At 33.3% G+C, this 72089-nt stretch overlaps 4 protein-coding genes, 1 long non-coding RNA gene and 1 other non-coding gene across 9 annotated transcripts in view; 3 read left to right on the top strand and 3 right to left on the bottom strand.

Annotated features, from left to right (window-relative positions):
• The window catches only part of HSI2 (B3 domain-containing transcription repressor VAL1), a 7113-nt gene extending 3380 nt beyond the window's left edge, over window positions 1-3733 (bottom strand). Inside the window, exons 1-6 of one of the 2 annotated variants that reach the window (XM_088500818.1) lie at window positions 3579-3733; window positions 3072-3192; window positions 2514-2552; window positions 1544-1625; window positions 1258-1359; window positions 2-642 (exon numbers count right to left, since the gene is read on the bottom strand). In XM_088500818.1, coding sequence (XP_088356944.1) covers window positions 2-642; window positions 1258-1359; window positions 1544-1625; window positions 2514-2552; window positions 3072-3175 — 968 coding nt within the window. In that variant the 5' untranslated portion in view covers window positions 3176-3192; window positions 3579-3733. Of the gene's footprint in view, window position 1; window positions 643-1257; window positions 1360-1543; window positions 1626-2513; window positions 2553-3071; window positions 3193-3459 lie in introns of both variants that reach the window. The other variant, XM_016343479.3, reaches the window with a different exon arrangement.
• Window positions 3734-14982: 11249 nt separating this feature from the next.
• On the bottom strand, window positions 14983-16041 carry LOC148575551 (uncharacterized). Of its 2 annotated transcripts, none has more exons than XR_015902170.1 (3): window positions 15724-16041; window positions 15578-15632; window positions 14983-15489 (listed from the first exon to the last, which is right to left on the bottom strand). It is a non-coding gene; the product is annotated as an uncharacterized LOC148575551 (long non-coding RNA). The 2 variants fall into 2 exon arrangements; XR_015902171.1 differs by having other exon boundaries at window positions 15583-15632.
• Window positions 16042-38183: 22142 nt separating this feature from the next.
• On the bottom strand, window positions 38184-46304 carry LOC107644072 (uncharacterized). Of its 2 annotated transcripts, none has more exons than XM_016347861.3 (19): window positions 46219-46304; window positions 45966-46039; window positions 45311-45333; window positions 45005-45189; window positions 44278-44394; window positions 44093-44138; window positions 43770-43849; window positions 43494-43619; window positions 43016-43067; window positions 42149-42242; window positions 41352-41544; window positions 40899-41064; window positions 40779-40816; window positions 40229-40298; window positions 40071-40148; window positions 39953-39978; window positions 38965-39835; window positions 38789-38838; window positions 38184-38647 (listed from the first exon to the last, which is right to left on the bottom strand). In XM_016347861.3, exons 2-19 carry the CDS (start codon window positions 46005-46007, stop codon window positions 38427-38429), a joined length of 2478 nt encoding a protein of 825 aa, XP_016203347.2. In that variant the 5' UTR covers window positions 46008-46039; window positions 46219-46304; the 3' UTR covers window positions 38184-38426. The 2 variants fall into 2 exon arrangements, with proteins under 2 accessions (XP_016203347.2, XP_088356945.1); XM_088500819.1 differs by having other exon boundaries at window positions 43494-43595.
• Window positions 46305-49494: 3190 nt separating this feature from the next.
• Window positions 49495-51755, top strand: LOC148575550 (protein FAR1-RELATED SEQUENCE 5-like). The gene is made up of 2 exons (XM_088502349.1): window positions 49495-50864; window positions 50948-51755. The coding sequence occupies exons 1-2, from the start codon at window positions 49495-49497 to the stop codon at window positions 51753-51755; spliced, it is 2178 nt and encodes a 725-aa protein (XP_088358475.1).
• A 4776-nt stretch (window positions 51756-56531) lies between these two features.
• Window positions 56532-58574, top strand: LOC107615970 (putative glutathione S-transferase parA). Its single transcript, XM_088500821.1, has 2 exons — window positions 56532-56880; window positions 57906-58574. Exons 1-2 carry the CDS (start codon window positions 56557-56559, stop codon window positions 58248-58250), a joined length of 669 nt encoding a protein of 222 aa, XP_088356947.1. The 5' UTR covers window positions 56532-56556; the 3' UTR covers window positions 58251-58574.
• Window positions 58575-60340: 1766 nt separating this feature from the next.
• Window positions 60341-60450, top strand: LOC148575549 (small nucleolar RNA snoR100). The gene has a single exon (XR_015904386.1). It is a non-coding gene; the product is annotated as a small nucleolar RNA snoR100 (small nucleolar RNA).
• The last annotated feature ends 11639 nt before the right edge of the window (window positions 60451-72089 follow it).

Below are 72089 nucleotides of genomic sequence, written 5' to 3'. Positions count from 1 at the left end.
CTCTCCAGACAACCGCTCCAGTTCTTGATCAGTAATCCTGGGCCAGTATCGAGGAAGCAACTGGTTTTTGCCCCTCCCCTCGGCAGGTGGTCGAGCAATGCGTGCCTGAGAAGTTGAGCCTTTGTCTGTTTCCACATTCATAGTAAGTCCGGTCTTCGATGGTTTGGGCAATATGGGCCGAGATCTTTGTTGAAAGTTGGAGGCTTTGCTCTCAAGTCTTCCTTCTGCAATCTCAGTTGCTGAAGGCAGTACCAAGTTGCTCCCAGACGGATTTCCCAGACACATGTTTAAAGATGGTTGAGTCATTGGTTCATGTCTATTTTTAATCTCCCATGTCGGTCTACTATTTTCTAAAGCAGAAAACGTTAATGACTGAACCGATGGCTTTATCACATTTGAAAATCCACTTTCCACTTCCCTGAATGTCACTTCTTTGCCATTTTGCCCATTACATGAGATTATGTTGTCTCTCTGAGCATGATTCCAACGGCTTGATTCGCTAGCTTCAACAATTCTGCAGAACTCCATAAGTTTTCCTTCATCCACGCTACTGACAAACTGTCTGTTGTCAATATGAGCAGAATGCCGATCACTTGCATTATTTTTAGTAGTCGAAACAGACCCATTTTCAGTATTCCTCGTCTGCAAGAAAATATCCAATAAGCAGATAACATAATATATCAAACATTTGACAACAAATGTCAAATAACTGCACTAACAGAATACCAGGCATAGAATCTCTAATAAGAACCAAAACACAAGCAACAATTTCCTGAGTATAATCACTGAAAAAAAACTCTAGTAGAAGCCAGAGGTTCTTCAAATGATCTTGGTACTTAAATATCCCAAATGATCTTATACATATGCATGCCTTCTTTCCAGATTCTCAAGCAATTACACCACTTATGCTGTTAGGTGAAGACCCCTAGATGACTTCTATTTTTAACACATGATGGCAAATATTTGGTACAGGCATATGGGCCTCCAACAACAGCGATTACACTTTTTAAACATTGCTGAAGTAATGCCACGGCTTAAGCCTTTAATAAATTCTTTGGAGATAGTAATTTACAGTTAAAATATCAAGGAAAAACTTCATTGCATTAAACAATTATGACTGGAATTCAGATATCCATGACTAAAGTGAGATTCTAGAAAGCAAGACTAAGCAACTAACATATGACAAAATCAAACCTGTTGCAATGTACTAATAGTAATATGATGGCAAAATTACAAACATATCCAGATTAAACTTACCAAACGTAGTTGGGAAGCATTTACACAGCTAACACATCCTACACCGCCAAAGTCAAGGTACTCGAACAAAGATTTAGATACTATGCATCCACAATGGATAGGCTGCAAAATCAAGTCAAATATACTTAATCGCTAAACACAGAAAGGTCTCAATGGGGTTCAGACTTCTTAATAATAATAATAATAATAATAATAATAATAATAATAATAATAATAATAATAATAATAATAATGATGATGATGATAATAACAATAATAATAGTTAAGACAAAAATCATCATTGTACCTTGTTGCAAAAGTTACACTCCTTCCATCCAGTATCGCGACGGTGGAAGTTATTACAGAATAGTGAATACTCATTTGCAGATCTAAAGCACATAAGGACACAAAGAATGTCTAAGTGAGAAATACGAAGATTTAATAAATGAATTATTAATAACCAAAATATAAAGCAAGATCACCGAAATTACTATGTTCTACAATATCTGTCATTTCTGCACATTTGGTGCATTCATAACTAAAATTTGGATATAGTTAACTTATGAATTTACCAAATTTTCAAATTGACAGATATTGTGTAACTGATAGAGTATAAGCATGACAATATTACATGACCATTTGACCAGAAGAAAACATCACAACAAAAACTAACCAAGCTCCATATTTGTAAGTGAAGAAATTTCTAAGAAAAATATCCTTGATAGTGCAAGATGCTTGCACTTTAGATGACACTGTGTGGACTTTCTCTTAGAATGAAAATGTATGGAGTTTTTCAATGTGGGAATTTTTTTTTTCAGATAAAATACAAACATTTATTTATTTATTTTTGGAATAATGTGACTCACTCCCATGATTTTCTCATTATCAATTAACAATTTTACTTTACTACTCTAATGCATCAGAGTTTAGGAGCTGGATTCATCATTTCGGAAGGACAAGACACTTCACAAGAGAAGCCAGAAAACCATCTACCAGCAAATATCAACATGTAAATAACATTTATACAGAGTCAACAGGATGAAGAAAACCAGTGTTAATACATAACAATAACTCAAAGATTCTTTATCAAAACGAAGGATCTAATGCTTCTAACATTAAACACACATACATTAATAATCACTTACATATAGAATTATACTAGAATGATAAGTTGAAAATGAATCAACCAAGCATTTATTACAATTGACATGAGGGTGAAAAGAGAGCAATAACATTTGCAATATTGGCATCTAAAATTAGGATATTGTTACACTTACAATGTATCAATTATCTCACGCTTCCATTCCTCCATAAATCTAGCATCACATGAAGAAGTCAAAAATTAGTCAATGAAATATCAATTCAACCTTGCATATTATTTTCACTCCCAAATCCTTACAATTCAGAAACATTTCTCAAAACAGCTTACATTGATCCTTATCCTTAAATAACCTCAATTTCACAGTTTCTCATTCATACCCTTGCTTCCACAATTCATGATCAAGCACAATTAGTACTTATCATAAACATTGACCACAATGTGACCAAATTCATAAATTACACACAAAAAACACAAACCAGAGAATCACGGAAACGGGGTAAAAATATTAAAAAAAAAAAAGAAATATTGAACCATAACTAATCCAATTGGGACCTCAATGAGATTCCATCAAAGTCAAAACCCAAAAATATCTGTAAGATTCACAACAAAATTAGTGTACACGTAGGTGACCAATATATCCATAATCCCCAAAATATCCATCAAATCAAAACCCAAAAATAGCGAAAAAAGAAATCTATATCAATAATCAAAAGCAAAAAGGAATCAAATTTACCCGCACTTGATGCATAGTTGGGCGAATCCACCAGATCGTAGAGGCCATCCCTTCTTCCATTCGTGCACGCAGCAAGAACCATTGACGCAAATGTCGGAACCCATTCAATCCCAAAATTCAACTACCAAAACACACAGAAGATCAAAATCAAAATCAGCTCAATAATCAAAATCCCCAAAAACCCTAAAAGATTCCCCCTTTTGACCCCATTAGCTCAGAAAACCCCGATAAGCTTCCATGCAAAAAGTTTCGAGATTTACAGATAAAACCCAAAAAGGGATAAAAAAAATTATAAAAAAACCCCCCCAAAAACTGAAACTTTTTTACACCCCAAAACAAAACCCAGTAACGGGTCATTCACATGAACCTTAAAAATAAAAAACCCAACTTGATATCTATCTGTTCAAATCTCTGAAAAGCAAACACATCGAAGTACATGAAGAGCGAGCTGAAGAAGAAGAAGAAGATTAGAGAGAGTGATTCAGAAAAGGAATAATCGCAATTAACCTCTGGTGATTTTGTAGAGAGAGAAGGCAACGAAGGGATTGAAGAAGAAGGGATAGTCTGTGTGTAGAGAGAGAAAGTGAAGAGAGAGAAAGAGAAGAGAGAGAGTGCATGCAAAGCAAGGGATGCATAAAATGCATGCACGACACTTGAAGACACACACACACCACCGCTATAATAATAAAAACCATAACATAACTCGTTTTTTAATTTTTAATTTTTTTTACTCTTTTTTTTATTTTTATTATTTTGAGGGATTTGATGTGATGATATAATCACCCGCGGGTGATTCTGAGGGTTGTCTGTGTGTGACTGTGATTTTGGACTCTCTTTGTCTCATCATCACCCTCTGTTTGTTGGGTTGCATTGGGATTAGGTGTGTGAAAACATGTCTCCATGCTTGCACACGTGGCTGAGGTGGCATCTTAAATATTAAAATAATTAAATAAAATAAATTTTGGTTTTTTTGGAAATTGTTGATTGTCCATTATTATTATTATTATTATTATTATTATTATTATTATTATTGATATGGTTTTGTTATCTTGTATCCTAATGATATTGATTAAACATATCATAAAACGAAATATTTTAATATTTTTGATATATTTAATGTATCGAAAATATAAAAAATATTTTTTACAATAAATAATATTAAAATATTTTTTTTATGGTATACTTAACTAATATTTTTAGGACACAGAAAAATTCTTGTTATTATTATTATTGAATTAAAATAAGATAGGCGGAAAATACTAATAGAGTTTTGTTAAGATATTTGTTAAGATGCTTTAGTAAAAAAGATTTATTAAAATGCCAAAAAACTGAATTTTCTTTCTAATGTTTTTATAATATATTTATTAGAAAAAACTATTACAGATAATCTTAAGAAGTATTTTGTCATAATGTAACAAATATTCTTAATAACAACAACAATAATAATAATTTTATTATTAGTAAAAAAAATATATATTTTTAATGAACAATTTAGAGTGAATATCCAACCCAATTCTTGAAAATTACTTTAAAAGGACTATGAGGTCTTTGACAAAAAAAATATCTAATTCGATTTCTGATCTTTTTTTTGGGACTAATTAGTCCTGTGCCAAAAAAAAATATTGATCTTTTTTAGTAAGGGACTAATCAGTCTCATAAAAATAAAATTTAGGAGTCGAATTGAGTTTTTTTTTTTTTTGTCAAGAACCTCGTTGTCTTTCAAAAAAATTGTCAAGTCGTTTAGAATTTTTTCTCAAAAATTTATAATTTTAACATGTGTTCTTACAATACATAATAGATAAATCTTAATAATAATATAAGAAAAAAAAGGGTATTATTAATGATGGGATATGAAGGAGGTTGGTTTTGAAATCCACATGAAAGTTATGGTAATGCTGAAATCCTCAGTCTGTCTCATCTGTTTATTGGTTTATGGGAAGTTTAATTTTGTTGTTGTTATACCTAATCCAATTAATCTTTGTAATGTGTGAGAACATTTTTGGTTCCTGAATTTTAAAATTAATTTTATTTAGTTAATATTAATTAATTTTTTATTATAAAAATATATTTTAAATTCTTATTTTTTGGCTAATTTAAAATTTTGGATTATAATTTAGAATTTAAAACTTAATATTAAAAAATTAACTGATGGTAATAAAAAAGAACTCCCTAGTTAAATTTTTTGGCTTATAGTAAAGTTGAAAGAAAAGGAACATATAAATTATTAATTAAATGCTACAAATACTATATATATGAACAACTAATTGGTGTACACTAAAGGTCCCATTTGGATAATTTCTATCTCAAGACACAAAAATTAAAGCTTATCTCTATATCTATCTGGAAAACTCATTTTAAATAATGGTAGTTTAGATAGATTAAAAATTAAAGTCGCCAAAAAAAACTCGGTTAGAATCAACCGTCCAATTGATTGAAAAAAGTCTCTAGCAACAAAATTCAATAATGGTTGATAGTGGTTAAATATTTTTGTTTTTCCGAGTGTATGTTATTTCTATATTCTTAGCTAATATGAAACAATTTCACTACACGTACAATTTTTTATGATAGACATTATTTTAATATTAGTATTCTTTTAACAATTACACAGTTTTTTTATTTGTTAATTAAAAAATAATATAAATAATATTTAATTAATTAATTAATTATATTTTTATCAGTATTAATAAGGGTGTTTAGTATATATATATATATAAAGTGTTATTGGACTTGAAATTAGTTAATGCATGGTACGTAATTACGTATAAATTAAATACTTTGATATCAAAATCAAAGCTCTAAATTCTATATTTTCATATCTAGGATAGGGCAAAGAGCTTAAATATTTTTGTTCTCAAAATATATCTTTAAACTATTATTTTTATTAAAAAATATTATATTTTTTGTTAATTAAATAAATTTTAACTATGTATTTATTATATTTTATATCAATAGTTTATTAGATTTATAATTTAAATTTAAATTTTAAAATTTAAATTATTTTATTTTTATTTCTTTTTTTATCTTTAATATAACAAATTAATATAAAACAGTCTTGGTATTTATATATCTTTTATATTAGTATTTTTTAAACAATCAACAAGTGTTTTCTTTATTCTATTCATTAAAAAAATAATTTATATATATAATTAATTAATAACAACTGTATTTTAATATAAGTGTCGAGAACGTTTGTTATATGAATAGTATTATTATTGAAGATGGAATTAGTTAAAAATAAACGCGGTATGTATATATAAATATCATCTCAAAATCAAAGTTCTAAATCCTCAGTTTTCATTTCTAGATTCTATCTAGAATAGCTTACAAATTCAAAAGTTCACTTACAACAATACAACACTAAAAAAATCCATGCGGTTCTCATTATTTCCGTTGACTAACCTAAACCCATAAATGTCAACAATAATGATAATAATAATCATGTATTAAAGAAGAAAAGTTAATTAGCAATCATAATCATATTCTTTAATTCATTTCCCCTGATCATCCTTTGCTTGTAACCACACTCTTCTTTGCATAATAAAACACGAGAGGGAGTATTGAAGAGTAGCAAAATATAATAATTTTTTTAAAATTTTTCACGTATTTTCCAATTCGACCAGTCAAAAATTAATTCGTCGCGAATCTAAACTCCATTTAAAAATCTGACAATGGTCAATAAATTACTTTATACACAAGGCGAAATTCAAAACTCCAACATTTATTTAAGCGGATCAGTGAGTTAAGCACTCGACCGACTCAAGTTAGTTATAACAAAATACAATTGATAATAGATTAGTAGAAATTTAACGTTGACTTTTGCTTATGATATAGTTAAATTAAATCATATCATACGCACGTATGAAATTATGCATTCTCATGGCTGCATGAAAATGAGGTGGTTTTGAATTTCAACTATGCTTTCGTGGGGTAGGGTTCTGTTTATCTAAGCATATATAATTACATATAGTTACGTTTATTTAATTAGCACTTATTAGATGACATATATGTATCCATACAGATAAGTTTACATAAGCAAAGCTCTATTACAAAACTGTTTGACTATTGCATGAAACATGCAGTAGTTAACGAAAGAAAATGCATTGAGAAATCTAGAATCTAATTAAGGTGTTGTAATTCATGGCTATTTTTCTATCAACAAACTAAATAGCTAAATTAAATAAAAATGGAAGAAAAAAGGTAGCTGACATGCAATTTTTTAAGACAACCATAATTAATTAGTTTGTTTTCTTTTTTTTTTTTTTCCCTTATGCTGGCTATGTAGTATATAATTGAAAAAAAAAAAAGAATATTCATTTGACGAAATTATTATCAAGGTTAATTAAATGATAATATGGTAAGACTAATTTTTATATTCTAAAGTTAAAAACAACATGATCAATAAGTTTAGGTGACCGGAGAAAGATTCGCTTCTACTTAAATCACCATTATTCTATGAAAAAGTTTAGGGACCAGTAATTTTATTAAATTCTGACTAGCATGTAACCAGCAAAGAAAAATAAGCCATTGGATAAAATTTTACATCAATCTCACACCATTAAAACCATCATTGATGGTTATTTGATGGCTACAAATCACAAAAGTTGCTGCCCCTAACATTCCTCTTAATCTATTTGGGTCGTTTTTTTATAAATAATTTATTAAGACGATTTAGATGACACAAAATTATTTTCTAGTTTTTTTTTTTTTTCGAATTTGTCACAGCTTTCATCACCCGCATGCATACAAGAATGCCCATTTTTCTTGTAATAAAATTCCTTTTATTCTGATGACAATAAAACTCTTAGAAAAAAAAATATGTATTATTTTTTCATTCTTTTATATAGATCTCAAACTCATCAAATGCATTATTTCTTTTTGGCGTGAACTTGTGAACAAGAATATATTTTACTATTTTAGTTGAGATTATACTTTTCAAGCATGCGCTGGGTGCTCAAGTAATAACAACCACCATTGTTAGCCCCCCAATTAATCTAATTATTAAAGACCATAATCTGTCAAGTAGATTTTTTTTTTTTGGTTAAATCCTCTTATATATGGGACATAAAATAATTAAATAAATTCCTTAATGGAGAAAATAATGTGTTATTCCTATGAAAATCAGATCGAAAATTATTTTAATTTTAATGTTATTAGTGCTAGTTATAATATAATCTATTAATAAAATTAAACACTGTTTTTACTTTCTTATTTATTTCGAAGAAGGCTTAACTATTTATTTACGCTTGTATATTATGAAAATTGGTCATCAAAAAATTAAATGATTACAGGTTATTATCAATAAGACATATAAATCTTTATCAAAATGTCAGGTTTTAGTTTGTGTTTTTATTTTATCTTTTTATTTTAAATAATTTTATTTTTATAATTTGATTTGAGAGAATCTAGTAATTAAGTAGATATGTTTTTAATTTATTCAAAAATCCCTAATCTTTTGTTCTAAGTTCTAACTGGTAATGGTAATGGTGGTAATTGTTATGCCTACGCCAGTAGTTGATGCCTTTTTAACTGGTCCAATCATATTTCCAAGTTACATCTGAATAAAAATACAAATTAAAATAAATATTGTGGACCACCTAATACCAAATTATTTTTCTGATAGGATATTGTATATATCTACGTATTAATTAGGTGTGACTTATGAAAAAGATACCATACTAACTCATATTTTGTATCTAACTACTAAATAAAGTAGGAAATAAAATATTAAATCTACTTATATCAGATGTATATGCTCCAACATTTCTTTTTAAAACATATTTATAATAAAGAAAATTATATGGTACAGATCTAAATCTGTACAGATTTAAAGATTTGCTTACTTAAACCACACTTTTTAAAGTCACACTTTTCACTTAAAACCGTAGCTCTTCACAAAGAAAAGCGTCACCTAATGGAAAAAAGTAAATTAGAAGATTTAAGAGAAGAAATAATTAAGTTATCAAAATTAATAGATCAAAAATTAATGATTTTAACTAATGTTAACTGTAATGACACCGAATTCTTAAAATCAATACAAAATGATTTTTCTCAAAATCTTTATTTTACTATAAGCTTTATTGAAGGACTTCAAAAACCTGAAAAAACTTATTTTTCACATGGAATTTCTAAGAAATGTTATCATGGAAATGATTCCCCACATCTTTATCATACTTTTAACCCACAATTAAATTCTATAGTAGATATGCTTGAAGAAATACTAGTATCCATAAAATTTCAAAGAAATAAGGAAAAAGAAAATCCAAAAGAAGAAAAATTTCAAAATATAATCAACATAACAGATTTAAAAGTAAAACCACCACTAAAATTATGAATATTGAAGAAAAATTAGAAGAAGTTACAATGCTTTTTAAACAATTAAAAATGGCTCAAGAAAATAATATTATGGAACAGGGATTTCAGATAGAAGAAGAAATAGTAAATTCTGAAAATATAGAAAATGAAGAACACATCCTAGATTATTCAAGTGACGAAGAACCAGCAATTCCAATACAAGTAAAAAATGAAGCTGGAACATCTAGGGATAATCAATCTCAATTTAAATGGGAAACAGGTTTTGATAATTATGCTTTTAAAAAGGGGTTTATAAATAAAGATTCAAAATATACAAAAATACCATCAAAATACGTTCCTAAAATCCAGGAAATGGAAGGAGAAAGAATGCTCGATTTAGACTGTAAAACGAATGAAAAAGAAATTTTCGAAAACTGGTTGAATTCCTTCTTATTAGAAGCCTTTACTAATCCAAAACTTAATGAATTATCTGGAAGAGACATTTGGAATTACATAGGGTTTCATACTAAAGGAGCTATAAGAGATTATATGACATCAATAGAAAACTAAATAATAGAAGAATTAGGAACAAAAATAACAGCTTATGATAAGATATTATATATAATGATGATTCTGTATAAAGAATTTTTTGGAAAAAATATTATAGATCATAAACAAGAAGTCTATAATAAAGAATATCAAGAAGCAAAAAACCATTTAGCTAACATTCACATATATGATCTATGTAATGTGGAGTCTTATATATGTGAATATAGAATACATTATTACAAATTAAAAGAAGAAGATAAAAATCATTATCTTAATATGTATATAACAAAACTTCCATATCCTGCTAACGAATTTATTATGGGAAGATTTATAAGAGAAATAAATAGAGGAACAATTGAAAATAATTTTGGTGGAGCAACCTCTGCAATAAGAGAGGAAATAAAAGAACGATGTATGCAAGAAGCAACTCAAAAAAGATTTGCAAATATAATTAGAATTTGCTGTCAGGATAATGAAGAGATACCTCAAAAATATGGTCTTAATAAAAATTTTCAAAGAAAAAGAAAATATCAATTTAGAAAAAGAAAATACTATCCAAACTGGAGAAAAAAGAGGTATTTTAGAAAAAGAAATAACAATAAAAATAAGAGACAAAAAAGTGATTATTGCCCAAATAAAAAAGAAAATTGTAAGTGTTGGTATTGCCAAGAAGAAGGACACTATGCAAATGAATGTCCGAAAAAGAAGGATAAAAAGGATCTTACTAAACAAATAGAAATCGCTAAGTCTTGTTTCATGGAACCTTTAGAAGAATCTGATGATAATTTAGACTATATTTTTGAATATGTCTCGGAAACAGACTCAGAGACTGAGTAATAATGCTACATTTATTACTATAAAAATAACAGAAAAATTTATAAATGCTTTCATAGATTCTGGAGCAACACAATGCTTTGCTAGTTCAAATACAAAACTTGATTGGAAAAAATTAAAGAAACCATTAAGAGTTAGAATAGCTGACAAATCAATACATAAAATTGACCAAAAAGCAGAGATGGTTGAAATTTTTATTCAAAATTATAGGTTCATTGTTCCATCTATATACATGTTAGATTCTGGAATGGATTTTATCATAGGAAATAACTTTTTAAGGCTATATCATCCATTCATTCAAGAACTAACATATATAGTTTTAAAAGCTCCACACGATTCTTCAATAAATCAAAAATCAAAACGTATAAAAATACCGACTACTACTATAGATAAGATCTTAAAATTTAAAATATTTTCTATATTGGAGACATGTTATTTAAATTTATACTTTCAAATAAATATCCCAAAAAATAATCTTGAAATAAAGATAGAAGAACTTTTGAATGAAATTTGTGCTGAAAATCCTTTAGATATTAAAAATACAAATAACGAATTAGTAAGCATTAAATTAAAAGATCCGACAAAAGAGATAAATGTTCCAAATAAAATCCCTTATTCCGCAAGAGATAGAGAAGAGTTTTCATTAGAATGTAGAGATCTTTTGGAAAAAGGAATTATAAGATTAAGTAAAAGTCCTCATGCGGCTCCAGCCTTTTATGTCGAAAACAATAATGAAATTAAAAGGGGAAAACGAAGAATGGTTATTAACTATAAGAAGATGAATGAAGCAACTATTGGTGATGCTCATAAACTTCCAAGAAAAGATTCAATTTTAGAAAAAATTAAAGGAGCAACTTAGTTTTCATCTCTTGATGCAAAATCAGGATATTGGCAACTTCGTTTAGACGAAGAAACAAAGAAATTAACTGCTTTTACTTGTCCAACAAAAGAATCAACAAGTGTGTTGCTCTATGAATGGAATGTATTGCCATTCGGATTAAAACAAGCTCCAGGTATTTATCAAAGATTTATGGAAGAAAATCTAAAAGAGTTAAATGAATTTGTTTTAGTATACATTGATGATATACTAATTTTTACAAAACAGGATAGAGAAGATCATCTTCAAAAATTATTAATAGTTTTAGAAAGATGTAAAGAAAAAGGATTAGTTCTTAGCAAAAAGAAAGCAAGAATAGCAAAACAAGAAATAGAGTTTCTTGGATTAATTCTATCCACTCAAGGAAAACTAAAACTTCAGCCAAATGTCCTAGAAAAGGTAAATTTATTTCCTAATAAAATAGAAGATAGAAAACAATTACAAAGATTTTTAGGGTGTATAAATTATATTTCTGATCAAGGATTCTTAAAGAATATAACAGAATACACTAAAAGCTTATTTCCAAAAATAAGTACTAAAAAAGAATGGAAATGGGATGAAAAAGATAGTATGCAAATTCAAAAGATTAAAGAATTATGTGAAAAACTTCCAGAACTTTATATTCCAGAAGAAAATGACTACTTAATAGTAGAAACAGATGCTTCAGACATAACCTGGTCAGGATGTCTAAAAGCTAAGAAAGCTATAAAAAGTTTGGAGCAAGGAAAAGAATCACTAGATTCTAAAAATTCCCCAAAGGAATTACTTTGCAGGTATATTTCAGGGACTTTTACTCCAACAGAACAGAGATATACCACTCATGAAAAGGAAACTCTAGCAGCAATTAAATCTCTTAAGAAATGGAAAATTGATTTACTACCTAGAGAATTTACATTAAGGACAGATTCAAGCTACCTAACAGGTTTCATACGATATAATTTAAAAGTTGATTATAATCATGGACGATTGGTAAGATGGCAATTATTTTTGTTACAATATCCAATAAAAATTGAATATATTAAGGGTGACAAAAATGTTATTGCAGATACATTAACAAGAGAATGGAGTTCGTCTACAACGCATTAGATCAAGAAATTCAGAAATACGAACAAGAACTCGAAAAATGCAAGCATTGTCAGCAAATAAGGACACAGATCCAATTCCTCAAGAAGGCCGTCGAAGCAATGAAATCAACACAACAACCAAAACCATCAGAGCTCAGCCAGCTAAGCGTGGTGGATAAATCAGGTGAAGAAAAAAAATAAAACAATTGCTGAAATTATCAAAAAATCTACCCAAGATAAAAAATATTATGTAATTTATAATGGCCCCATGAAAGGAGTATATGATGCCTGGGAAAAAGCAGCACCATTTACACATCAATCAAGGATAATTCATAAAGGAGGGTTTTTAACACTGGAAGAAGCAAAGGAATCTTTCAGGGAATATGAAGCTCTTCATCCAGAGCAAACCCTAAAAAGAGCAGATAAAGCTCCAATTCAAACCCAGAGAACAGGGATAATAAGAAACATTCCTACAAGGGCTGAAATCAAAGAAAAGAAAAGGGTCTGTAGATCAAATCTCAGAGAAACCCTTAATATAGTCCTGAACTGGACTGAAGAAAAAAGAGCAATTTTAGGATATTATCCTATTGCCAAAGAACAGCTAACAAAGCTGGTTATATTTCCAGATGCATCCCCATCGGACACCTATCAGTTTTTCCAGTATGGATTAATTGATACAATTTTAATTTTTAATGATCTAAAAATTATTAGTGAGTTTCCTGCAGGATTCGTTGATGCAGTGAAGAGATTTAAAAATATGATTGACAACGTAAATCCAAGGGATATATCCCTAAATTTACGAACAGTCAACCTATTTTTAATGAAGAAGAAGAATGCTTGGTTCCAGCACACCAAGTAATATTCATGTCCGTCTTCCCAGGAAATTTTCAACCAATTGATCAAGTTCAAGATTTAACAATCTACAGTCATGAAGGAAGGCTAGCCAGCACACTAGCAACGGTCTTCGAAAGAACTCAAAAGATAACAAGGGAATCTCACACAAGAATTAATTATAAAAGCAGAAATACTTTGCTTGTGTCTAGTAAAAGGAATGAAATTGAAGAAAGAGAGATGAGACTCTTAGTGGAATTTGAATCAGCATTCTACAATTTGTCTGGACTCTTAGAAAAGCTCCCTGAAGGGATAAAGAGGAATCTCTGCTATCTGATAAAAGAGAGAGAAGACCACAAGTGCCAGCTATGCGTCTCAGAGTTATTTGAAGAAAGCAATAATAAAACGGAATCAACCCACATGATAAAGGAAGAAGACAACGCATATGAAGGACACATAATGAAAGAGGAAGACAGCACATCTGAAGCATCTCTCAACATTATTGCATAGTGACGTAAGCGCTTAGGTTATAGAGCACCAACAATGTAGCTGGTGCAAGATAATAAACAATGACGTAAGCAATGACGTCATAAGAAGGGTAAGGATGGGAATTGTCCATCAGACCCAACCATTATAAATAGGTTGCTTAGGCAATTGTACAAGGCATCAGAAAATAGAAAGCAGGAGGCAAAGAGTACTCAAATGCTAGGAGAGCAAGGAGGAAGCTGCCGAGGCGATTCTATGATCTGAAGAAGAATTCCCATTAGGGAAAAATAGTTCTAAACTCCCCTCTGGAGTTAGTATTTACAATCTCCCCTCTGGAGATAAAAACACCTTATGTAAAATATATTAAATAAAGGAAGTTTTTCTCCAGAAAGGTATGTATTCATTCTAGTCTTTCAATTATGAATTATTTAGAAAGTTTAGAATTAACAGAAGAATCTGATTATTATAGATTAACTGCTTTATTAGATAATGAAAAACAGGCTGTTTTAAAAACAGAATTAAATCTCAAATCAAACGAAAATTTTAATAAACAAAACCTTTTAAAAGAAGTTTTTAATAGAAAAAATATAATATACTATGGAAAAATTCAACTTGAAGCCCCTATAAAGATAAAATCCGCCAATGGAGAACTTGAAATAGCTTTGATAAATGATGAAGAATTAAGTAAACAGATTGAGAAAATTAAGGATCAACAAAAAAGATCTAAAATTGGATGGATTCATATTAGTACTATACAAGTCTTAATCAAATCTACATATATGAAAGGAATTAATTCACCAATAAGCTTAGCAATCTGTGACAAAAGAATTACTGATGACCCAATAGATCAAATAATTGGAATTGTTCATGGAAACTTGGCAAATGTAAATGTTAAATTTAATGCCCATCTGGGATATGCTATACCTTTATCAACTGAAAATCTTGGAAGATCTATAAGTCTACTTCAAATCTACTTCAAATCAACAATTAAACTCATACAATATTCAAATCCAACAACCAAAATTCAACTAAGGATCATAGTTCACAAATCCTAGGCTTTTAACACAAAATACCTCATTATCACAACAACCTCCACAATAGTTATACCTCAAATCAATAATTCACCAAATCATTAGTTAATCAACAATAACATTCAACCATAATTCTCTCCAAATTAACATAACAACATTCACCATCCAAAATTAAAAACTAATTATCCAATAAACTTCAACCAAATATATTCATCGATAAATTACTAAACATTAAACATACACCTGCATTCCAACTTATCCAATGGTCATCTAGCCTAAGTTTTCACAGAACATTATATATTAAATGCAAGAAACCTAAACCATACCTTAGCCGATTTCCACGTAACGACCAAAGCTATTTATTCAAAACCAAAACAGCCCCTCAAAACTCAACTAATCCACTTCCTCCAAGTTCCAGTATTCACAATTTCAAGCTCCAATTATTTATTTTCAACCTAATACACATTCATAATACATATATACCCAATTTAATACTCAAAGCTCAAATTTAATGAAATTAAAATAGAATTATCATATCCTCACCTTACCCAAGCTTCACATAAGCAAGAGTGAACGTTTCTCTCAAGCTAATTGGATCCTAAAACATCAGAAATCAAAGAAATTCAATATTCCCACTTAAAATTCGAAAATTGGGGGAAGATGAAGCTGAGAGTGAAATAGCAAGTTACCTATGAAATTGTTCCGGTAGAAATGTAGAGCTCGACGCGGTGAACGCGTGGCCGCAAACGGTGCGGCGATCGGAGCTCGAACGGAGAAGTTACGGCGTACGGAAGTTAACGTGAGGGTTTACGGGAATGTCTCGTTCTTCTTTTCCCTCTGAAGCTTTCAGCTTCGTTCACGTTGAAATGAGGGGGACAAAGGCTTGGGTTCACTTAAAAGGGCTGGTCCGGTTGGACCGATAGCCCGGTTCGGGTCCGGTTCAACCGGTTCGGTCCTTTCGGTCCATTCTTGGACCGTTTTCTTCAAAATTAGTGTCAAAATTCTCGTTTCGATGAGCTCTACCCTATTTTGATATAATATTTGCATTTCTAATCCTCCTTATTAAAAAATAATTTATTAACTAATTATCTACTAATTTAACCGGGGTTTACATTCTACCCACCTAATAAAGAATTTTGCCCTCAAAATTCAAATATAGTTACCTGAAAAGAGATGTGGATAGTCCTTTCGCATATCTGATTCGAGTTCCCAGGTATGTTCCTCGATACCAGCTCGTCTCCAAGCTACTTTTACCAATGATACTTCCCTTCCTCGTAATCGTTTAACACTGGTGTCATCAATCCTCACCGGAATTACTGGGAGTGTTAGATCTTCTCTCACTTGGATTGGTTCTGGTTCTAGAACATGACTTGCGTCAGGATTATACTTCCGAAGCTGTGACACATGGAACACATCGTGCAAATTCGAAAGGTACGGCGGTAAGGCAATTCTATAAGCCACTGGTCCAATTCTCTTCAGAATCTCAAACGGTCCAATATAACGAGGATTCAGTTTCTTGGTCTTAATAGCTCTTCCCACTCCAGTGGTTGGTGTAACTTTCAGAAAGACATGTTCTCCTTCTTCGAATTCCAAAGGCTTTCGCCTCTGATCAGCATAGCTCTTCTGGCGGCTTTGGGCTATAAGCATTCGACTACGAATCTTCTTTATCTGCTCAGTCGTTTCAGCTATCATTTCAGGCCCTAACAAACTCCTTTCTCCAGTTTCATACCAACATAGTGGAGACTGACATTTTCTGCCATACAGAGCCTCATATGGAGCCATTCCGATGCTCGCATGATAGCTATTATTATAAGCAAATTCTATTAATGGCATATACCGATCCCAGCTCGCAGGCTGGTCCAAAACACAAGCCCTTAGCATATCTTCTAAGGTCTGAATAGTTCTTTCTGACTGACCATCTGTCTGAGGGTGATACGCAGTACTCAAGCTTAACTGAGTCCCAAATGCACGCTGAAAAGCTCCCCAGAACCTTGATGTAAAACGGGGATCTCTATCAGATATAATAGTAGAGGGCACACCATGTAACCTGACAATCTCTTTGATATACATTCGAGCCAATTCCTCCATTGTGCAACTTATTCGGATAGGAAGAAAGTGAGCTGATTTCGTCAATCGATCTACAACCACCCAAATAGCGTCATAACCTGATCGGGTTCTAGGAAACCCTATCACAAAATCCATTGCGATACTCTCCCATTTCCATTGTGGAATCTCTAAAGGCTGAAGGGTCCCTGATGGTCTCTGATGCTCAATCTTAACCTTCTGACATGTTAAACATTTAGATACATGCAATGCCACATCATTCTTCATACCTGGCCACCAGAACATCGCTTTCAAATCCTGATACATTTTAGTACTCCCTGGATGAATTGAGAATCCACTCTTATGAGCTTCCTTCAAGATACTTTGTCGCAGGTCTCCAACATCAGGCACAATAATCCGGTTCTTGAACCTCCATAAACCATCCTGACCTTCTGACACTCTCCACTATTTTCCCTGTTCAACTGCTGGTAATACCTAACATAACGCTTCACTATCTTGATGAGCCTTCAGAAGTTCTGATTTAAAATCACTTGAAATCTGTAACTGACTCAAACACAAAATTCCAGATTCTTCTCTAACTCCCAAATTCAAACCTTGAAATGCCTTCAGTAACTCTTCCTCCCGTAGCATCATCCAAGCTGCATATAAAGACTTCCGACTCAAAGCGTCCGCCACAACGTTCGCTTTTCCTGGATGATAATTCAATTCAAAATCATAATCTTTCAGAAGCTCCATCCACCTCCTCTGACGCATATTCAACTCTTTCTGCTAAAAAAGATACTTCAAACTCTTATGGTCTGAGAAAACATGAAACTTAACGCCATAGAGGTAGTGCCTCCAAATCTTTAAAGCAAACACAACAGCAGCAAGTTCTAAATCATGTGTCGGGTAGTTCATCTCATGCGGCCTTAACTGCCGTGAGGCGTATGCTACAACATTCTGGTGCTGCATCAAAACACACCCCAACCCTTTCAGAGATGCATTACAATACACTTCAAACGATTCACTTGGTTCAGGTAATACCAATACAGGTGCAGTAGTCAACCTGTGCTTCAATGCCTGGAAACTCTCTTCACATTCCGGAGTCCAAATAAAAGGTGTATCCTTCCTAGTCAACTTAGTTAAAGGTAAGGCGAGCTGTGAAAATCCCTTAATGAATCTGCGATAATACCCTGCCAAACCTAAGAAACTCCTGATCTCTGTCACTGAAGTTGGTCGCTCCCAATTCATCACTGCTTCCACCTTAGCAGGATCCACAACTATCCCCTGCTTACTCACCACGTGGCCGAGAAACTTCACTTCACTCTTCCAGAACTCACATTTAGATAACTTAGCATATAACTTCCTATCTCTCAGAATTTGAAGCACAATCCGCAAGTGATCAGCATGTTCCTCTTCAGTCTTAGAATAAACAAGAATGTCATCAATGAAGACAATAACAAACTTGTCCAGATACGGTCGAAAAATCCTGTTCATATAATCCATAAATACTGCCGGGGCATTAGTTAACCCGAAAGACATCACTGTATACTCATAATGACCATAACGGGTTCTGAAAGCAGTTTTCAGAATATCCTCGTCTCTAACCCTTATCTGATGATATCCGGATCGCAGGTCAATCTTAGAAAACACACTGGCACCCTGTAGCTGATCCATTAGATCATCGATTCTAGGCAACGGATATTTATTCTTCACAGTGATCTTATTCAATTGCCGATAATCGACACACAGCCGCATACTCCCATCCTTCTTCTTTACCAGTAACACTGGCGCTCCCCACGGAGAAACACTTGGTCGGATAAAATGCTTACCCAACAGATCTTCCAGCTGAGCTTTCAGTTCAGCCATTTCTAAAGGCGACATCCTATAAGGAGTAATTGAAATTGGACCGGATCCAGGTACCAACTCAATTGCAAATTCAACCTCTCGGTTAGGTGGGAATTCATTAATATCATCCGGAAACACATCTGGAAATTCACATACAACCGGAATTTGCTCTAAACTCTGATCATCACCTGATACTCCCGCAGTTAATAACATAATACCCTGACATTCAGTTCCAGAACAGATTACTATCATAGAATTCAAATAGTAACTATTCACCACAACTGGTGCTTCTGACCCTTCCGGCATAAACTGTACTGACTTTTCAGAACAATCAAGTAAAACATGATTCTTGGATAACCAATCTCCCGAGTATCACAGCGTCACCTTCCTGCAGGATACATCGTGTCCCCTGTCACCAATACTGAGCCTCACCTTGCAGTTGATAAGTTCCAAATTCAACCCATTGCTCCTCAGGGACCTGTTGGGCCTGCAACAACCGTTCCATAGCTTGAATCTAATTATCTGCGTCAGTGGGATTTGAGGTTCTCCTGAAAGTCGGAGGGTGAACTTTCAGAAATATAGCAAGTGTCATAGGACCATCCTCATCATTATTATTCCCGTAATTACCCTGATTTATCATATTATCCAGTGCCTCGGGTATTACCTGCATAGCTACAACCATATTTCCCAGAGTAGCCATAAAGTCTACTGGATCATTCCCTACCGGGCTAGGAGTAACGATGCCTATCCTACCTCTACCTCGCCCGCGACCGCATCTGCGAGTCGACATCTGGTCCTTATACACACTAAACAAGTGATATTAAGTTGATCAGTCTTAATATCACAGGTCTAATGCTTTAAGTTCCAAATGCATGCTCACAAACGTTTATGCCATATATATCAATCAGATATCCTAATAGCACATAAACACATATACAGAGAATGCACAGAAGTACAATCAGTCCGTCTTTCAGGCTCTATAGGAACGAACTGCTCTGATACCATAATGTAACACCCTACCACACAAAGCTTTACGCTTAAGTCGTAAAACAGAGGTGATGTGGTATTACGACCTCTAAAATAAAATAAGTACATATAATAGCAGAAGAGTTATAATATGCTAGGAGCCTTGAAGGATAGGGAAAATAAAAATCGCGAGATAAAAGCGCAACGCTCAAGGAACGAGTTAACTTGCATGCTAAGAAAACTGTAACTGTCAAACATAAGATAACAGAAGTAGGAATAGAGTGCCAAAGATACAAAATATCAAGCTCCTAACTCAGCCTGCGAAGTCAAGACTGGCCGGAGAATATTTACACATATATATACCTACATATCCAAAACCCAAAAGTACATATACACAATCCTGCCTCTCCATAAACCTCTAAGAGGATCAAAAAGAATAAGTCATGCGGAGAGAAAACTAAGTACATATATATACATCATAGCATAACAAAATATCCCAGTAACCACTCCGCTTCAAGAGTCCAGACGCCTAACGAGATGCCTCTCGACCTGCATCTGAAAATTAACAACATAGTATGGAATGAGAACCGGAGGTTCTCAGTATGGTAAAGGTGCCACACACATAATATATAAGGTCCTGGGAATGCCAGAGGCAATCCTAGAACGCCGACACTCAGATTGTAGAGCTTAAAGTATTAAACAGAAGCCATAAAAGGTGGTTTCCTAGAAATATTTAATCCTAACTTAACTTAACCTTAAATCTAAGTCCTATACTGCCATTCCTCCATACCTCCAATTCCATCATGCATTTTCACAGACAAATAAACAGATAAAGGCAAACACAAGAAAGTTACAACTACTGCAGGTAACAAATACACATTTAGCATGGCAAATACAGATAGGCACACCCAATTAGAGCACAAGCAAGTAATTCAAGTAATATGCATATGATGCATGCCTGTCCTATGGCTGATGAGGCTCATCTGTCGGTTATCCAGCCAACCCGACAAGTCTGAATTGTCCTTAGACTGTCCCCCGACGTGCATCCCCAAGAGTCTATGCATAGATTTTTCTCAAATAATCAATATTGCTCAATGGGGGTAACATTCCCGGGAATTTATATAGTGCCCGGTCACACTTACGTCGTAGGGTCAACAGAGTATCGAGTTTTCAACCTGGTACACGTGGTGGCAAGCCACGGCACTTAATCTAGGGAATCTCGTATCTCAGATTATTCAAATTCATAAGCCATATAAATAATTCAATTATAATTCATCAACATCCACATCATTCCCAATTGCATCTCATTCATCATCATACATTAAACATATTCAATCCTTATCCTTCATTATATCACCTCCCATTCCATCCATCAATAGTTTCAATTCAAAACATAATTCATTCTTTTCTAAGAATCAAACTTCAAACTTAAAACATACTCACTATCTTAATAACTCAAAATCAAACCATATAACCTTTAAATCTAAATCTCTTTTAAATAATCATCTAAATAAAATCTCTAATTTTTTATAAAATTTCGGCAGCATCTCCTCTAAAACTCGGACTTTGCCACCCTTTTCGGGTCCAAACCTGCTTTCTTTTCAATTCAACATACCCTTCCTCATCATCATAACAATCACCACAATAAATCTACTTCAAATCAACAATTAAACTCATACAATATTCAAATCCAACAACCAAAATTCAACTAAGGATCATAGTTCACAAATCCTAGGCTTTTAACACAAAATACCTCATTATCACAACAACCTCCACAATAGTTATACCTCAAATCAATAATTCACCAAATCATTAGTTAATCAACAATAACATTCAACCATAATTCTCTCCAAATTAACATAACAACATTCACCATCCAAAATTAAAAACTAATTATCCAATAAACTTCAACCAAATATATTCATCGATAAATTACTAAACATTAAACATACACCTGCATTCCAACTTATCCAATGGTCATCTAGCCTAAGTTTTCACAGAACATTATATATTAAATGCAAGAAACCTAAACCATACCTTAGCCGATTTCCACGTAACGACCAAAGCTATTTATTCAAAACCAAAACAGCCCCTCAAAACTCAACTAATCCACTTCCTCCAAGTTCCAGTATTCACAATTTCAAGCTCCAATTATTTATTTTCAACCTAATACACATTCATAATACATATATACCCAATTTAATACTCAAAGCTCAAATTTAATGAAATTAAAATAGAATTATCATATCCTCACCTTACCCAAGCTTCACATAAGCAAGAGTGAACGTTTCTCTCAAGCTAATTGGATCCTAAAACATCAGAAATCAAAGAAATTCAATATTCCCACTTAAAATTCGAAAATTGGGGGAAGATGAAGCTGAGAGTGAAATAGCAAGTTACCTATGAAATTGTTCCGGTAGAAATGTAGAGCTCGACGCGGTGAACGCGTGGCCGCAAACGGTGCGGCGATCGGAGCTCGAACGGAGAAGTTACGGCGTACGGAAGTTAACGTGAGGGTTTACGGGAATGTCTCGTTCTTCTTTTCCCTCTGAAGCTTTCAGCTTCGTTCACGTTGAAATGAGGGGGACAAAGGCTTGGGTTCACTTAAAAGGGCTGGTCCGGTTGGACCGATAGCCCGGTTCGGGTCCGGTTCAACCGGTTCGGTCCTTTCGGTCCATTCTTGGACCGTTTTCTTCAAAATTAGTGTCAAAATTCTCGTTTCGATGAGCTCTACCCTATTTTGATATAATATTTGCATTTCTAATCCTCCTTATTAAAAAATAATTTATTAACTAATTATCTACTAATTTAACCGGGGTTTACATTCTACCCACCTAATAAAGAATTTTGCCCTCAAAATTCAAATATAGTTACCTGAAAAGAGATGTGGATAGTCCTTTCGCATATCTGATTCGAGTTCCCAGGTATGTTCCTCGATACCAGCTCGTCTCCAAGCTACTTTTACCAATGATACTTCCCTTCCTCGTAATCGTTTAACACTGGTGTCATCAATCCTCACCGGAATTACTGGGAGTGTTAGATCTTCTCTCACTTGGATTGGTTCTGGTTCTAGAACATGACTTGCGTCAGGATTATACTTCCGAAGCTGTGACACATGGAACACATCGTGCAAATTCGAAAGGTACGGCGGTAAGGCAATTCTATAAGCCACTGGTCCAATTCTCTTCAGAATCTCAAACGGTCCAATATAACGAGGATTCAGTTTCTTGGTCTTAATAGCTCTTCCCACTCCAGTGGTTGGTGTAACTTTCAGAAAGACATGTTCTCCTTCTTCGAATTCCAAAGGCTTTCGCCTCTGATCAGCATAGCTCTTCTGGCGGCTTTGGGCTATAAGCATTCGACTACGAATCTTCTTTATCTGCTCAGTCGTTTCAGCTATCATTTCAGGCCCTAACAAACTCCTTTCTCCAGTTTCATACCAACATAGTGGAGACTGACATTTTCTGCCATACAGAGCCTCATATGGAGCCATTCCGATGCTCGCATGATAGCTATTATTATAAGCAAATTCTATTAATGGCATATACCGATCCCAGCTCGCAGGCTGGTCCAAAACACAAGCCCTTAGCATATCTTCTAAGGTCTGAATAGTTCTTTCTGACTGACCATCTGTCTGAGGGTGATACGCAGTACTCAAGCTTAACTGAGTCCCAAATGCACGCTGAAAAGCTCCCCAGAACCTTGATGTAAAACGGGGATCTCTATCAGATATAATAGTAGAGGGCACACCATGTAACCTGACAATCTCTTTGATATACATTCGAGCCAATTCCTCCATTGTGCAACTTATTCGGATAGGAAGAAAGTGAGCTGATTTCGTCAATCGATCTACAACCACCCAAATAGCGTCATAACCTGATCGGGTTCTAGGAAACCCTATCACAAAATCCATTGCGATACTCTCCCATTTCCATTGTGGAATCTCTAAAGGCTGAAGGGTCCCTGATGGTCTCTGATGCTCAATCTTAACCTTCTGACATGTTAAACATTTAGATACATGCAATGCCACATCATTCTTCATACCTGGCCACCAGAACATCGCTTTCAAATCCTGATACATTTTAGTACTCCCTGGATGAATTGAGAATCCACTCTTATGAGCTTCCTTCAAGATACTTTGTCGCAGGTCTCCAACATCAGGCACAATAATCCGGTTCTTGAACCTCCATAAACCATCCTGACCTTCTGACACTCTCCACTATTTTCCCTGTTCAACTGCTGGTAATACCTAACATAACGCTTCACTATCTTGATGAGCCTTCAGAAGTTCTGATTTAAAATCACTTGAAATCTGTAACTGACTCAAACACAAAATTCCAGATTCTTCTCTAACTCCCAAATTCAAACCTTGAAATGCCTTCAGTAACTCTTCCTCCCGTAGCATCATCCAAGCTGCATATAAAGACTTCCGACTCAAAGCGTCCGCCACAACGTTCGCTTTTCCTGGATGATAATTCAATTCAAAATCATAATCTTTCAGAAGCTCCATCCACCTCCTCTGACGCATATTCAACTCTTTCTGCTAAAAAAGATACTTCAAACTCTTATGGTCTGAGAAAACATGAAACTTAACGCCATAGAGGTAGTGCCTCCAAATCTTTAAAGCAAACACAACAGCAGCAAGTTCTAAATCATGTGTCGGGTAGTTCATCTCATGCGGCCTTAACTGCCGTGAGGCGTATGCTACAACATTCTGGTGCTGCATCAAAACACACCCCAACCCTTTCAGAGATGCATTACAATACACTTCAAACGATTCACTTGGTTCAGGTAATACCAATACAGGTGCAGTAGTCAACCTGTGCTTCAATGCCTGGAAACTCTCTTCACATTCCGGAGTCCAGATAAAAGGTGTATCCTTCCTAGTCAACTTAGTTAAAGGTAAGGCGAGCTGTGAAAATCCCTTAATGAATCTGCGATAATACCCTGCCAAACCTAAGAAACTCCTGATCTCTGTCACTGAAGTTGGTCGCTCCCAATTCATCACTGCTTCCACCTTAGCAGGATCCACAACTATCCCCTGCTTACTCACCACGTGGCCGAGAAACTTCACTTCACTCTTCCAGAACTCACATTTAGATAACTTAGCATATAACTTCCTATCTCTCAGAATTTGAAGCACAATCCGCAAGTGATCAGCATGTTCCTCTTCAGTCTTAGAATAAACAAGAATGTCATCAATGAAGACAATAACAAACTTGTCCAGATACGGTCGAAAAATCCTGTTCATATAATCCATAAATACTGCCGGGGCATTAGTTAACCCGAAAGACATCACTGTATACTCATAATGACCATAACGGGTTCTGAAAGCAGTTTTCAGAATATCCTCGTCTCTAACCCTTATCTGATGATATCCGGATCGCAGGTCAATCTTAGAAAACACACTGGCACCCTGTAGCTGATCCATTAGATCATCGATTCTAGGCAACGGATATTTATTCTTCACAGTGATCTTATTCAATTGCCGATAATCGACACACAGCCGCATACTCCCATCCTTCTTCTTTACCAGTAACACTGGCGCTCCCCACGGAGAAACACTTGGTCGGATAAAATGCTTACCCAACAGATCTTCCAGCTGAGCTTTCAGTTCAGCCATTTCTAAAGGCGACATCCTATAAGGAGTAATTGAAATTGGACCGGATCCAGGTACCAACTCAATTGCAAATTCAACCTCTCGGTTAGGTGGGAATTCATTAATATCATCCGGAAACACATCTGGAAATTCACATACAACCGGAATTTGCTCTAAACTCTGATCATCACCTGATACTCCCGCAGTTAATAACATAATACCCTGACATTCAGTTCCAGAACAGATTACTATCATAGAATTCAAATAGTAACTATTCACCACAACTGGTGCTTCTGACCCTTCCGGCATAAACTGTACTGACTTTTCAGAACAATCAAGTAAAACATGATTCTTGGATAACCAATCTCCCGAGTATCACAGCGTCACCTTCCTGCAGGATACATCGTGTCCCCTGTCACCAATACTGAGCCTCACCTTGCAGTTGATAAGTTCCAAATTCAACCCATTGCTCCTCAGGGACCTGTTGGGCCTGCAACAACCGTTCCATAGCTTGAATCTAATTATCTGCGTCAGTGGGATTTGAGGTTCTCCTGAAAGTCGGAGGGTGAACTTTCAGAAATATAGCAAGTGTCATAGGACCATCCTCATCATTATTATTCCCGTAATTACCCTGATTTATCATATTATCCAGTGCCTCGGGTATTACCTGCATAGCTACAACCATATTTCCCAGAGTAGCCATAAAGTCTACTGGATCATTCCCTACCGGGCTAGGAGTAACGATGCCTATCCTACCTCTACCTCGCCCGCGACCGCATCTGCGAGTCGACATCTGGTCCTTATACACACTAAACAAGTGATATTAAGTTGATCAGTCTTAATATCACAGGTCTAATGCTTTAAGTTCCAAATGCATGCTCACAAACGTTTATGCCATATATATCAATCAGATATCCTAATAGCACATAAACACATATACAGAGAATGCACAGAAGTACAATCAGTCCGTCTTTCAGGCTCTATAGGAACGAACTGCTCTGATACCATAATGTAACACCCTACCACACAAAGCTTTACGCTTAAGTCGTAAAACAGAGGTGATGTGGTATTACGACCTCTAAAATAAAATAAGTACATATAATAGCAGAAGAGTTATAATATGCTAGGAGCCTTGAAGGATAGGGAAAATAAAAATCGCGAGATAAAAGCGCAACGCTCAAGGAACGAGTTAACTTGCATGCTAAGAAAACTGTAACTGTCAAACATAAGATAACAGAAGTAGGAATAGAGTGCCAAAGATACAAAATATCAAGCTCCTAACTCAGCCTGCGAAGTCAAGACTGGCCGGAGAATATTTACACATATATATACCTACATATCCAAAACCCAAAAGTACATATACACAATCCTGCCTCTCCATAAACCTCTAAGAGGATCAAAAAGAATAAGTCATGCGGAGAGAAAACTAAGTACATATATATACATCATAGCATAACAAAATATCCCAGTAACCACTCCGCTTCAAGAGTCCAGACGCCTAACGAGATGCCTCTCGACCTGCATCTGAAAATTAACAACATAGTATGGAATGAGAACCGGAGGTTCTCAGTATGGTAAAGGTGCCACACACATAATATATAAGGTCCTGGGAATGCCAGAGGCAATCCTAGAACGCCGACACTCAGATTGTAGAGCTTAAAGTATTAAACAGAAGCCATAAAAGGTGGTTTCCTAGAAATATTTAATCCTAACTTAACTTAACCTTAAATCTAAGTCCTATACTGCCATTCCTCCATACCTCCAATTCCATCATGCATTTTCACAGACAAATAAACAGATAAAGGCAAACACAAGAAAGTTACAACTACTGCAGGTAACAAATACACATTTAGCATGGCAAATACAGATAGGCACACCCAATTAGAGCACAAGCAAGTAATTCAAGTAATATGCATATGATGCATGCCTGTCCTATGGCTGATGAGGCTCATCTGTCGGTTATCCAGCCAACCCGACAAGTCTGAATTGTCCTTAGACTGTCCCCCGACGTGCATCCCCAAGAGTCTATGCATAGATTTTTCTCAAATAATCAATATTGCTCAATGGGGGTAACATTCCCGGGAATTTATATAGTGCCCGGTCACACTTACGTCGTAGGGTCAACAGAGTATCGAGTTTTCAACCTGGTACACGTGGTGGCAAGCCACGGCACTTAATCTAGGGAATCTCGTATCTCAGATTATTCAAATTCATAAGCCATATAAATAATTCAATTATAATTCATCAACATCCACATCATTCCCAATTGCATCTCATTCATCATCATACATTAAACATATTCAATCCTTATCCTTCATTATATCACCTCCCATTCCATCCATCAATAGTTTCAATTCAAAACATAATTCATTCTTTTCTAAGAATCAAACTTCAAACTTAAAACATACTCACTATCTTAATAACTCAAAATCAAACCATATAACCTTTAAATCTAAATCTCTTTTAAATAATCATCTAAATAAAATCTCTAATTTTTTATAAAATTTCGGCAGCATCTCCTCTAAAACTCGGACTTTGCCACCCTTTTCGGGTCCAAACCTGCTTTCTTTTCAATTCAACATACCCTTCCTCATCATCATAACAATCACCACAATAAATCTACTTCAAATCAACAATTAAACTCATACAATATTCAAATCCAACAACCAAAATTCAACTAAGGATCATAGTTCACAAATCCTAGGCTTTTAACACAAAATACCTCATTATCACAACAACCTCCACAATAGTTATACCTCAAATCAATAATTCACCAAATCATTAGTTAATCAACAATAACATTCAACCATAATTCTCTCCAAATTAACATAACAACATTCACCATCCAAAATTAAAAACTAATTATCCAATAAACTTCAACCAAATATATTCATCGATAAATTACTAAACATTAAACATACACCTGCATTCCAACTTATCCAATGGTCATCTAGCCTAAGTTTTCACAGAACATTATATATTAAATGCAAGAAACCTAAACCATACCTTAGCCGATTTCCACGTAACGACCAAAGCTATTTATTCAAAACCAAAACAGCCCCTCAAAACTCAACTAATCCACTTCCTCCAAGTTCCAGTATTCACAATTTCAAGCTCCAATTATTTATTTTCAACCTAATACACATTCATAATACATATATACCCAATTTAATACTCAAAGCTCAAATTTAATGAAATTAAAATAGAATTATCATATCCTCACCTTACCCAAGCTTCACATAAGCAAGAGTGAACGTTTCTCTCAAGCTAATTGGATCCTAAAACATCAGAAATCAAAGAAATTCAATATTCCCACTTAAAATTCGAAAATTGGGGGAAGATGAAGCTGAGAGTGAAATAGCAAGTTACCTATGAAATTGTTCCGGTAGAAATGTAGAGCTCGACGCGGTGAACGCGTGGCCGCAAACGGTGCGGCGATCGGAGCTCGAACGGAGAAGTTACGGCGTACGGAAGTTAACGTGAGGGTTTACGGGAATGTCTCGTTCTTCTTTTCCCTCTGAAGCTTTCAGCTTCGTTCACGTTGAAATGAGGGGGACAAAGGCTTGGGTTCACTTAAAAGGGCTGGTCCGGTTGGACCGATAGCCCGGTTCGGGTCCGGTTCAACCGGTTCGGTCCTTTCGGTCCATTCTTGGACCGTTTTCTTCAAAATTAGTGTCAAAATTCTCGTTTCGATGAGCTCTACCCTATTTTGATATAATATTTGCATTTCTAATCCTCCTTATTAAAAAATAATTTATTAACTAATTATCTACTAATTTAACCGGGGTTTACATTCTACCCACCTAATAAAGAATTTTGCCCTCAAAATTCAAATATAGTTACCTGAAAAGAGATGTGGATAGTCCTTTCGCATATCTGATTCGAGTTCCCAGGTATGTTCCTCGATACCAGCTCGTCTCCAAGCTACTTTTACCAATGATACTTCCCTTCCTCGTAATCGTTTAACACTGGTGTCATCAATCCTCACCGGAATTACTGGGAGTGTTAGATCTTCTCTCACTTGGATTGGTTCTGGTTCTAGAACATGACTTGCGTCAGGATTATACTTCCGAAGCTGTGACACATGGAACACATCGTGCAAATTCGAAAGGTACGGCGGTAAGGCAATTCTATAAGCCACTGGTCCAATTCTCTTCAGAATCTCAAACGGTCCAATATAACGAGGATTCAGTTTCTTGGTCTTAATAGCTCTTCCCACTCCAGTGGTTGGTGTAACTTTCAGAAAGACATGTTCTCCTTCTTCGAATTCCAAAGGCTTTCGCCTCTGATCAGCATAGCTCTTCTGGCGGCTTTGGGCTATAAGCATTCGACTACGAATCTTCTTTATCTGCTCAGTCGTTTCAGCTATCATTTCAGGCCCTAACAAACTCCTTTCTCCAGTTTCATACCAACATAGTGGAGACTGACATTTTCTGCCATACAGAGCCTCATATGGAGCCATTCCGATGCTCGCATGATAGCTATTATTATAAGCAAATTCTATTAATGGCATATACCGATCCCAGCTCGCAGGCTGGTCCAAAACACAAGCCCTTAGCATATCTTCTAAGGTCTGAATAGTTCTTTCTGACTGACCATCTGTCTGAGGGTGATACGCAGTACTCAAGCTTAACTGAGTCCCAAATGCACGCTGAAAAGCTCCCCAGAACCTTGATGTAAAACGGGGATCTCTATCAGATATAATAGTAGAGGGCACACCATGTAACCTGACAATCTCTTTGATATACATTCGAGCCAATTCCTCCATTGTGCAACTTATTCGGATAGGAAGAAAGTGAGCTGATTTCGTCAATCGATCTACAACCACCCAAATAGCGTCATAACCTGATCGGGTTCTAGGAAACCCTATCACAAAATCCATTGCGATACTCTCCCATTTCCATTGTGGAATCTCTAAAGGCTGAAGGGTCCCTGATGGTCTCTGATGCTCAATCTTAACCTTCTGACATGTTAAACATTTAGATACATGCAATGCCACATCATTCTTCATACCTGGCCACCAGAACATCGCTTTCAAATCCTGATACATTTTAGTACTCCCTGGATGAATTGAGAATCCACTCTTATGAGCTTCCTTCAAGATACTTTGTCGCAGGTCTCCAACATCAGGCACAATAATCCGGTTCTTGAACCTCCATAAACCATCCTGACCTTCTGACACTCTCCACTATTTTCCCTGTTCAACTGCTGGTAATACCTAACATAACGCTTCACTATCTTGATGAGCCTTCAGAAGTTCTGATTTAAAATCACTTGAAATCTGTAACTGACTCAAACACAAAATTCCAGATTCTTCTCTAACTCCCAAATTCAAACCTTGAAATGCCTTCAGTAACTCTTCCTCCCGTAGCATCATCCAAGCTGCATATAAAGACTTCCGACTCAAAGCGTCCGCCACAACGTTCGCTTTTCCTGGATGATAATTCAATTCAAAATCATAATCTTTCAGAAGCTCCATCCACCTCCTCTGACGCATATTCAACTCTTTCTGCTAAAAAAGATACTTCAAACTCTTATGGTCTGAGAAAACATGAAACTTAACGCCATAGAGGTAGTGCCTCCAAATCTTTAAAGCAAACACAACAGCAACAAGTTCTAAATCATGTGTCGGGTAGTTCATCTCATGCGGCCTTAACTGCCGTGAGGCGTATGCTACAACATTCTGGTGCTGCATCAAAACACACCCCAACCCTTTCAGAGATGCATTACAATACACTTCAAACGATTCACTTGGTTCAGGTAATACCAATACAGGTGCAGTAGTCAACCTGTGCTTCAATGCCTGGAAACTCTCTTCACATTCCGGAGTCCAGATAAAAGGTGTATCCTTCCTAGTCAACTTAGTTAAAGGTAAGGCGAGCTGTGAAAATCCCTTAATGAATCTGCGATAATACCCTGCCAAACCTAAGAAACTCCTGATCTCTGTCACTGAAGTTGGTCGCTCCCAATTCATCACTGCTTCCACCTTAGCAGGATCCACAACTATCCCCTGCTTACTCACCACGTGGCCGAGAAACTTCACTTCACTCTTCCAGAACTCACATTTAGATAACTTAGCATATAACTTCCTATCTCTCAGAATTTGAAGCACAATCCGCAAGTGATCAGCATGTTCCTTTTCAGTCTTAGAATAAACAAGAATGTCATCAATGAAGACAATAACAAACTTGTCCAGATACGGTCGAAAAATCCTGTTCATATAATCCATAAATACTGCCGGGGCATTAGTTAACCCGAAAGACATCACTGTATACTCATAATGACCATAACGGGTTCTGAAAGCAGTTTTCAGAATATCCTCGTCTCTAACCCTTATCTGATGATATCCGGATCGCAGGTCAATCTTAGAAAACACACTGGCACCCTGTAGCTGATCCATTAGATCATCGATTCTAGGCAACGGATATTTATTCTTCACAGTGATCTTATTCAATTGCCGATAATCGACACACAGCCGCATACTCCCATCCTTCTTCTTTACCAGTAACACTGGCGCTCCCCACGAAGAAACACTTGGTCGGATAAAATGCTTACCCAACAGATCTTCCAGCTGAGCTTTCAGTTCAGCCATTTCTAAAGGCGACATCCTATAAGGAGTAATTGAAATTGGACCGGATCCAGGTACCAACTCAATTGCAAATTCAACCTCTCGGTTAGGTGGGAATTCATTAATATCATCCGGAAACACATCTGGAAATTCACATACAACCGGAATTTGCTCTAAACTCTGATCATCACCTGATACTCCCGCAGTTAATAACATAATACCCTGACATTCAGTTCCAGAACAGATTACTATCATAGAATTCAAATAGTAACTATTCACCACAACTGGTGCTTCTGACCCTTCCGGCATAAACTGTACTGACTTTTCAGAACAATCAAGTAAAACATGATTCTTGGATAACCAATCTCCCGAGTATCACAGCGTCACCTTCCTGCAGGATACATCGTGTCCCCTGTCACCAATACTGAGCCTCACCTTGCAGTTGATAAGTTCCAAATTCAACCCATTGCTCCTCAGGGACCTGTTGGGCCTGCAACAACCGTTCCATAGCTTGAATCTAATTATCTGCGTCAGTGGGATTTGAGGTTCTCCTGAAAGTCGGAGGGTGAACTTTCAGAAATATAGCAAGTGTCATAGGACCATCCTCATCATTATTATTCCCGTAATTACCCTGATTTATCATATTATCCAGTGCCTCGGGTATTACCTGCATAGCTACAACCATTTTTCCCAGAGTAGCCATAAAGTCTACTGGATCATTCCCTACCGGGCTAGGAGTAACGATGCCTATCCTACCTCTACCTCGCCCGCGACCGCATCTGCGAGTCGACATCTGGTCCTTATACACACTAAACAAGTGATATTAAGTTGATCAGTCTTAATATCACAGGTCTAATGCTTTAAGTTTCAAATGCATGCTCACAAACGTTTATGCCATATATATCAATCAGATATCCTAATAGCACATAAACACATATACAGAGAATGCACAGAAGTACAATCAGTCCGTCTTTCAGGCTCTATAGGAACGAACTGCTCTGATACCATAATGTAACACCCTACCACACAAAGCTTTACGCTTAAGTCGTAAAACAGAGGTAATGTGGTATTACGACCTCTAAAATAAAATAAGTACATATAATAGCAGAAGAGTTATAATATGCTAGGAGCCTTGAAGGATAGGGAAAATAAAAATCGCGAGATAAAAGCGCAACGCTCAAGGAACGAGTTAACTTGCATGCTAAGAAAACTGTAACTGTCAAACATAAGATAACAGAAGTAGGAATAGAGTGCCAAAGATACAAAATATCAAGCTCCTAACTCAGCCTGCGAAGTCAAGACTGGCCGGAGAATATTTACACATATATATACCTACATATCCAAAACCCAAAAGTACATATACACAATCCTGCCTCTCCATAAACCTCTAAGAGGATCAAAAAGAATAAGTCATGCGGAGAGAAAACTAAGTACATATATATACATCATAGCATAACAAAATATCCCAGTAACCACTCCGCTTCAAGAGTCCAGACGCCTAACGAGATGCCTCTCGACCTGCATCTGAAAATTAACAACATAGTATGGAATGAGAACCGGAGGTTCTCAGTATGGTAAAGGTGCCACACACATAATATATAAGGTCCTGGGAATGCTAGAGGCAATCCTAGAACGCCGACACTCAGATTGTAGAGCTTAAAGTATTAAACAGAAGCCATAAAAGGTGGTTTCCTAGAAATATTTAATCCTAACTTAACTTAACCTTAAATCTAAGTCCTATACTGCCATTCCTCCATACCTCCAATTCCATCATGCATTTTCACAGACAAATAAACAGATAAAGGCAAACACAAGAAAGTTACAACTACTGCAGGTAACAAATACACATTTAGCATGGCAAATACAGATAGGCACACCCAATTAGAGCACAAGCAAGTAATTCAAGTAATATGCATATGATGCATGCCTGTCCTATGGCTGATGAGGCTCATCTGTCGGTTATCCAGCCAACCCGACAAGTCTGAATTGTCCTTAGACTGTCCCCCGACGTGCATCCCCAAGAGTCTATGCATAGATTTTTCTCAAATAATCAATATTGCTCAATGGGGGTAACATTCCCGGGAATTTATATAGTGCCCGGTCACACTTACGTCGTAGGGTCAACAGAGTATCGAGTTTTCAACCTGGTACACGTGGTGGCAAGCCACGGCACTTAATCTAGGGAATCTCGTATCTCAGATTATTCAAATTCATAAGCCATATAAATAATTCAATTATAATTCATCAACATCCACATCATTCCCAATTGCATCTCATTCATCATCATACATTAAACATATTCAATCCTTATCCTTCATTATATCACCTCCCATTCCATCCATCAATAGTTTCAATTCAAAACATAATTCATTCTTTTCTAAGAATCAAACTTCAAACTTAAAACATACTCACTATCTTAATAACTCAAAATCAAACCATATAACCTTTAAATCTAAATCTCTTTTAAATAATCATCTAAATAAAATCTCTAATTTTTTATAAAATTTCGGCAGCATCTCCTCTAAAACTCGGACTTTGCCACCCTTTTCGGGTCCAAACCTGCTTTCTTTTCAATTCAACATACCCTTCCTCATCATCATAACAATCACCACAATAAATCTACTTCAAATCAACAATTAAACTCATACAATATTCAAATCCAACAACCAAAATTCAACTAAGGATCATAGTTCACAAATCCTAGGCTTTTAACACAAAATACCTCATTATCACAACAACCTCCACAATAGTTATACCTCAAATCAATAATTCACCAAATCATTAGTTAATCAACAATAACATTCAACCATAATTCTCTCCAAATTAACATAACAACATTCACCATCCAAAATTAAAAACTAATTATCCAATAAACTTCAACCAAATATATTCATCGATAAATTACTAAACATTAAACATACACCTGCATTCCAACTTATCCAATGGTCATCTAGCCTAAGTTTTCACAGAACATTATATATTAAATGCAAGAAACCTAAACCATACCTTAGCCGATTTCCACGTAACGACCAAAGCTATTTATTCAAAACCAAAACAGCCCCTCAAAACTCAACTAATCCACTTCCTCCAAGTTCCAGTATTCACAATTTCAAGCTCCAATTATTTATTTTCAACCTAATACACATTCATAATACATATATACCCAATTTAATACTCAAAGCTCAAATTTAATGAAATTAAAATAGAATTATCATATCCTCACCTTACCCAAGCTTCACATAAGCAAGAGTGAACGTTTCTCTCAAGCTAATTGGATCCTAAAACATCAGAAATCAAAGAAATTCAATATTCCCACTTAAAATTCGAAAATTGGGGGAAGATGAAGCTGAGAGTGAAATAGCAAGTTACCTATGAAATTGTTCCGGTAGAAATGTAGAGCTCGACGCGGTGAACGCGTGGCCGCAAACGGTGCGGCGATCGGAGCTCGAACGGAGAAGTTACGGCGTACGGAAGTTAACGTGAGGGTTTACGGGAATGTCTCGTTCTTCTTTTCCCTCTGAAGCTTTCAGCTTCGTTCACGTTGAAATGAGGGGGACAAAGGCTTGGGTTCACTTAAAAGGGCTGGTCCGGTTGGACCGATAGCCCGGTTCGGGTCCGGTTCAACCGGTTCGGTCCTTTCGGTCCATTCTTGGACCGTTTTCTTCAAAATTAGTGTCAAAATTCTCGTTTCGATGAGCTCTACCCTATTTTGATATAATATTTGCATTTCTAATCCTCCTTATTAAAAAAATAATTTATTAACTAATTATCTACTAATTTAACCGGGGTTTACAAGATGGACCCTTATAATAACAGTAACAGATAAGTCAGATATGATATTAGCTAGAATAATTAGAATTTGTTTGGATGTTATTAAGTTGTTAAAAAAATTTTAATAAAAAATATTTTTTTAGTATATTTAATAAAATTTTAGTAATAAAAATAAAAATACAAAAAAATTTTTAAAAATTATAATTTATATTTAAAAAAAAATTATTTAAAAAAATATTTTTATGTAATAAATAAATAAAAATATTTTATATTTAAATATAATTATTAGATAAAATGATATTTTTACATAAAATATTTAAATATACATTTTTTTTAAATTATTTTTAAAAAAACTACTTGAAATTTTTTTTTATAAAAACTCACCCAAACAAATATTTAGTACATTATACTTCATATAGAAAGTCTTAAATTTAAATTTTAACAATAACAAAAAGATGCTTTTTCTATATATATATATATATATATATATATATATATATATATATATATATATATATATATTAAAATTACTCATTATATATTTATATATAAATATTTATTTTTAATATATATTTTATATTTTAATATATATTTTATATTGATAGCTGATTTTGATGGATATATGTAATATGGTTGATTTATATATATAATGAAAAAAATTTAAAAACAATTATGTATTAAACATTTAAATCTGTCGCAACCCTCAAAGCCTGCCGTAGATGTGAGTAAATATAAGATTTCATGTCTATATCTACGCATATCACGGCATGATAAAAATGAAAGAGATAACTACGACTGAAAAGTTGTAGTACAATATCCATTTTTATCTTCAAAATTATCGTTTATCGTTTTCCCTTTTCTTTTCTTTTTAAATTCTAGTGTCAGATGGGGGCAATAATGAAGCATTACCTGAAATAATAATTGGAGTTCCACTTTCTGAATTCTCGAAGAAATTAAATGTTTGGGAAGAGGATAAATAAAGTGACACTAACCCTTAATATTAACTGATTTACTACTTTATTTGGTCTGTTTGAACTAAAAAAGAATAAGGAAAAAGTGAAAATTTCATGTTAAGGGATTTTACTACAAAATGACAACATTTTTTTCCCATGTACATGATAACACATGAACAAAATTGCATAACTATTCAAGATGTGCTCAAAGTGCTCATTTTTGTTTTTTGTTTTGATAGTTAGTATTTTCTTTAAATTTTGTTCACAATTAATATAAAATCATTTTATACGTTTTTTTGTTTTTAAATTATAGTGTTAATATCTTAAAAAAATTATCTAACCACACATTGTCTTATTTCCTATTTACCAACGTTTAGGGAGAGCTATGTTGTAGGTTTAAGAGAGCGTAATAGAGTTTAAAGAAGTAGAGGATTTTTTTTCACTATATTATTTAGATAAAATTGTTTCTAATCATTTTATCGCAAATCTCTCAAATTGGGAGATAAAAAAAAAGTTTTGATAAAACTAGATAGAATTTATTCTATAATAAACTATTCTATCCTATCATAATTTTATCGGTCTAAGTAATGAAAGTTCTTTAAAATGCTTTTGATTCCATTTTACTCTACCGTATACCACTCATTAGAGCCAAGGGAGAACATCGTATGAGCATTTAGGGTATGTATTAACTTAAGGTTAATATTATAATGTCTATTATTTAATATCTATTTTTGTCTAATTTATTTTCTATAATAAATTTTAAATATTTAAAAAATTATTTTTATATTTTTTAAATTAAATATTAATTTTTAACATTTTTTAATAAATTAAACACTCTTTTAAACACCTTACATATTAAATATTACGGAAATGTTAGAGGCGTAGAATTTTTTACATTATTAACATAAACGAGCTAGCCTTCAAACTTAAACAGTTGCCGCAACTATTATGTTGACATTGGCAACGGAAGATTTATTGTCGAGTGTCGACAAATAATATGAACGTGACATTCTCTTACTTTCTGACAATATTCTCCTTAGAGCACTCTCTATGCAAAAGTCCAATCATGCATCTACATAAGTAATTTGGTCTTCGGATTCCATCTCATTGTATATGCTGGATCATATTCTTATCTATCTAGTCTCCGAAATCCTGATAATTGCCATATTATGCCTAAATTTATGAGTATCAGAAACAGAAAGGACAAGAGTGAGTAAAATTTAGATAAGATTTTCTTAGATATTACAGTTATAAAAAGAAAATTTTCAGTTACATTTCTAAGTTAATAGATAGACATAGTAAGATAACTGATAATTGCTGTCAAATGCTTTCATTGCATTCACGTAAGATACTAAGAAATCCCTAACATACATGTAAATGTCATAAGTCTTCCATATACTCTTTCTATAAATAGTTTTAACTTTTTTAACCAATTATATGGGTGAAATTCCATTTATTTACACGTAATGCCTCGTGCCCAAATAGCACCTGGAGAAATGCTGTACCGAAATTGTACTATTTCAAATTGAGACGTGAACGAGTAAAATTTCAAAACTTAACCAAGCAAAGTCTCTGTTTAAAGTTTAAACAACCACTTGTTTAAAAACAAAACAAATGTTTACTGTTATTTTTTATTTATTTATTCTAAATCCGATGAAAAATTGCATCACTGCCAGGTCCAAGGAAGGGATTATTCCTTCCTGGTGTTGTACTTGTGCATGCCTCCTTCCATACCTTCTGAACACAAAGAAGCTGAAAGACGTAGGTTTCAATCATTACCTGACCTGACAAGCTAGTGTGTTCATTACTATGTTTTCCACTCACCGTCGTGTTTCTTCCTCCTTCGTGCCCCCAGTTTTTAATTTCTGCATAAGCAAGCGGAGCAAAGTATATTGTTTATGTCCAATCCGCAGCACAAGGACGAATGAATTAACTTGCATTTCCAACACAAATAAGGAGAAATAGTGAAAGAAAATGTGGACGGATAAATCCCCAGAACTGCATACCTTCCTCTGTAGTTTCATATTTCAGAGGATTTTCAGCATCACAATTGCTCCTGGTGAAAATTCAGTTTTCTTAGTAAATATCTCATGTAATAACATAAGTATAAGCCAGAGTATTGGCCTAAGTCATAGCCATTGTGTCAAGAGAAATGGAATATTGGAATAAAGAATAGACCTACTCTCTTTTTTCTACTTTGTTTTCATGTTTGTTAGCTTTCTTCATTGATGATGATATCTCTTCCACATGGTTAGGAGAGTCATCTGTCTTTTCAAGAGACTCTGTTGTCTTTGGATTTGTGTCCTCTGTGCCTTGACCCTCTTGCTTATGATTATTGGAATTTGAAGCATCTCTTTCCATTTTCTTGTCCGAGGACAATTCATTATCTCCCATGAAAATATCTTCTCCTTGCTCAAATGTATTGCATCTGTGCTTTTGCAGTCTCACTTTTCTCTCACCTTTGCTAGCACTTCCCTGTGCTGATGTATCACTTGATGAAGTCTCCCGGTGAAAACCAGCAGCATCTTGAGGCTTTTCTTTGAACTGAAAATCTGGAGATAAACCTGAGCTCATTGGCCATGACCCGGCATCTGGGAATGCCTTTGAACAAGGAAATGCAAACTTGTGGGAGGTAAAACTGCGCGGAGGTGAATCTGCCAGTGCAGCCCTCTTAAATCCCCCAGAGGAAGCACTTACCTTGTTCTGTAATTCTGGGTTTGTAAAGATGTTGAAAGGGTCTTCGGTTTTATTCTTGGCGCCAAAGACGGGAAAATTTTCCTCTAGATCTTGACAGAATGAAGTGGCACCAGAACTTCTATCAACTGATACACATCTTTCCTCAAATTGCCAGATGTTATGTGCACTCAACTCTTCCTGGAGAATAGAGGTTGAGTAATGAGATGATTTTCGCTTTGATGGATTTGACATGCTGCTACGTTTTTCTTCCTTAGTGCTGCACTTATTTCTAGTGCTTGCAAAAGCATCTATACGGTTTCTTCTGTTGTCTTCTGTCCGTAACCTTGATGATGAATGCTTGATGGCCTCACCCATCACTGACATAAAATACATACATTCCAATTAAGATTGCTATGAATACTATTAATCATGTACAAATCTGATAAGTGTCACACTCATTGTGTGAGAGAAGAGAAAGATATAAGATATATTACCAGCAGTGGATGAGCATGACTCATCGCTGAAGGAAAGTACAAAAGAAATAGTCAAAAAACCGAAGTTACTATAAAGAAACAGATAAAGTCCTTAAATCCTGGATAATTCTGAATTTACCTCTGCAAGCTGGAATTATCCCTTATGTCTTCTGGAACTAAATTTTCAGCATTGAAGCCCACATCTAATCTAGGACATCTTCAACCACACAACAAGCACATCAGAATGCCACAGCAAAGCATCAGAGTACTACTGTACTAGTGCTCATCAGCTCATACCTTGCCCCACGAGGCATGTAGAAGTCAAAATCATTCTCTAATTGGCCGTTGAAAAGCAAAGTCGGTCGCTCTGACAAAAAAGAAGAGCACAAGGTACACAATAGCATGGAATGATGGATAGAACATCACTTATGTCAAAGCAATTAGGACTCAGAAATCAATGATGGCATACATGTTACATGTTCATTATGTTAGATCTATGATGAGTGAAGCACATTGAGTATCAATCTAGTAGATAAAATTATAACTTCCTATGAGAAGATAAATTACTAACGTTCATTCAGTAGAACCACTGATAAGATAATCTAGCAATTGTTTAATCTGGATATTGTACTTCTTAGCATTCATTAAAGCAATGCTCAACCCATACTCACATTCATATACTATGTTTACTCATGGAATTTCAAATAATGCTTCTCGGAACTAACTAAAGCAGGTGGAGGTTAAATAAAGTTATTAAATCTTAAGTCTCATGGTGCTTTAAGGATACTATCTAAATTGAGAAAAAGAAATAAGTTCTTCACGGCTGGTCTAAGGAATCAAGCATTACCGCTTGTGTTGATTTCTTTCATTGCTGTTGCTGAGGACCTACATAGCAAGAAATAACAATCATCTAAGTCCAAACTATCAATAGAGGACGTGGGAAGGTATGCTCAAACACAAGAAATACCATGGCTTTGGTGGTAGGTCCTCATCAAAAGCATAACTTCCCACTTTGCAGGACCTTCCATGCACTACTTCAGGGGACCTAGAACCACTTTCAAAAGTCCGATTCCATAAGGTATCATCAAAGCCTTCTTTGTTGTCAAATTGCTTTTCAAGGAAGCCAGAACCAACTACATTACACAAAAGGCAGAGGCCGGAGGGTAAAACAATGATCTTACATGTTATTTATAGCACTAAATTATGTGACCATGAGCCAAGGTCAGTTCTTATCTCTAATCAGATCAAGTAGAGTATATATACAGACATATTTAGATGACCCAGAAATAGTTACCGAACATACATTGAAAATAAACATGTAAAACAGCCGATGCTTTTTTTTTTTTGGGATTTCGTGTTAAACATAGGTGGTAAGCGGCTAAGCGCTGTACAATGTGTATATGAAATATGGAGAAATTACCATTCCATAGGCTTTCTTTACTATTTTCAGTCGTGTAGAAGAATTCTTCACTGACAGTAGAGCCCTTTTTGTTAGCATAATCATAATAATGCTTGCGGTCTCCAGCAACAGCCGAATCTAGCTTTACTTTGTTAAATGGGAAGTTCTGAGAATTGCTTATAGGGGAAACCTTGATATCTTCCATCATTGTATCCTACAGGTAAGGCATCACATTGCATAATCCCAACAGAGGCTAAAATATGATGTACATAATCAAAATCAATCACACACTACATACGGATATCCAACAAAATCAACCATCTCTGTTTAAAATTGAAAGATCCTTTGCTTCAAGAATCATGATTATTCTGCGATCAGTGCACCATATATAGCCAGGTAACTAATCACTATCACTCAACTTCCATTTATAGGCACAAATCTGACTTTTCTGATGCAAATTCATGCATGCTTCACAAATATTCATGAATTTCTACCAAAGAATATGAACTAACTTTGGACTCATCGTGTTTCATTAAATTGATCAAACAGCTTTTCAAAACAATCAGATAAATTATTTTACAGTATCCTTCCTGTCAAGAGTCATCGATTGTACTGTTAAATTTTTATCAAGCAGAAGTCAGAATAAATTATTTCAGATATAACAAACTCAATGATGAAGACATGTCCATTAAAGAAAAGTTGCAAGTCTTCAGTTGTCATTAATGACTGACATATACTCTATAGCTTCAGAAGATTCAGACAGGATTAGTCCAAAAAAAGAAAAAGTGCAAAAAAGGATGATTAGACATTTTCCTTACCACTTCAAGCTCAATGTCATCCAGCACATAATCGAGGTTTTTCATTTTTGATTTCCTTCCATTCTTCAGCAATGGAGAGTGGTGGCGCGGAATTCTAAATCACACAACCGGAAAAAATATTTGAAACACATAGATAGTGTTTTGTATATATAATTTTTAGCTCCATGAAACTAAATGAAAGTTCCAAGCATCAAGAGTAGTGTAACCTATCATGTAAAAGACACTAGCTAAAGGTAGGTTGCAAAGAGATATAACATCATTCTAGCATTTAAGAATGTAAAAGAAGGCTACTACTAAAAATATATAGCAATAATGCAATACTTAAATGCAGCAAATTGCAACTGGTATCATAACAAGTTTGAAAAAAGCACCGAGAAAACTATCCCTTTTCTCAAAAAGCACTAAAACCAGATATTAGAAGTTTTATTATACATGCAAATAAAAGTATAGAAATAAATATATTTTTGTAAAATTTTAAGAAAAATACTTCCATGAGCATCACCATGCATAATAAACATGCCTAGACGGAGGCAACAGGAATATATTTTTGTAAAATTTGTTCAAGAAAAGACTTCCCAAATAATCAAAATCTGCATTTTAATTAGCTACAGATTATGTATACTATGACAAATGCTACTGGCATGCTTGTTATGAGCTGTATGTGAGTGAAAAGACCAGTTGATATAGTGAAAGTGTGAATCGAAGCAAATTTCTACTTTGTAACAAAATCAGCTACTATCCAACCTAAAAGTCAAATCACTGACAATTGTTGCACTAATCACAAACTAGGAAGACCTAAATATAACAGGACAATTCAAGGAAGGAATGAACAACTGATCTATTATAAAAAATTATCAATTAAGTTACCTAGCTTGTTCTGGGGAATGAACTGGCGTCTCTGTCCCCACTTTACCCAAACCTAGAAGCATTCAATTTATTTTACATGAACAAAGTGTTGGATTAACAACTAAATAAACAATGATATTGATGGAATCATCAAAGAAACAACACCTTTAAGAAAATAGATAATGAGATATATGGAAAGATACATATATGAATGGTTCATGCAACAGATGAATTCGAGCAACATAAGACATAGCATACTAAGATATCTAGGACCTAAGAGGTAAACTATAAATTTAACCATGACAACCAATCCTTTAATTTCATTGTTATAAATTATCTTTGCAATTAAAGAGGCAAATTCAGCCTGTGCATCTGCTTTCCACCAACTTTAAAAAGGGACATATTCCATACAAGTTCTCAGTGAGCATGAAACAATAATCACATGTATCCTAGGAATTACATCAATTTGTAAAGGGAAGGAGATAAAAGTAATATATACCTTCAAGTGAAAAAGAAACATGATCTTCACAGGTTGGACACTTCTCCACAGTGGCAGTGGGCTCATCGCAACAAAGTAAATCGATAACAGATAATTCCGAGTCTTGGAACAAAGAAAAATCAATAGCTGAGAGGAGTAAAGTTTAGAAAATTGCTGGCTAACCAGATAACAATAAAAACTTAGTACCAGCGTTATGGCCTCAAATGTAAATTAATAGCATGGCAATAACCATTGTCCTGACGTGCATGGGTTGTATATATGTCTCAGGCTACTTACATTGATCATTTACTGTCTTTGATTGGCTGGCCTGTTGATTGACAGTAGGATTTTTTTGAGTGGGAAAACTTGTTAAAATCCTGTCAAGCGACAACAATATCATTAAGTTCGAGACTGTAGGCCTTCTGTGATAATTAGAAATAACACCACGCTAAGTGAAAGAAATTAGGTATTGAAGCTTAACCTAATAATAACCAAGCCTTCCGGCTTGATCAAATGCCCATTCTATCTATTCAATAGCTTTAAAAAACATGACTTAATTAGTAAACTAATAAAGAAAAAGGTTCAGTTACAATATCATGTAAAATTAAATATTTACTCACTTCTTTGGAGATGTTTCTATCTGGCGGCACAAATACGATCCTGCTTCTATAAAATTCATTATACATTACACATCTCAGTTTCACATTGCACGTTAAAAATAAAAAAAAAAAACGAAAAATACAAACAAATACACCTAAAACTTGACCGTTTATATACAGTGAGGTAAATGTATTAAACCACATACTTGCTTCTTCAAATCTGTAGGTATCTACATTAGTATCCATGTTTGCAAAAATAGTTGGTTGATTTGCTGAGATACTGTTGGGCAAGGTAGAAATATTGCTTTCTCCATCATCCCTCCCTTTTATTATTGTGCACAAAATGTGGGGAGAATCATCAATTTTAGTAAATCAGACATGAGCAAGAAAATGAGAAGAGAAGAAGCCTAAGCATTAGGTGAATAATTTTTCAAGGAATACACTAGTAAATATTTTCCCCATTCATGTTCATGTTCACCAGGAAGTATATCATAATGAGTTTGAGCCTAATGTGAAATGATTTACTCACCAAAAGTATCATACAAGCTTAATGTAGTAGAATTATTTCCATAAGTAAAAAACAATAAATGGGAAGGAAAGAAATGAGAATTCAACTATGAAATACTGGATCGTCAGTTATATGCTAGAAAATCTCACAACGAAGCTTTCTTCTCTTTCCCTAACAAATTAACAAATGATAGGTTCTATTAATACTTCGATACAAAGGGAGTCAACTACAAGTCTATACCTGCATTAGTTTCTAATGGTCCGGGCCTCACGAATAATTCAAACACAAGAAGATTATCAACTATTTAACCAAAATATATGCTACCAAAAGTAGAGGTTTTAAAGGTCACAAAAATCACTTTCAATAATGTACAGAAAAAGAAGCAATAAAATTGCAATTCCAAGAACAAACTATAAAATGCTTACCCTTAAGATGGGAAGAGTCGCATTTTTGTGTATTTGTTGACAAGTTAAGCAAATTAAGAATGTCTAGCGAACGATGTTGTTTGCGGTTCTGTGCAGTTATGCCTGTGCTGTTAGTACAGTTATCTAACCCAAGCATCTGCAGATTTTGTTGCTGACGCTTCTTTTGTTCAAAATATTGTTTTTGTCTGTAAAAAATAAAGAGTTAATTGCTATTCAAGTAAATAACCACCAAATTTTAGCAGAACCACATTCTCTCAAGACTCAACCAACCAAACTCCATCAGGATAGCTAACATCTATTTTTTACCTCTTCTGCGTTGACATTCTTGACTGAAAATTCCCATCTCAGCATAAGTGATCACATGCACCATATAGAACATTTAAATATCAGGGGTCAAAAGAAACAAAAAAGTCAGTTTCTATATTGAAATATCAGGCTCAGTGGAGTTATTAGCAATTCATGAAAAATCATATTTATGCATTGCTGCTGAAGGCAACTCTAGCTTTTTTGTTTTTCTCCTCCACTTCTTTTTCAAGAGAAAAACTTACTACTATATAACAGACTGCGTGACAGTTAAATTGATTAATTAGGTTTAGCTGCTCCCCTACAAAATTAATTATTCAATTGTGCAATTCAAAAATAGAATTAATGTATGATGTATATAAACTTAAGAAACACAATTAGCTATGGTTTGGTATCAGAAGGAATTCCTAGTTATCTTCATTACTACGAAAAGTTAAATAAATTTCCAGAGCGTTATCTTCTGAATCAGAATCAAGCATGCAAAAGAGATGCTTTTAGAGACTCAAAAGTCCATTAAATTTAGAATTCGAAGGTTTTAACCCTATCTTATGCGGATTGGAAGTTGAAACTATAAAGCAGTAAGCACCTAATAAGATCCTTCGTTTTTTTTTTTCTTTACGCGAAAACTGAAAACTGAATCCAAAATGGAACGACTCACAGTATTAACATTCTTCCTCGATCCTCCCATCCATTGCAACATCGTGAAGGACGAGATCAGAAAAAACCTAAAACCTGACACGAAACAATTGAAATAGTTGAGTTTTCAAAATCAGATTGGAAAATAAAGAATCGATAGGGAAAACGGAAGCCGGAATAGTCAGCAAGAGAAATTCAGAGAAGAAGCGGAATGCCACAGATAGATTTTGCGGTTACAGAAAAGAATGGAGAGGAGGAGGAAGAAGAAGAAGAACCTAAAATGGTGAATGGAAACGAAGTGAAGAGAAGACTGAAAGTGTGGAGCTCAAGTATGAAATAGAAACGCGGGAGCGGCAAGACTGAAGAGAAATTCGTATACGTGAAAATCATTAATTTTGCTTTGTTCCAATTATTTTCTGCCACGTGGAATTAACTCTATTTATTTTCATTAAATATTTTAAAGAATAAATAATGCTACATGATCAAGCATCTTAATAACCAAATTTAACCAACTTAATCTAATAACTTAAAAATTAATAACCATAAAGTTTAGTTGAAAAAAAATCCATAAAAAAATTTAATTAAATTTAGTTACAAAAATATCTTATTTCTTTAACATTTTTTTTTTAAATTTCCAAAACTAAATTAACGATGGTTAATTCTAAACAGAGTCAACTTCTAAACTTTTACAATCAGTCAATCCTCCACTTCTCCCTCCTTGCCAGGATTGTTTTTTTTAGTTAACTACTATTTTGGTTCTTCAAATATATATTTTTTTTATTTTTTTATACAAATAGCTCCTTAAAGTTTAAAATTAAGTTTTAAAGTTGTCATTTTTACTTAAATTTTAAAATTTTTGACCAAATTTATCCATAACAAAAAAATTTATAAAATAAAAAAAAATGAGAAGAGTGTTTCTACTTCTACAAAGAAAAAAAAGGAAAAAAAAGAAAAAGTTGTCTACAATTTATTTCTGCCTCCGTTTTTGTCTCCAAAAATTTAAAATCAAGTTAAACTTTAGGGATGATTTTAAAATCAAGTTAAATCTAAGAGATCATTTTGGGCTCAGGATTCGGTGGTCCAGGAACCTTTGGACCACTTAGTGGTCCAAGTAAAAAAACATGTTTTTTAAGATTTTTTAACAACTGTTACATAGTCCTTTAACTAATTTTAATTATAAATTGACCCTATATATTTTATATAATTATAAAAACGATTTTTTATTTTATAAATAATTAATTTATCATAAATTTATCATGTTCATTAACAATCAAATACAAAAACAACAACAATTAGATCATCCATGGATCCCAATTTTCTTAAAATATTACATTCGATCCGAGACGTTCTTGAGGAGTCATGAAATCGTGTTTCGCTGAAATCCAATCGATTGGACTATCAAACCAATCGATTGAAATTTAACCCAATCGATTGGATTTCAGTTTATCACTAAACAATCGATTGTATATTGCTGGTAAGCATGATTTTGCATAAATCAATCGATTGGTGAAAGTAACCAATCGATTGAACAATGAATTAAATGTGAAATTTATGTAATTCAATCGATTGGTCACGGATAAACAATCGATTGGTCTCAATATTCAATCGATTGGTTACGGCTAAAAATCGATTGAATTATCATCAATTTCAATTTCAATCGATTGCATATAAAACCAATCGATTGATACTGTAATTATATGTACTCCAATCGATTAAAATAACAAAACAATCGATTGGAACATTGTGTTTAAGTATACTTCAATCGATTGGTGGGGGCTTGATTTCGTTTAATCTATCTACCAATTTTGAAACTTCTTCTTTAAATATGATCCGTCTAAGATTATTATTACTATTAGTTGCCAAATTTTTGAACTTTTGTTAATTTGTTTTTTCCTGCTACTATTATTATTATTATTATTATTATTATTATTATTGTTATTATTATTATTATTTTGAATTTCATTTGAGTATTTAGCTAATTAATGATAATTATCTTCTTATTCATCTATCTTATTATTAAAATTCTATCTTGCTTTTGTAAAGTTTTATTTTGATTTAGATACTCTAATCTTATCTTTTCCTTAATATTAACATTATAAATTGGTGAATAATCCATCACCAATTATTCAATCCCACCATTAAAATCGTGTACTCTTTATAAAAAATCTCATTGTTTTTCTTTCGAACATCCATCCATCTACTAAATATCCAATTTTTTTTATTTTTTATCCGTCTATTTAATATCCACCTTTTGTTCATCGTTAATCGACAATCACCGTTGCACCAATCAATCACCGTTGCACCAATCAGCAAAGATCCAATCAATTTTTTTCATTGTAGTGTTCAGAAAACAATCCATCGTTTTGATTACAAAATCGAGGTAAGTGGATAGAATATCTAATTTTCCTATTATTCGTTTCGATACTTTATTCGTAAAATTGATTGTGTAATGAAAAAATATTTTTTTATCTTTTATTAACTGACAAGACATTGAGAATTACTAAAAAGTAAATAGATGTTATTATTTTTTATTACTAATTGGCTAGCAATCAGGGACGGACCTAGAGGGGGGCGAGTAGTGGCCTGAACCCCCCAAAATTTTAAGAAATTATACTTATATATAAAATTTGTGTTTAAAAAATAAAAACAAATATTAGGTAATTTAATAGTTTTATATGTATTATTTTTCACTATGTAATAGATTTATGTCTTAATTGTTAATTCACTAATATCTTTACCTAACTAATTTAATATCATACCCTCAAGTCTTTGTACCTTTCAAATTAGTTTTTATATAATAATTTCTATATTTATTTTTTTTTTAAAATCATTTGTTTTTTTATATTAATATATTTAACATTCATATTTTTTATATTAATAATAACTTAAGTAGTTATGTTTTGGTAATCACATTATGTACTGTAGATATTATTTTCTTGTAAAAAATATTAATTCTTCTTCTAAATTCACATTGGTAAAAGAAAATTTTATAAAGATATCTTATATATTGTATTCTACAATGGTACCGTGTCTTTCAATTAATTAATAATTTATAATTTATTTTCAAATTTTTTTAAAACTTTTGAAAGAATGAATTTTAGTTAATAAGGTATGTGATCATTTTTAACAAACCCCGTTATAAATTATATGGTATTTTATAAATTTGTAATGTACAATTGTTAAAGTTATATTTTATTTATGTAATTATCATATTAAAAATAAATTTGTTGAAAAAAGTTATAATTATATGTATCTTAATAAATCTATTAAAAAACTAACTCCAATAACTATATGTTTATTATTTTTATAGGTTAAAAAAAATTATATAAAAATTGACACCTCAATATTAAAATCTCTGGATCCGTCCCTGCTAGCAATATACGAATCTATCTATTGTATATAATGTTATAAGATGGAGTGTATTGATTTTTTTTTTTTTCATTGGACATTTTAAGATGTCAGGTATATTTACGGACACTGAGATGAATGAGCAATATCAGGAGGACGATGACTTTAACCAACAAGAAGAGCTAGTAACTGACCAAGATATGATGGATGAACAGAATGAATTCGAACAAGATTTCAGAGATATCATAATCGAGGGAGCGTTTTTTTCTGAATCTGATACGTCAGATTATATCGTTGAAGCCGCTTATGCGGTTGACTCCGTGCAAGACATTACATCTGTGAAATTTAGTGAGAATTTTGCGGAGGAAATTGGCAAATACCACTTTTCTACTTTGCAGCTTGCATTTGATTTTTATATGAAGTACTCAAAGTCGAAGGGCTTTAGTGCAAGGAAGAGCAAGACCTTCAAGAATAGTAGTGGCGATATTTACAGACAACTGTTTGTATGCCACAGGCAAGGATTCAGGATGGAGAAATATTACACGATGGAAAAAAGGAAGAAGGAGCCTAGGTTGGAAACAAGAACTGGATGTGAAGCCCGAATGGATGTTAAATTTGTACCAGAAAGTGGAAGGTGGCATATCTTTTATTTCTCTGACGAACACAACCATGATCTATTGGATACACAATTCAGTGCTATGTTGCCTGCCCACAGAAAAATGTCAGAGGCAGATATTATGCAAATGATGAACATGCTAAAGTCAGGGATCAGCACCTCACAGATATTTAGTCTTCTAGCTAGCCAAGCAGGCGGATACGAATTTGTTGGCTATGGTCCCCGAGATATGTACAATAAGATTGCTCGGGAGAGGCGTCAAATTCCTGGTGATGCAGCACGAGTGTTGAAGAAGTTGGAGGGTATGCGGTTGAAGGATCCACAATTATATTTCAAGGCATGTCACGATTCAAGAGGTCTGTTACGTAATTTGTTCTGGTCTGATGGGATTAGCCAACTAGACTACCGACTCTTCGGGGATGTTATTGCTTTTGATGCTACGTACAAGAAGAACAAGTATAGTTTTCCGTTAGTAATATTCAGCGGGGTTAACCACCACAACCAAACAACTGTTTTTGCTGCTGCGTTAATCGCAGACGAAACTACTGATACATATGTTTGGCTCCTGCGTCAGCTCATGTTTGCAATGAGGGGCAAGACCCCGACCTCAATCATAACTGATGGGGCCATGGCGATTAGGAATGCAGTGAGAGATGTATTTCCCGAAGTCAGACATAGATTATGCGCTTGGCACCTTATTCGAAATGCAACTAGCAATGTTGGAAATCCATCGTTTACATCTAAATTTAGAAAAATCATGACAGGAGACTACGAGATTCCCGTGTTTAAGCGTAAGTGGGTTCAGCTTATTGAAGAATTTGGAATTGAGGATAAGCCGTGGGTGATCAACATGTACGAAGAGAAGCATATGTGGGCTACTGCATATCTAAGAGGAAAATTCTTTGCTGGCTTTAGAACTACATCAAGATGTGAAGGTTTACACTCAGTTGTGGGAAGGTATGTGGGGTCGGGTATGATTTGACAAGTTTTGTAGAGCATTTTCAAAGGTGTGTAGCACACATGCGCTTTAACGAATTTAGTGCTGATTATGAATCTACACGTGGGGTGCCCGTCATGCAAACTTGTATAGAGCTGCTAGAGAGATATGCTGCTGAGTTATACACTCATGAGATATTTCTTTTCTTTCGGCCATTTCTCTCCAGAGCTGGATCAATGCGGGTTCTGAACATAGATAATAACGATGATTGCATAAAATACATTGTGTGTAAGCATGGGAGGCCCGATTTTACGTGGACCGTTGATTTTCGTCAAGAAGAAATGATCTTCATGTGTACCTGTTTACGAATGGAGTCATTTGGTATTCCCTGCGAACATATTGTGAAAGTTCTGGTTGACAGAGACATCCGTGAGATTCCCCGGTCATTGGTATTGGATAGATGGACAAAAAAGGTTAAATCAGCACTCAATGATCCAAGTGGGTTCACCAGGGATGCTGTTGTTATTAGTCGTCAAAGTGCTTTGGTGGAATTTTCTAAACAACTGGCTGCTGTTGCTGCTAAAGTACCAGAGAGATATGAAGAGACACGTGATTTAATTATGGGATTGTACTCATCTTACAAGGCTGCAGACGAAGGAGATAATCAACCTCACTCAGGTGTTGCTAGAAGTATCAATCCGTATGTGCATCCAACCACTGGAGGCTCAGAACAGCCATCTAAGAGGAAGAAGCGGCAACGTTGTAGTGTTTGTCAAATGGAAGGACATAAGAAGACAACATGTCCTTGGCAAAAGGACATTGACAACAACGTTTTAGAAAATGAAGCAATCGGTTCGGACGATGGCGACATGTGTACCGAAGCAACGGCTGAGTTAGATAGTGATAGTTAGCAACCTCCATAATCTTTAATGTTTTTGGGCAGAAAATCAGTTCCGTATTTGTATTTTTTCTTTTTCACTATATTAATGAGATTTTATACATTCTTCCAATAGTCGTGCTTATGCTTTCTATGTGTAATGAGATTTTACTAATATGATTTCACTGCAAAGAATTATCGTAATTATATATCATTTGTTGTACACGCATAAGATTTCTCCTTTAATGTAGTATATGCAGTCTAATTTTGAATTGGTATAATTATACCACAAAGTTATAATTATCCCACAAAGCTATACCAAAAGGAACTGGATTGGTAGGAAGATCTTTATCAAAAGCTATAATTATATTTTAGGATATATATTTAAAATTTATATATTATTTTATTCTAAAATGGTTTTTTTGGTTAGACCACGGTTAGACCGGTTCAACCAGTGAACCAGTGATTCTGTCGGTTCGATGATCGGTTCGGTTCTCTAAACCTTGCTCATAATACATTCATATACTTATTAATTTATTATAATATGTTTATTTCTTTGTCTTTTTTATATATCTGGAACTAATGATTATTTTTTCACTGCCATGTGTAGAAATAATTATTTTAGAATACTATATCATTAATTCCATCGAATAAATAATACTATGTGTAAGTTGATCTTGGATGAATAATAGGAAGGGTAGAAAAACGGCTGATGATATATTTTTAATACTGTACATACATATTCCACAATATTTCACAATAATAATATACTTGAATTAATCATTCTACTTATATGACAAGATGAATTTGCTTTCTTGGTGGGATTAGCAATTGGTTGCTTACAATTAATGACAATCTAACTAGGTAATAATCCTAGACTCCTAGCTGTTAGTATGTAGCTAGCTTCTTTAGTTTTTCCATTTCAATTGTAATCCACTAATGTTAATTAAATTGAAGTAGCTAAGTATGAAAATAATTCGGATAATAATTCGGTTGTAACGAACTAAGATTTAGGTTTTAAAACTAAGCAGTTACAAATATAAATAACGATTACAAGAATTTATTTTCATAAACACGATTAAGATGGATAAATTTAACGTTTGAGTAGAAAAAAATGTGTTTTCATTTTTTTTACTTTAATTTCTTTTCGTAATTTTAGAAACAAGAAGTAACAAAATAATATTATTTTATTAATAAGTAAGAGAAAATCGTCATGGTTGTATTTTGCTTTATTTATTTACAGATTTATCACTTATAGTTTGAAATAATATTTGTATGGGATGGTGGTTGATCTAATGTTTGTATGAGCTAGTGGTTGAAATAAGGTTTGTATGAGCTGGTTGTTGAAATAATCAATGGAAATGACATTACTTCATGATAAAAATATGTGTTTTTAAAATAAATTAAACTAAAACTCCATACGGTGCATAGAAATAGAGTAAAATTGCGAAAAGTAACAAAACAATACATTTCTATTTAAGAAGTCATTTAAAGAAATTTGCAGGAAGTACATCCACTAACTCTAACAAATAAATACGCACTAACCAAAGTATTATAGTCTATCTAGATTAATTATAAGAACTGTGCATATTCCAAAACTCCTCGACCGATGCTATAATCTGTGGCTTCTTATGGTTGATCCGACTCCGGAGTATATGCACCGCGGTTATCATGCGAATATCGTGATCATCAAGCTACAAATTATAGAAATTATTATATAAAAACTAATTTGAAAGGTACAAAGACTTGAGGGTATGATATTAAATTAGTTAGGTAAAGATATTAGTGAATTAACAATTAAGACATAAATCTATTACATAGTGAAAAATAATACATATAAAACTATTAAATTACCTAATATTTGTTTTTATTTTTTAAACACAAATTTTATATATAAGTATAATTTCTTAAAATTTTGGGGGGTTCAGGCCACTACTCGCCCCCTCTAGGTCCGTCCCTGATTGCTAGCCAATTAGTAATAAAAAAATAATAACATCTATTTACTTTTTAGTAATTCTCAATGTCTTGTCAGTTAATAAAAGATAAAAAAATATTTTTTCATTACACAATCAATTTTACGAATAAAGTATCGAAACGAATAATAGGAAAATTAGATATTCTATCCACTTACCTCGATTTTGTAATCAAAACGATGGATTGTTTTCTGAACACTACAATGAAAAAAATTGATTGGATCTTTGCTGATTGGTGCAACGGTGATTGATTGGTGCAACGGTGATTGTCGATTAACGATGAACAAAAGGTGGATATTAAATAGACGGATAAAAAATAAAAAAAATTGGATATTTAGTAGATGGATGGATGTTCGAAAGAAAAACAATGAGATTTTTTATAAAGAGTACACGATTTTAATGGTGGGATTGAATAATTGGTGATGGATTATTCACCAATTTATAATGTTAATATTAAGGAAAAGATAAGATTAGAGTATCTAAATCAAAATAAAACTTTACAAAAGCAAGATAGAATTTTAATAATAAGATAGATGAATAAGAAGATAATTATCATTAATTAGCTAAATACTCAAATGAAATTCAAAATAATAATAATAATAACAATAATAATAATAATAATAATAATAATAATAATAATAGGAAAAAACAAATTAACAAAAGTTCAAAAATTTGGCAACTAATAGTAATAATAATCTTAGACGGATCATATTTAAAGAAGAAGTTTCAAAATTGGTAGATAGATTAAACGAAATCAAGCCCCCACCAATCGATTGAAGTATACTTAAACACAATGTTCCAATCGATTGTTTTGTTATTTTAATCGATTGGAGTACATATAATTACAGTATCAATCGATTGGTTTTATATGCAATCGATTGAAATTGAAATTGATGATAATTCAATCGATTTTTAGCCGTAACCAATCGATTGAATATTGAGACCAATCGATTGTTTAGCCGTGACCAATCGATTGAATTACATAAATTTCACATTTAATTCATTGTTCAATCGATTGGTTACTTTCACCAATCGATTGATTTATGCAAAACCATGCTTACCAGCAATATACAATCAATTGTTTAGTGATAAACTGAAATCCAATCGATTGGGTTAAATTTCAATCGATTGGTTTGATAGTCCAATCGATTGGATTTCAGCGAAACACGATTTCATGACTCCTCAAGAACGTCTCGGATCGAATGTAATATTTTAAGAAAATTAGGATCCATGGATGATCTAATTGTTGTTGTTTTTGTATTTGATTGTTAATGAACATGATAAATTTATGATAAATTAATTATTTATAAAATAAAAAATCGTTTTTATAATTATATAAAATATATAGGGTCAATTTATAATTAAAATTAGTTAAAGGACTATGTAACAGTTGTTAAAAAATCTTAAAAAACATGTTTTTTTACTTGGACCACTAAGTGGTCCAAAGGTTCCTGGACCACCGAATCCTGAGCCATCATTTTGTATGCAAAAAAAATGTTGAGAACGAAAAAAATTTTCAACCTATACTTTAGGAACTAAAATCATACTTAACTCTTTCTTTTTTTACATATTTTTCGTTGTTTTTAAAATTTATTACTAAAATATTAATTTTTGTTAAAAAAATATTTATTAATTTGTCATTGTTTTTTTTTTTTTTTTTTTTTTTGCTAACTCAAAAGTGCCAAAATAATGAGAGAATTCCATTTACAATATAATATAAAACTCATAGTTTTAAGACCACAAGTCATATTAACATGTAACTTACTAAAACTTTTGTTAGACATACTGAAATTAATTAAGATTAAATTTGATGTGCTATTCACAAAAGTGCTTTTTATTTAAGAAGTGCTGAAAAATAATTATACGTCAGATAAAAATATTTTATCTCTATATAATAAAAATTTTGAGCGTATTTATTAAATATATATTACATGGTAGTTAGAATCAATTTTTTCACTAATAAAGTGATTGTAGTTAAAAAATTAAGTATTTGTAAGATAATATTTTATCATTTTTTCATAATTTAATTTTTAAAATTATATTAAAAAGTACATCATTGCAATTATATAAAAGCATTTGAAAAAAAAAAGCAAAAATTTACATTGCTTATCAATTTCCAGTAAGTAACTGGTAATATGACTGCTAACCTGAAATCCAATAAGAATTTAATTTGTATAATGGAGTATAATTTGTTTATAAGGGTAGAGTTTATTTAGCAATAAAGAGCTAGCAGAAAAAAACTATTAACATCTATTATTATTAACTATTTCAGTTTATTAAGAATTTTAGATCATCTAAATACACTTCAGCATGAACTCTGAATATAAAGTCTATATATATAATATATATTATTATATTTGTTATGGAATTTAGTCTCATGGTCAATCTCTTCAATATCATTCTAGTAGATAAGATTAGATAATACAAAAAAAAAAAAGGTACAATTAGCTTAGAGCACCGTAGCCGGGTCAAAATTGGTATCCAATAAAAATATACCAAAATTATGTGAGTTTATTCCTTTCACATTTTGATGGTTCTAATGAGGCACCATATATACACTAACTGGGGTATGATTCAACCAAAGAAATATTAAATATTGCAAAAGCATGAGATACTTTCTCTTATCACTAAGCATATCAAAATCAAAAGGAAAAGTTGTACTTGGAGAACAAGGAGGATCACAACAAAAATAGATATCAAAATCCAACATGAGCAATGACACCAGCATTGGTCAACCCTTTTTGATGCGTCACATTTTTTGTGCAAACAAGTAATAATACACAAGTATATATAAATACCCCAAATCCATAAGAACAATATAACTTAATCTTAGCAATCTAGATATAAATTAAATATAAGCAAATGGGTGAAGACAACAACAATGTGGTATTGTTGGATTTCTGGCCAAGCTCTTATGGGATGAGGGTGAAAATTGCTTTGCAAGAAAAGGGTGTCTCATATGAGTGTAGGCAAGAAGATTTTGAAGCTAAAAGTTCTCTGCTTTTGGAGATGAACCCAATTCACAAAATGATCCCAGTTTTGATTCATAATGGTAAACCCATTTGTGAATCTCTCAACATAGTTGAGTACATCGATGAGGTTTGGAACCATAAACCTTCTCTACTTCCCTCTGATCCTTACAAGAGATCCCAAGCAAGGTTTTGGGGCAATTACATTGATAAAAATGTAAGTCATATAACTATGTACTTTATCTTATGTTTCTTCATTATACGTATACCAGTATAAGATTAAATATTTGTATCAATATTTTTGTACACTAGCAATTATACTAATTTTATTCAACTAAAATTACACTAATGTTGTATATGTAGAAATTATTATTTATTTATTTATTATTATTATTATTATTTTGTATAAGCTTTAAGAAGGTCTAATTCACTGCATGGGTATAAGTCTATGATCAAATGGGTTCCATTCTCTCTACCTATGTTTGAAGGGAAAAAAAAAAAAAAAACAATGTAAATAGTTTTATTCCCTCTTGTAGTCATGTGATTTATTTTAGAATAGTTTCGTATTTACAGACTAAATATGCATTGTAACTTAACTTAAATCCTATAGATTAAAGTTGGTGTTTAATGTACATAGATAATCTAATAGTATAAATTTACAAAAATATTATTCATCCACTAAAATTAGTCATTAAAATTAGTCACTAATATATTTGTGTATAAATACATGTGTGATTTAATTTATTTTTAATGTATATTTATATTTTTAACATATATTTTATACTAATAGCTGACTTTGGTGGCTAATTTTAATATACAAATATCATAGTCCATAAATTTAATACAAAATATTAGTGTAAGATTATATAAAATTTATAGCATTATCTTAATGTACAAATACAATACACCAAATTTATCTTGGTGTATCATCAGCTTAGTCTCTAAATTTCTAAATATATAACGACAATAAGTGCATATTTATTCAATAAACAATATTGCATGACGAATAAAATTTATTATTTCAAATTAATATTTAGCTAATAAATATTTTTTTATACATATTAAAAAATTATAGTATTCATTAAATTTTAAACCCTAAATACTAAATTTTAAATATTAAAATTTAAATTTTAATAATATAAAAATAAAATATTAATTTAAAATATTAATTAATATTAATAAAAAATATTAATAGTTCATAACATTTCTCTTAATTAATTTATTGAGGTGGCCTTGATTTAGGTATACAGCAGAGGAAAGAAGGTATGGAATGGAAAGGAGGAAGAGAAAGAAGAGAGCAAGAAGCAATTCATAGAATGCTTGAAGATGTTGGAGGAAGAGCTTGGTGACAAGCCATATTTTGGAGGTGATGAATTTGGTTATGTTGATGTGGCTCTTGTTCCCTTCACAAGCTGGTTTTATACATATGAAACACTAGGGAACCTAAGCATAGAGGCATTTGTTCCAAAGCTTGTGGGTTGGACCAAAAGGTGCATGGAAAAACAGTGTGTGGCCAAGTCACTCCCTCACCCTCATAAGATATATGACTTTGCTTTGAAATATAGAGAGGGACATGGATATGAGTAAAAATTTGCTGCTAAATGCATGGAAAAAAATAATAATGAATAGATATGATTGAAGTGCTTGAGTTTGTTTGTTTGGTTCAATAATGTTAGAAAAGCAAAAAAATAGTCAAAATTTGTCTTATTTAATATTTATTTATTGTTGTAACAATTAATAAATATTAAATAAGATAACTTAGGACTGTTTTTCACTAATTTTTTTTGTTACTAAATATATTTTTTTTATTTTAATATGTGCTATAAGCATCTACGGTGTTGTAATGTAACATTAATGTTCTCTATGGATTCATGTTTTGTATCGTAAATAAATTTGATTATTATTAAGAAATTAATGTTTTTGAGCAACCTTAACGAAAAATTAATGCTCAAAATATCCCATAATACTAATAGTTGTTCTCTCTCTTTTTTTTTAAACAATAAAAAATATAAGAATAAACAAAATATTAATATAAAATATTTTATGATCAATAAAATATTGATATATTGATATGTGCTATATACGGATTTTTCTACTAGCATAATTAACTATTAAAATAATCAAATATTTTATAAATTAAAAAAATCAGTCACATCATATTTTAATATTTTTAGGTTAACTTTCAATTTAGTATTTTAAAAATATAGCCATTGACAAAAAAACAATCTCTAAATAATTTGAAAATACTAAAAAAATAAATAATAAATATTATATTTTTTGTAAGTGATAAAAAAATTTTATATTTATTAAACGGCTTATTCATTTGATCTGAATTTTTATGGCAATATTTAAATAAATATTTAGAAGGTGCATAATAAAAATTGGAACAAAATTTAATCTCTAGATTTTTTTTATTTTAAAAAATAATATAGTCATTCACGATATATTTTTTTTTAAAATATCACTTTACATAAAATGATCAAATTTTAAATGAAAAGTTCTTGCTTTTCTAATAATGACTGTAAAAATTTGCATTAAAATTTGATTTTTAAAATTGTTTTTTAAAATATATTTTAATATTTAGTTTTTTTATTGTGTTTTAAAATTTTTAGAGACTTATTTATCGTTAAATATTTTTTGAAATCCTTGTTGTTAGGATGTAAGCATTCTGATACCATTTTAGTAGTTTAATCATACTTTTATTCATATTTTGAGTGTTAATCAATCCAATTTACTTATAAATATAACCTGACTTTAAACATTTATTTTCTAATAAGAGTGTCATTTAAGAATTTATTATTGATTAATAGATTTTTATATCAATTTTGTTAGATAACCAATGAGAATTTAGCCAATAACAAACAACAAACATGTTTAAATTGTACTTTATATTAATTATTTATCATTAATTAGTGATTATCTAAATTTTATTTGTTAAAAATATAAAATTAATAATTAATAATTAAAATTGTTTAAAGTTAACTAATTAAAAATTATTTATCTATACTTTTTTTTATATTGTTGTAAAAGTATAAAGTGAAATTCAAATCCCTACTTACGTTTTTTTTTTTTTTTTGATATTTTTCTACCTACATTTTATACAGAAGAGTAGCTACGAACTTCTAAATTTTAAAATTTCAATTTAAAGAATGAAGTATGATATTAAAAAAAAAGAAAAGGTTATCAGTGTTTATTTTTTGTATACAAAAGGGTCAGAGGCCCAAGTTATTGGTGTTTATGATAATGAAAGAGAAAGACTTTCAAGCTTCACCCAACGTATACATTTATTCTTACAGTCTGGGCCCAACAAGTTTTCAGTCCCTAACATCACAAAATCTCCAGCCCAAAAAGGATTCTAAAAACAATGGGCCTGACTTTTACCATTATATCCCCTGAAGAATAGGGCAAAAGTAAAACCCTAACTGTCCCCTCCTATAAATAGTGCTTCCATCCGAAACCTGATATGCATCTGTCTCCATTCTCTACAGCTTACTCCTCCCACTAATTTTTCATTATTTATGTTCTTTTTTAGATCTTTCTATGCTCTTTTCTCCGTTAGGGTTTATAATTAGCATATATTTATTCTGTTTTCTTTCGTTTTAATTTAATAGCTTGTTTCGTTTTTTTGATTTGATATCCGAAACCGTGCACAATAAGCCGATGCTCTGGATTTTCAGAAAGGAAGGCAGCATGGTTGTGTGTACGGAAATTGATTTCTTTAGGGTCAACATGTCTGCTCTCAATGATAACTACTCCTGATTTGAGGGCCTGGTTCATACCTACATTTTTTTAATGTTTTCAAATCCTTGAATTGAGTTCAATATTTTCTCTTTTTTTTTACTGAGAGATCTTTTTTGTTCAGTGATGTGCTTGGAGTCTTTGGATGATAGGACGGTGTGTGTTGAGCGTAGAGGCCGAGACTCACACGTTTGATATGTCATTTGCTGAGTGCACTATCAGCATCATGGCATGTGACATGTGAAACATGTGTGTTTCTGGTTTCTACTCTCCACACAAGAATGGACTGTGCCTTTTTGTTTTGGCCCGCTGGTTAGAAATTATTGATAGATGTTATGCTCTACTTATATTTTATAAGCATTTAATTTTGATGCAGGGTTTAAAATAGATTTATACGTATATATAATTATGTAACCTTGTGATAACTAAGGATATGTTTGGATGATAGGATGATGTGTCTTATTGAGAAAGCTAGGTTATAGTCCACAATTTCTGTTAAGTTGGGCGTAGAGACCCGAGATGCATACATTTTACATGGCATTTGTTGAGGGTGGCAATATTGCATGTGGTATGTGTAATGTGTGTGTTTCTGGTCTCCACCCTCCATAGAAGTATGGACTATAGGTGTTGCTTAGCTTCCTCAATATGTGACATCATCTTATTATCTTGATCTTATACTGGAGATTATTTTCAAGGCATGTAACATAATGAAATTAAGGGGAATGTATCATTGTTTACTCTAAAGTTTGATGTCCGCAGACAAAGATGGAGCTTCCTGTGAATGTTGGAAGGAGATCAAGAAACAACTGAAGTAGTGGCTGCTGCTGCAAGGAGAATCTATTTGAAGAGTATAAACTGACAAACCTACCCTCTCACTTATGAAGTGTTATTTTTCTTCTGAGATTGTTTTATGTTAAAAGTTTGGCAAAGTCTTTGGTATAGATGATGGGACAAATCTATATGTATAGATTTATGGTGGCAGCCTATTATTACAACAGGTGGCATAGCAGAGACATGATGTGAAGCTTGGCAGAAGCGTTGCAGAAAAAGCTGAGTGCAACACGTGAGGAAGTTGGTAATTTGGTTTGATAATAATATGTTATGTTGATTAATTAATTTAGGTTGATTATGGCCCCAAATTTTGGTCTTTTTTAGTTTTTGGACAAAAAGTAGATTTTGTTCCGCAGGCCAAAAACTGTAAGAAACAATACCATAAGTTTATATTCTTGCTATCTATTACTCAACAAACCAAAAATATCAATGCAACTATAATTACCCAAAAAAAAAAAGAAAGCACCCCTACATAAACCTAGAACTGGTTATCAAGTGGGTTCGGTTGATCGCATAAACCAGTTTGTAATAAACTGGTCAGAGAATTGGTTAAACAGATAGTTAACCAGAAACTAGTTGAACCGATCGATTTTTGAAAAAAAATTTGTGACAACAAAGTTTAAAACGGCAGCGTTTGACATTAAAAAAAAGCCTAAATCAAACTACCCATTATCCCAATGCACCGCAATCCCCATTTCTTTTTTTTTCGCTTATACTGTGTGTATAATAATAAGGTGTTCTAATAGTATTTAGTATTGCATACTTGGGTGTTTTTAGATATCCAAATAAATATAACATAAATCAAAATTTTTGTATTTGATTAATCACCAAAAACTTTTTTATTTCATTTACTATTATAGATTTTTTATTTTGATTTAAAATGATTCATTCAATTAATATAACTAAAATTAACTATAAACTATTTTATATAACGTATGTAGATTCAATTAAATATTGCTTAAAATTATTTCTAGTTATTATTATTATTATTATTATTATTATTATTATTAATATTACATACCTAATTGTTTTAATATCAATTTTCTTCATATCGATGATGATTGTATGAAAGTCCAACATTGGAACGCCTTAGTAATTGCACGGGTGCTCTTTTTCTTTTATTTTGGGTAATTATAGTTGCATTGACATTTTTGGTTTGTTGGGTAATAGCCTAATAGGTAGCAAGAATGTAAACTTATGGTATTCTTTTTTTATAATTTTTGGCTTACAACTCAAAATCTATTTTTTGTCCAAAAATTAAAAAAGACTAAGATTTGGGTCCGTAATCAACCTAAATTAATTAATCAACATAACATATCATTATCAAACTAAATTAGCAGCCTCCTCATGAGTTGCACTCAAACTTTCTCTGCAACGCTTCTGCCAAGTTTCACATCTTGTCTCCTGCTATGCCACTTGTAATAATAGGCTGACACTACAAATCTTTACATGTAGATACTAATATACCATCTACATAATAGAATTTGCCTAAAAGTTTTTGTTCTATCCTAACCACGTGTATTGTTGCTGGGGATTTGCTCTGTTTTTGTCAATTCCAGAGTATTAAAGAGAGGTGGATACTACTATGAAGATTTTATTATTGTCTTCATACGAAGATGCTTCTTTTTTACCATTAGATAATGAAATGTATGGTTTGATTTTGATGTGTTACAAAAGTGTTATTTTTTTTTAAGTGTGGCTAAACAAACAAAGTACACTTTTAACACAAGAATCTTCATAAAAAGATGTTTTTTGCATCTTCATTTGAGTAGTTGCCTTAAAGAGAACTATTGTATTTTTTACTTCTTTTTATTTAAAGGTAACTTATTGTTGACCATTTTATTATTAACTAAGTAAAAAATTATTAATGGACGTGGAACATGTGCTCAGAGATAAAAGATAACAAAATTAAAAGTATGAAAATATAGAAAAATTAATTTATAAAATATCTATTGGTGACATGGTCTCTTTCTTCACTTTATATCGTTATATCCAGAAAATAATACAAGAATGGAGGGGAAAATGGTATTATTCACACATTGTATTATGGTGTGATAAGAAGAAATGTGAATTTGCAGGTTTGAAAATCGCAACTTGCGCGCGCGCTTTGTTAGTAATGAAAAAAATAAAGATAGATACTGTTATAAAAATTTTACTGGTGTTTTCATGTTAAGATATATTTTTGAATAAAAGATAAATAGGTCTCTGATTGGATACTGTGGGTAGGGCTGGAAGTGAGTCAAGCCAGCTCATGAGCTGGTGAGCCAAGCTTGAGCCTGAAATTGAGCTCATAAATTAAATGAGCCGAGCTTGAGCTTGGATAAGCTCAGCTCATTAGCTCGTGAGCTGGTTCGATTATATATATATAACAATCTTAATTATTTAATATTTATATTTATTTTTTACATATAATTTTAATATAGGACATAAATAAAAAATTTATAATTTATTGATAGATAAAAAATATATAAAATTGATCTTTTTAAATATTTTTAAAAATATATAAGTTATAATTTATTGATATAAAATTATAGATTATGTATCTATGTTTCTCTTATTTGAGCCAGCTCGTGAGCTCGAGCCAACTCGTGAGCTTTTGGTGAGTCGAGCTTGAGCTTAAGAAATAAGCTCGATTGTTAATGAGTCGAGCCGTGAGCCAATCTCAATTTTCGTGAGCCGAGCTTGAGCTTGGTCTAGCTCGGCTCAGCTCGGCTCACTTCCAACCCTAACTGTGGGGATTTCCCCGCGGGGGATGAAGACCAGGGTATCCGTACAATTTCCGTTAGTATCGTTCTTATGTATATATAATTTAAGAAACCCTAATCTTCTTTCCCTAATCACTATTCTTCCATAAGTCCGTCACTTTGCCTCTCACTTTCATCTCTCTCCTCATGTTTCATTTCTGACTTTCTGTCTATTCTCCCAATCGTCACTGGTCACTGCCAATCTGCCACACTCATACCTGTTAGCCGCCGGTCTCACTCTTATCGGCGAGATCGCTTCTCCGTTTTCCATTGTGGCCACCTCTAGTTGGCCTTCATTCTCTGTTTTGCAGCCACCATCGACTTCTTTTGTTCGCTGTGCTGCATCTCAACACCAATTTTTGTTTGTCTAACTAAGCCTATCAAACATTATTGTTGCTTAGTCCATCAATCCTCGTGGGATAGACCCTTACTCACGTAAGGTATTACTTGGTATGACCCGGTGCACTTGCCGGTTAGTAAGTGTGGTTGTAAAATACCGCACCAAGTTTTTAGGAGCTCTGTCTATTGTATGGATTGATAATATTATTTTTCTTAATTTATGTTTTGATTTATATTTCAATAATTGTTTTCGTTCTTTATTTTATGAATTTGGGTGGAACGGAAGTATGACCCATGTTCTATTTGAGTTCTTGTAAAACTTGGAAAAACTCTTTACTTGAACAATAGCTTAAAAACATATTATCCTGAATTTCTAATTGTTTGTATTTAAACGAGATACGTGACATATAATCCCTTTATCTTTGAATAATTAGGATTCTTGTGGCATATAAACTAGGATTCAAATTTTCGCAGTGCCATTATCACCCTCTGTGCAGTTCGCAACGCCTCCTTTGTTGGTAGTACCGTCGCCCTCTGTGCAGTTCTTAGCGCCGCCGTCGTTTGATTTTTTATTTGGATCTGAACTGATTTTTTTTTTGCATCAGATTTTTTTGTTACGAGTGATGTGTTCTTTGTACCGTCGCCCTTTGTGCAATTCTCAGAGTCGCCGTCCTTTGATTTTTTCTTTGGACCTGAACTGGTTTATTTTTTCTTTGTACTGATTTGTTTTTTCATTTGATTTTTTTTGTTATGAACGATGTGTTCTTTGTATTAATTTTTGGGATAGAGTTTTGGTTATGTTTTGAACTTTGGTTATGTTCATGGCCTCTTTATTTTGGTTTTGGTTATGTTCATGGCCTCTGAATGGTTATGTTTATGGTCTTTGATCTTTGATTTTTTATCTGTTTTTTTTTTCAGTTTTTTTTTAAATCCGTGGGTACTCGCGGAGATACAGATATCTGGCAGATACGGGTCCCCGTTACCCGTCACAGATATGGGGCGGGGACGGGGAGACTTTTGGGGTCACAGGGCGGGGGGCGGGGGCCATGTCCCCGTCCCCATGGAGACCCGTTGCCATTCCTATATCTGACCGTTTTAAACTCAAGAATACTGACTTGGAGGAGTGGAGATTGAGCTGTCTGTTTTGGTTGATGATGTGGATGGGAAACAAATTGTTAAGGGAAAAATTGGTCCTTATGCTTCAAATTGTTAATGGACAAATAAGGTGAAGAATTTAAATGTATTTTTCAATCCAGCAGTCTATTTAACAGAACAGCAACAATAGCTTCCTCATTAACCAAACAACTTTCCAGATTAACCAAACAACTTTCCAGCTTCTCATCCCTGATCAACTCTCCAAAGAACAACTGCAAATTCTTCATCATTACCATTCTTAAGTTGCAATACAACATCTTCTATAGTAACATTCACTATTTCTTCTTCTATTTCCCCTCCACCATACACATCATTTGCAAACTCTAATGATACTGGACTTGAAGGTAGGCTCATGTTCTCACCAAATCTTGCATTCATAAACTGTTTTTGCAATGTACCAACCTTTTCTCTAAAATTTATGGACAATTCAAGGGGCAATAGGCTTAGTGATCGACCAATATCATGTGTTGTGTCCTCAATATGTTTGATAAGGTCTTTCAAGCTAGAACTTTTTTTCAAAACTTTAGCACGGCTAAGCGAAGTTTCGATCGATTCCAAAAATTTTCTGATGGATGGCTTGTTTTCTATAACTCTGATTTTGTCACTCAAATCACTGAAAATTGGTGCCAATTTCTCAACCAACACGGCAAACTCAGTAAAAGCATCAATCTCAACTGGATTTTTTGGAGGGAAAAAGAAAAGAAAAGAATAACCAGTTACACAATTAGTAAACTGTAACTGGAAGACACATTATAAAGGAATTATCTTTATAAGAAACTAATGGAAAATTGAGAGCAAAACAAAAGGGAAAAAATCAATCACACAGAGAAATTCAAGAAATTTAGAGGGAAATTGAATTGAACCTGTTGAAAAAATGCAAGGGATGACGCCATTAACAATTTGTTTTATAATAATAATAATTAATTAATTTGTATGCCATTCATAAGGTTTTTTTCCTTTTTGGTTTCACAAAATTCATGGCGCCATCATCAACAAGAAGAACAAGGAAGCATGGTTGTCAAACTCGAGTGGAATCGAGTTGACTCGGACACAAGCTCGTTTCTGGGTAGACTCGGGTTGACTCGGACAGAATCGCTCAAACTCGCGAGTTTGCTAGCGAGTCAGCGAGTTTGAATTCGGTGCCTATTTTCGCCAAAAACGGCGTCGTTTTGGGCCAAAAAAAACCTACAGCTAACCCAAACCCGGTAAGTAACCCAAATTCGAAACCCTCACACTTCAGTGACTCCACCAAGTCCTCACGGCCTCACTGCTCACAACTCACTCTCTTCTTCGTCTCTAACGTCGCTGAATCGCCACCGTCTACTGGCACCATTGTCTGCGCCGCCACGCAGAGGCCGGACGCCAGACGGATCCCTCATCCCTCGCCTGTCGCCTCGTCTCATCCCTCATCCCTCATCCCACGCAGAGTCGCAGAGCCCACCAGGCCACCACCATGCAGGGAAGGTTCCTCGTCGACACCACCCCACCACCACGCAGCGGCCACGCAGAGTCGCAGAGCCCACCACCACGCAGTGAAGGTTCCTCGTCGACACCAGCCCACCACCACGCAGAGTCTCAGAGCCCACCACTTGACAACCACAGAGTGAAGGTTCACCGCCCCTGTTATGCAGTCGTCGGCCGTCGCACTCCTCCGTGTTCTGCTTCACTGCGTTTGCCTCCCCTCCCCTATTCGTCGCCCTTGTTCAGTTGTTCTTCACTGCCGATCTCATCTGCTTCAATTCTGCCGATTTTCAAGGTAATTATTTTAAACAAATTCAAATATTAACAATTTTGGTATCAATTCTGCAATTTTGGTTCTGCCCTGATCTGCGTTTGATATGTTAAAAAAAAAATTAAACTGATGCTGCTTCATGCTTCATGCTTCATAGTTAAAATGTGTGGTACTGTGGTTTACTGGTTGTCTGGTTTAAACTTTAAACTCTTACTTAATACTTACTTAGTTAGTGGTTTTTTTTAATGTGTCTAAATATCTGACTGAAACTCTGAAGTCTGAAATATTAGTGTTACTGTGTTTGTTTAGTTAGTGTTAGTTATGAATTTAGTTAGTGGATAATCTGAATCTGAATTTGTTAGTGGATAATCCGAATCTGAATCTGAATTTGTTATCTAGGTTGTTGATTTTTAGGGATAAAAATACAAAATATCTGAGAATGTTGGTTCAGGGACAGGGTATTCGCTTCCTAGTATTCCTAGACCTACACCTGCTGTTTCTAGGAGGAAAAATGCAGCTGGAAATAGAAGTGATATAGGATTGTTATTTTTATTTAATTTTCTTATTTTTATTCATTTGCATTTATTATTTTTAGTTATGAACCTATATGGGAAATTATTGATGGAAGGTGGGAAAGCCAGCTACTTAGACCATTGCATGCAACTGCGTATTATCTTAATCCTCATTATCACTATGAACCAAATTTCATGGTTGATGGTGCTGACATTAAGATTGGTCTATATAGTTGTTTGAAAAAACTGGTTCCTAACCAGGAAGAAAGGAAAAAAGTTGGTCTACAGCTTCTGACTTTCATTATGCTAGAGGCCTCTTTGGTGATGAAACTGCAAAGAGTAGTAGGAAGACCATGCTACCTGCTGAGTGGTGGGACTTCTATGGAGATAGTTGTCCAGAACTAAAGAAGTTTGCTATTCGAGTTCTAAGTTTAACTTGTAGTTCATCTGGTTGTGAGCGTAATTGGAGTGCATTTGAAATGGTGATTCCTTAATCCTTAGAACTATTCATTATTTATTTTAATTTTAATTTTTGTATATTTATTAACTATTGGCACTATATGTTTGTAGGTTCATACAAAGAGAAGAAATCGGTTGCATCAAAAGAAAATGAATGATTTAGTGTATGTGATGTATAATTTGAAGTTAAAGGGCAAGCAAATTAGAAAAACTCCAGAACTTGAATTTGATGCAGTGCATTCTGATGATGAGTGGATAACTGAGGATGTTAATGAAAATATTGCTGAAAGTGTTGAGCATTCTCACTTGCCAACGAATGACAATACTAATGATGATCCAAATAGTAATGAATTTGCTATTCCAAGTATGAATAGTAATGAATTCAACATGGGTGAGGGAGGTGAGAATGAGTTTATTGGGGATCCACAACAAAATTTAATAGAGGAAGAAGATGAACATGTGAATGATGATGATGATTTTGTTGGCCGTGTTGAACCTGAGCCCGAAAGAAATGATGTTTCTGATGAAGATGGTGAAGATGATGATGTTGATGCCATGAAAGATGAAGATATTGGAGGATTTGAGTTTTAGAGTTTATTAGAACATTTAATTGTTACTTTGTTGTTTTCTTTTGTGTTTTGGTTGTCTTATAAAGCTTTGATTGTGTGACTGTGTGTTTTATGTTGAATTAGATACATACTTGTGAAGGATTTAAATGTGTGATCCAGAGTACTTGTTGTAACTTGTAATTGTAGTATTATGTTAATTTATTATGTGTTTTGATGTTGAAATTGTTAAGTTTGAATGTCTATATCTGAGTAAATATATATATTATACATGATATATATATTTTTTATAAAAAATGTATAACAGGTAAACTCGTACGAGTCTACGAGTCGAGTCTATGAGTCGAGCCTAGGTCAGCTCCACGAGTTTACCTAGACTCGCGAGTTTGACAACCTTACAAGGAAGAGTACCTGCGCTTAAGAGCGGGGTTGCGCGGAGATGAGATCTGAAGTGCGGAAGCGTTGTCTAGAAGATGACAATCTTACTTGTTGGAGGGGATTGATGTTGCATTGACCATGACGTTAACATTTGAGAGCATAGAAGGAGAAGAAGAAGAAGAGGAAGAGATGGCTAATTTTGAAGAAGACGAAGAGGAACAAGAAGAAGAAGTGTTATTAGTGCTCGGAGAGATATGAATCATGTTCGAGAATATGTTGTTGCAGCTAATTGAAGAAGAAGAGGAGGAAGATCTCATGTCATGTTGAAGGGGTGCACCACCATAACTGTTATAACATGGAGTAGGCAAGGTAGGCGGCGGCAATATCGGTGGTTCTTCGAAGTAAGAGGAGGAAGAAGTAGGAGGGATGTAGAGCTGGTGAAGGAAAGGATCTCTCATGGTTGAGAATGGATCCCCAAAGTAGCAGGCAGTGCTGTCATTTTCAAGTTGCTGTTGCCAGTGATATGACGAGGGCGGTTCATCGGAAGCGGTGGCAGCACCGCCATATGGTCCTCCACGGAGTATACAAAAGGACCGTTTTGAAGCATAAGGATCAACTTGTCCATTAATAATTTGTTCCCATCCACATCATCAACCAAAACAGACAGCTCAGTCTCCACCCCTCCAAGTCAGCATTTTCCATTGCCGTTTTGAGCCCCAATTCGACGGAAGGGTATAATTGTCAAGCGTTTTATAATGTGAGGGATTTAAATGTATTTTTCGATTCTGAGAGACAAAAATATCCGCGTTTAAAAAAGTCAGAGACCTATTTATCTTTTATTCTATATTTTTTTATTATTAGATGATAAATTGTAAAATTTGATTTGATATACTATAACAGAACCTGCGTTTTGTGCCAAAACGGAACTTACATTTTACAGGTATACCGTTCTTCAAGCCAATGCATGTGTGATGCGTGTCTCTTTTTTTTTCTCCTTTTCTCTTTTTTCTCCTTTATATACCGGTTGCTCCATCATCTTCTTCGCGTGAGAGTGTGAAAATTTTGAACTTTCTTTGTGTGTGAAAGAGTGTGAAAATTTTGAACTTATTCTTATTTATCCTCAGCACTCATGGGTATATTATTATCAGTGTTATTATTATTACTGTTTTTATTATTATTATTATCATGACTATTATTATTATTATTATTAGTACCCGGCTGTTATATTATTACTTTTAGTTATTATTATTATTATTATTATTATTATTATTATTATTATTATTATTATTATTATTATTGTGTGTAATGTCAAAAATTAATTTACAAATGGAGTAAAAAATAGCAAGGTTGCAAGAATCAGATCAATCATTAAATAAGTCAAGTGATTGGTTCAATGATTTAATAATCCAACCGTAGTCGAATCGGTTTAACTAAATATATAATAAAATTATTAAAAATTCAATATACAGTTTCAAATATTCAAATTTAATATTTTTTTAACTAATACAATTCAAAATTTTACCATTTTATATAATATCTTGTTCATATTTAATCATTAAAAATTCACAAAATAAAAAAATGCTCATTAATTTCTAAATTCTAATCAAATAATCAGCAACAATACTCATCACATCAGTAATGAAAATTTAAAATAAAAAATTTCAACAATAACTTCTAATAATCAAGTAATCATCAACAAAATAAATAAAAATTAACAAAAATAAAAAAAATAGCTACTCCAAATCAGAATCAAATTCCAGCAACTCAAAACTATTAAAAATAACAAAATAAATAACAAAGTAATATGAAAGAGCAAAAACTAACTTGCAACACAATATTTCATGAAAGTTGTTTACAAAGTCAAAATGTTAAAGCCTTAAAATACAGATTTATTGTGCTTCAGAACAAGAAGGAACACAAATAAAATTTAATCTTAGTCAATCACAAGTTCAACAAAGTTAAGAAGCAACAATTTCAATAATTGTGTATCACTCGAATATTAAGAAAGGTTTATTATAACACTATTAAGAGGCTCACAAAATCCCTAATAGATGATAATATCTAAAAAACTTGCAAAAATTAACTCAAAATAAAAAATTTAGATCAATAATACAAAATTAACTCTGAAATTTGACAAAAATCAATAATAATTAACTCAACAAAAATAACAGTCAACAATTCTTCCTATTAACAACAATAAACAATCAAAGAATTTAACTCAAAAAAATAAGAATAACCAAAGAAATTAACTCAAGGAAGAAGGCTGGAGCGCGGCAGAAGAACTTGACGAAGGAGATGAGATGCGACGCCACATAACAATTTACCAAAATAACAAGTAAAAGAGGTTGAATTTATAACTCAATCTCATCATAATTAATTCAATATTAATCTCAGCAAAAATCAATATCAGAACTCAGCAGAATCATCAATAATATATTATATGTATATTCAGAACAAAACAAAGAAGAAAAAGATAATATAATACAATTACAACAAATTGAACATTATTGAAAAGGATAAAGGAGAGATTTTACGTTATCTGAATTGGCAGAGAAAGGGAGGAAAAGACAGCATAGAGCCAGAGAGCAAAGAGACAAAGAAATTCAAATTGGGAGCTTCGGTAATGTGAAACAGAGAAACAACGACGGTGAGTCACAGTGTGGAGCAGATAGGCAACGACGACAAGACTGACAGGGAGCAGAGAAGGGGCCACAACCAACTTTGGCGAGGAAGGGAGAAGCAAAAAAGCCCGCACGACAAGGGTATGTTGATAAACTTATTAGACTTCTTAGTGATATGTTGTTTTTTTGTTATGCTATACAAGTAAAGTGCACTTGCTACATTGCAACTCTTTTCTCTGTTGATTTTCTATTATTATGCAACTAAGTTATCCATCGGGTGAATTTCAATTGTATTGTGCAATTGTGCACTTAAAATTGTGCATTCCTGCAAAATTCTATTAAATTCTGCAT

Source organism: Arachis ipaensis, chromosome B1, assembly GCF_059453495.1.
Source record: "Arachis ipaensis isolate K30076 ecotype BB chromosome B1, ASM5945349v1, whole genome shotgun sequence".
Taxonomy (NCBI): domain Eukaryota; kingdom Viridiplantae; phylum Streptophyta; class Magnoliopsida; order Fabales; family Fabaceae; genus Arachis; species Arachis ipaensis.
The sequence above is the reverse complement of the archived record's forward strand: the minus strand, read 5'-3'. Positions and strand labels throughout refer to the sequence as shown.

What these genes read in the sequence shown, in the direction of transcription:
- LOC148575550 (XM_088502349.1), top strand. Translation starts at nt 49,495, where the DNA reads ATGGATGAACAGAATGAATTCGAACAAGATTTCAGAGATATCATAATC. An exon ending in TTACACTCAGTTGTGGGAAG is followed by an intron (nt 50,865 to 50,947) that starts GTATGTGGGGTC and finishes TAACGAATTTAG; the next exon opens with TGCTGATTATGAATCTACAC.
- LOC107644072 (XM_016347861.3), bottom strand. Translation starts at nt 46,007, where the DNA reads ATGTTGCAATGGATGGGAGGATCGAGGAAGAATGTTAATACT. An exon ending in AGAATGTCAACGCAGAAGAG is followed by an intron (nt 45,190 to 45,310) that starts GTAAAAAATAGA and finishes TATTTTTTACAG; the next exon opens with ACAAAAACAATATTTTGAAC. An exon ending in CGACTCTTCCCATCTTAAGG is followed by an intron (nt 44,395 to 45,004) that starts GTAAGCATTTTA and finishes CAATAATAAAAG; the next exon opens with GGAGGGATGATGGAGAAAGC.
- LOC107615970 (XM_088500821.1), top strand. Translation starts at nt 56,557, where the DNA reads ATGGGTGAAGACAACAACAATGTGGTATTGTTGGATTTCTGGCCAAGC. An exon ending in GCAATTACATTGATAAAAAT is followed by an intron (nt 56,881 to 57,905) that starts GTAAGTCATATA and finishes GCCTTGATTTAG; the next exon opens with GTATACAGCAGAGGAAAGAA.